Source organism: Ailuropoda melanoleuca, chromosome X (genome assembly GCF_002007445.2).
Source record: "Ailuropoda melanoleuca isolate Jingjing chromosome X, ASM200744v2, whole genome shotgun sequence".
Lineage (NCBI taxonomy): Eukaryota > Metazoa > Chordata > Mammalia > Carnivora > Ursidae > Ailuropoda > Ailuropoda melanoleuca.
In genome coordinates this window covers 80842101-80914006 of record NC_048238.1, presented here as the reverse complement: position 1 = coordinate 80914006, position 71906 = coordinate 80842101, and the positions used below count along the sequence as shown (strand labels likewise).

Genomic DNA, 71906 nt, shown 5'->3' with positions numbered 1-71906 from the left:
TCACATCCAAGGAAAGGGGGTCAAAAGTCCTTAGACTGTTCTCTGAGGAGAGCTGCCCAAGTGTTGTTTTGGCTAAAATAGTCCGGAAAATGTTGAATATCATTAAGAAAAATAGCAGGATTAACCCCCCTGCCAAGTAATTTGTTCATCCAGAGGTGTCTGCACCTGGGCTGTTTTTGTAGTTCTGGGCTGTGTATAAGACAGGAATAACAGGGTTGGAGAAGATGCAGAGAAAAGCAACTCAAATAATGAAAGGGTTTATAGAAAGCAAAGCGGGGGTGGGGATAGGTTGCACATAAAATGACAAGTTTTCTTCATGAAACTGGCTAAGGGACGTCTCATCCGAGAGCTATGTGGCTGGCGATCTTTGTGACTGGCACCTGGCCAGAGCATGCGTGCTGAAGTTTCTCCCTCAAGTGGCCTCAGCCTTGGGGCTGAAGTTTCGTTCTTCCATTTTTCTCTATGCTGTTCAGCTGAAAACGTCCTTAATCCAACATAACCTCCCTTAGCAGGAGTTTCTCACTACAGGATGTTCGCACCGGTAAGGGGCAGGTGAGCCGTCTCATTGAATGAGCTGGAGAGCTCATTACGGCTCATCATGGTTCTCATTTGATTCCCCCTCCAGGACAGTTGACTGACTTTGCAGGCTCCATGTGTTTCAACCAAGTTTTGAACGTCAGAAAGCCCCCGGGGAACGGTGACGCTATGAATCATTTAGCACTTAATTTATCTATTGTGTAAAATCAGAATGTCATATGTGTGTTTCTTTAATACAGAACATGATTGAACAATGAAAATGCATTGGTAAATAGAAAACTGCTCTTGGTTTTACATTAATTTACATTTCTCGAACAGAAAGGCATCCGACGTTGAACATGCTCAGAGGCCAAGGTTGGCTTTAGTTGGTTGCCAAGAGGCAGAGGCAAATAACCGCTTACGTAAGCATCTCCATTAGGCAAGGCCAACCCGCATTGTTTACAGTCCTGCTTCTGCAGCTCTTTACTTACAACATGTAGCTTAGTTAGCCCCTTTTCACACTAACCTTGTCATCATACAAATCGCTGCCTATATACAATAGAAAGAAAAAAATGAAATCTTAGCCATTCTTCAAAGATGAATGCTTCCATTCAACTCTCCCCACCCCGTCTAAATATTTTCTCTTTATTATTTGCAACACTTAAAACCAGTGACCCCCTCCCCCTGCTTATTCCCCTAAATCAGACAGAGTTGCTGCTGCTAGTCAATTCCATGCCTTCGTGTGATTTAGGAAAAGACACCCTCAGGACACAGACCCAGCCCATGAAGAACAGAGCTGGGGGGAGGGTTGGATATCAACCCCATTTCCCATTTCCTTCTCTCCTGCAGGTGCCCCGGTGCTGTGAATAACATAGCAGCTGCGAGACTAGTGAAGATACACGAGTTGAATTTTTGTGCCAGTGCTAATGAACCGATAACGGCTGTCGAAAAAACAACAACAACAACAAACCATGGTGTTAGGAAGGATTTTGAGGTTATTTTCAGACTCAACAGATAAAATGTCTCCTAAGCAGTGATGATTTGTCGGGGTTGGGATAGCAGCGTAGGTGTGACAGAAATTTGCTCCGTAAGGACTAGAGGCTTCCAGTCTGTCCTGAAGAGGTCCGAGGCTTGGGATAGGCAGAAGCTGGTGTAAAATGTGGGCCTAGACGAGTTATATAATTTTTAGACTATTAGCTGGCAATGCCCTTGTAATAAAGCATCTGGCTGAGCCGGTGTTTCACGAGAACGCTGCCATACAAAACTATCTCTTGCTTAAATAAATGAATGGTCCCTTGGTGTCTTTTTGTTGTTTCTTTTATTTTTTAAAGATTTTATTTAAAAATCATCTCGACACCCCATGCGGGGCTCAAACTTACAACCCCAGATCAAGAGTCACGTGCTCTACTGACTGAGCCAGCCAGGCACCCCTCATTTTACTGTTTAATGAAAACTTACTTTTATCATCTTTAGCCATAATTCAAAGAAGGAAGCTTCAATCTCTTCCTCATTAAGTCTTAAAAGGGATCATGTTGTTTCTGGCCTCGTCCCCTTACTGATCCACCCTCTACATGACAGCTGGAATGACCCTTGTACAAAGCCACCCTTTTGCTTAAAAATCTCCAGCGGCTAACACTCATAGTAAAAGACAAAGTCCTAGGCACCTGGGTGGCTCAGTTGGTTAAGCATCCAACTCCTGGTTTTGGTTCAGGTTGTGATCTCAGGGTTGTGAGATTGAGCCCCATGTCCTGTTCCATGCCGGGCATGGAGCTTGCTTAAGATTCTCCCTCTCCCTCTGCCCCTCCCCCAAACCAAACTCTCTCTCTCTCATTCTCTTCCCCCACTTAGGAAAAAAAAAAAAAAGACAAAGTCCTGACCTTATTCTGTAAGGCCTCATAGGAAGGCTCTGCATCTCCCCGCCCATGACATTCTCTCCTGCTAGTTCCACTGAGCTTCAGTCACATTGACCTTGCTTTTCCTAGACAGAACTAGGCTTTGCATAGATGTTCCCGTTGCTGGAATACATGATACCAGACGTAAGCATGACTTTCTTCCTTGACTATTTAAGGTCCTGCTCAAATGGCACTTTCTCACTGAGGCCTTGTCTGAGTTTCTCCCGTCCTCATCTTCTTATCTTCCTTTCCTTAAAAAAGATTTCATTTATTTATTTGAGAGATAGAGAAGAGTGCACAGGCAGGGGGGAGGGGTGGAGGGAGAAGCAGACTCCCCGCTGAGCAGGGAGCCCTATGCGGGGCTTGATCCCGGGACCCCAGGATCATGACCTGAGCTGAAGGCAGACGCTTAACCAACTGAGCCACCCAGGTGTCCCCCATCTTCCTTCCTTGCTGAATTTTTCTCCGTAGCGCTAACCATCGAGTGACATGCTATATGTTTTCCTTATTTCTTTAGATTCCATGTGTATCCCTTTCCCCGGCTGAAATGTCAACTCCATGAATATAGGGGCTTTTCTCTTGAACAGTGCAGGGCACATACTTGGTGCTCGGGGTTTATTTTTGGAATGAATTAAAACTCCTCTCTCTGCAGCTACTCCCCCAACTTTCGAACTTTTACTTTTCTGTGGAATCCTTCCAGTGCCTCATGAAATATTTCTTCCCCATGTCCTATCCTTCTGAGTAAGTTTTCCTAAGTGGCAATCTCTTACTTTCATTCATGTACAATTTTCCAGCCACTCTTGCAGCCCTCCCAAGGGCATGAAGTCCTTTTCTTATCAGACCCAATTTATTGACAAGATTCCTTTTTCTCCTCATTCTGTCCCTCAAAGTAGTCCCTACATACATCTTGCATCCCAGGCCTATAATGGGGCTGATTCTCACTTTGTAAAACCTCAGCAGATTTAAAACACAAATTCACATTAATAATAGTACTCTTGCTTCAACAGATGGGTGCATGCTACAATTAGGCTTGTCCGACATAGCCACCCCTTCTCATGATAAAAGGATGTCCAGTTAAATATGGCAGACAGCATACTTCTAAAAATTATTTTTTGTTTATCTGAAATTCTAATTTAATGGGGCATTCTGTATTTTACCTGGCAACTCGACTATGATGGACATAGGTATTGTTGAAAGGGCATTTTTAACTGGATTATTTTCTAGAAAAACAGTATCTAAGAGGGAATGTTAGCAAACTCTACGATGTATAAAAAATGAGATACACATAGACTACTTCACTATCCTCAAGAATACCAGAAATGCGGGAGTGCTCCCCTGAAATTTAAAGAAGTGGTTTTGAAATTTTTAAGAAATTGAAAAGCTTTACCCAGTAATAAATTTATGGAATTTATTACTCCCAGGAAGAGATCTAGCCAGAAAATTTCTGAAAGAGATGTTTGAGAAGTTTTAGATATGTTCATGTACAGTGGTGGAAATCAAATAAAAATGATAAAACGCCTACTATATTCTGGGAATTCATGATCCAGAGTTGAAGACACTGTCCCTGCACTCAGTCTACTAGTAATACAGATGTAATTCAAAATGACAATAAAGTATTAGAAGAAAAATAGAAATAAATAATAAAGTACAATTGTAGTGGAGGGGGAGTCATGGTTAATTATCTAAAGTCGGGGAAGATGGGGAGCTCCTGGTTAGCTCAGTTGGTGGAGTGTGCAACTCGTGGTCTCGGGATTGGACGTTCAAGCCCACGTGGGGTGTAGAGATTACTTAAAAAATAAAATCTTTAGGGGCGCCAGGGTGGCTCAGTCTGTTGGGCATCTGCCTTCAGCTCAGGTCATGATCCCAGGGTCCTGGGATCGAGCCCCGTGTCAGACTTCCTGCTCAGCGGGGGGCCTGCTTCTCCCTCTCCCTCTGCCGCTCCCCCAGCTTGTGTTCTCTTTCTCTGTCTGTCAAATAAATAAATAATCTTAAAAAAATTCTTTAAAAAAATAAAGTGGGGGAAGATGAGAATAAGGGAAAAGTTCTCTAATAGATGGTTCTCTAATACTTGTTCAGGTATAGTTTCTATACAGTAAAACCCATTTAAATACAATTTGATGAGGTTTTTTTTGTAGATTTATTGAGATATAATTCACATACATTAAATTTCAGCAGTTTTAGGTATACAGTCCTATAAATTTTGACAAACTTACTCATGGAACCACCCCCACAATCAAGATCTAGAGTACTTGAAGGTTGCTAAGAGAGTACATCTTAACAGTTCTCACCAGGCAAAAAAAGGTAACCGTGTGGAATGATGGACGTATCAACTAACGTCACTGTGGTCATCATTTAGCTGTCCACATGTACATCAAATTGTCACATTGTGCACCTTCGATATATACAGTGTTTTATGTTAATTATATTTCAATAAAGCCAGAAAAAAATGTCTAAAATAAAGAGTATTTTCTCTACCCCAAAGAGTTCCTTCATGCCCTTTTGTATTCTCTACTGTTGCTGAAAGAAATTACCACAAACTTAGTGGTTAAAACAACACCTGCTTATTTTCTCACACTTCTGTGTCAAAAGTCTAGGATGGTGTGGGGGGTTCTTTGCTCAGGGTCTCACAAGGCTGATAGCAAAGTGTTGTCCAGGTTAAGTTCCTTTTTGGCCTGAGTAAAAACATCTGCTTTCGAGCACATTCAGGTGGTTGGCATCATTCCTTCCCACGTGGCTCTAGGACTGAGGTCCTCATTTCTTTGGTATTTGACTCCCTCGGTATTCAAGGCAGCCATAGAGAGTTGAATCCTTCCTGTGTTTTGAATCTCTCTTCCTCTTCTGCTTTTAAGAGCTCGTGTGATCACATTAGGCCTACCTAGATAATCCAGATTTATCTTGTAATTTTAAGATTAACTGATTAGTAACCTTAATTACATCTGCAAAGTCCTTTTAGCCATGTAACAGGACACATTCATTGGGCGTCAAACCAGGATTTGAAGGTCATGGGGGTCAAAATTCGGTTTCTCGCAGCTTCTGTATCAACTCCTTAGTTCCATCCCAGCTTTTGGCAACGTCTGATACGATTTCTGTCCGTATTGCCTTGTTGTTTTCAAAATGTCATATAAATAGAATCATACAGTATATACCGTAGTCTTTTGAGTGTGGCTTTTTCTTACTCAGCATAAGACCCTTGAGATCTAGCCACAGTGCTGTATGGATAAACAGTTCCTTCTTATTGCTGGTTCGTGTTTCCTTGTATGGATGTATCAGTTTGTTCCATCTGTGGTCCAGGCACAAATGCAGTCCAAGAATATGAGGAGTGGTTACATTTGGTTTAGGGGAATAGGGAGGAAACAGAGGCTAGGACCCTCTCAGTGATCTCAAATTGCAAGTAGATTCACACATTCAGGGGATGACCTGATCCTAGGAGACTGTCTAAAATAAAGAAGAAATTTTACAAATAAGAAGAGAAGTTCCAAGAGTTTAACTAATTGGCCCAAATCACACAGCTGGTCAGTGCCTGAGGCTAGACTTAAACTTATGTCTGTCTGACAATAATTCAATTAGTGATTCCCAACTATTTTTTGATATGATAAAAGCTATGGATCTATTCCCAGAAAAATAAACTTATGCCAATGAGTACAAGCCCCAGTTTAGGAATGCCCTGCACCGGGGTACTATGTCTAGCTCTGTGGGTACTTTGGATGATTTCTCCCCAAACGCGGGACTAGATCTTCTTCAGGCTCCTTATGGTTCTAAAGAGGGGGAGGTCAGGGAATGTCATTTGCTAATGAAGGCATCTCCTGAACTCAGTGGGATGTTTTGATGGGTTAGCAGTGGTTGCTAAACTTTTTCTTAAGGGGCCAGAAAATAGATATTTTACGCTTGCTTGTATATGGTCTCCATGAGAACTACTCATCTCTGCAGTTGTAGACCATATGTAAATGAATGAATGAGCCTGGCTGTGTCCCAATAAAACTTTATTTATAAAAATTGGTTATGAGCCAGGGCACCTGGGTGGCTCAGTCCATTAAGCATTTGCCTTCTGCTCAGGTCATGATCTTGGGGTCCTGGGATTCAGCCCTGCATTGGCCTCCCTGATCAGTGGGGAATCTGCTTCTCTCTCTCCTTTTGCCCTGCCCCCCACCCCCGCTAGTGCTCTATCTCTCTCTCTCAAATAAAGAAATAAAATCTAAAAAAAAAAAAAAAAACCAAACCAAAAAACTTGGTTGTGGGCCTTCAGGCCATAGTTTGCTGACCCCCAGATTAGAGAGTGCCCACACTCTGTGGTAAATATATAAAGCTATAGAATCTAACGTATGTACTTGTACCCTCTTACACATCTATCTCTAATCCCCTGAGGCCAATCATAATCATTCCCAGTGATAAGATAAACGCACATATTACTCCAGTGGCATAGACGGAGCAGGAAGACCTTGTTTCCAATTCTGTCATTTACTGCCTTGTGTGACCTTGATCCTGTTTAACTGAGTGCGAGTTAGCAAAATGGAATCTAACCACAGTAAAATGACTATTAATAATGGTGCCCTGGCACGGTTGCCGTGAAGCACACGGTGTGTATTCAGGAAGGCCTGATCAACTGAACTGCTCCATGCATTCCACCTCCCTGTCCCCATTCCTGTCTTCTGACCATCCCATCCTAACCTAGGGCCCCACCTTCAACTTGAAAGGTGTGGACTGTCAACAGTCAGACTCGATAAGGCACCAACCTCAAGAAGCGTCCAGGGAAATAAGCCATCCAAAGTGAAAAGGGAGCCACGTGACTGGATTGCAGGGCAATTGCGCCTGTGTCGGGGGCGCTTGTGCTAGAGTCTAAGCCCAGCACGGCGTCTGCCGCAGACAGCATCTGGCCCAGCCCCCAGAGCTCATGCCCGGATCCCACCGCAGAGGATCTCTAATAAAAGAACAAATGAAAATGAAAAGAACTTTATCGTAGCGTGCCACCAGTCACACCCTTGGCAGCACCAGGAGGAGTCTTGCTTTTGAGGGCCATTGGCCACGAGAGCATATTTACCCAAGGTAGAAGAGAAGAAAAGAAAAGAATGGGGGCTATGTGGTGACCGTGAGTACCAGATCCCAGAAGCCTTGCGAGATGTCTTTCTGGTTTCCCAGAGCGCCACTTTTTTTTTTTCCTGGAGGGGGAAGGGCAGGTGAGAGGACATACAGGAATGCGTGGGTATGGAATGGGGAGCGAAGTTCCTAGAGAGTGCATGGGATTGGAGCCAGAAAACCATTGACTCGTGATTTTCCCTTTTCTGCAAAGCTGGTGCGATTATGGAAACCCAGGTGCAGAGCAGTAGTAATATTTACTCTCCCTGAAGAGTCTGTACTTCATAACCCTCTGACCTTGGGATGCGGATTTTTCTCCCAGAGTATTTTCCTTGTGTGGCTTTCCTCCCTGAAGACTCCTCTTCATGTCTTTTGTTTATCCAAAGGTTCACTGTCCAATTTTCTTCTAAGGTGTAGTATCTTGGATTCAGGCATGGACTATGCTATAAGGCTAGTCGCTCTCAAACTTGCTCAAGTATCCGGAGCACTTGGGAGTCATGGAGCTCTCTGCAGGACTTCGACAAATGGCATTCTTTTCTTTTGATTCCATCACTTAAAGAGAAGAATAAACTAATAGCAGTATCCCAGCACTGACCATCTGGGGGCACTTTCTATGTACCAGGCGCTCTGCTAATTCCTTTACAGGCATGGCCTTACCTCTCCCTAAAACCCTATTTCATGTGTGCTATGTGAAGGTGGAGGCTAGGAGACATTCAGAGACTTGACCAGGGTCACATAACCAGGAAGAGAGAGAAACCAAATTGGCCTCCTGGATTTCAAAGTTTGTGTCTACTGCCTCCTCCTATGAATCATCTTGCTAATAGAAAACACGAGGATATGACAAGCGGACAGTATAAAATATATCCTCTCGGCCTCTAGAGGATTTGGATTGGAGCTCACCAATGAGCTGATGAATGCAAATGTTTGGCTGAGTATTCTATTAATAGTCCTTTGCACACCATGGCAACAGTCGCCTTGTTCCCTCGGGCTTGTTTACAGTAATTAGCTGTACTTCCTTATCTCTCGGAGGGTCATTTAAAAGCATCAGTTGACACCAAATGATGTATTGTTTGCCATTAGCAGCTAATAGGAGAAAGAAAAAAGAATTGGTGTTCTGAAGGGTGCACTTTGGATTACTTCAAGAAACTGTTCTTTGAATAGCAAACTTATTTTAATCATTCTTTTTCAAATCCCTTCGCAAAACTTGAGATCTTCACAGTTTTAAAGAGCAGAGTGTTGGAGATGTTAACTGGAAGGGTGTCTGAGACTTTTCTTTTAACACAGTTTCCTTGGCCAAAATGCCAGGACTACTCAAGTAATAGAATATTCCCCCTTTTTTGGTCATTGTTTCTCATCACCATTCCTCAGAAGATGAAGATTTTCTCCTAACGCATGTTAGTACCTCTCCTCAGAATTGACCTTCTGCCTCACCGTGGACGCATGTACAGCCACGCTGTGAAAAACCTCAGGTTCCAAACCATACCCAGGGAAACAAATGATAGTTGTCTTGATAAGTCCAGAGCCAAACCTAAGTTTGTCTTCTTAGTTTCTTCCTTGCTCCCTCTCTTTCTTTCTTTCTTAGAGTGGGGGGAGGGGGAGAGAGGGAGGGAAAGAGAATCTCAAGCAGGTTCCTCACTGAGCAGGGAGCCCAGTGCAGGGCCCAGTCTCACAGACCCTGAGACCATGACCTGAGCTGAAACCAAGAGTTGAACGATTAACCAACTGAGCCACCCAGGTGCCCTCTTGTTGTCTTAGTTTTAACCTCCTTCACCCTCAAGCCAACCAGGCAACTATGAGGCCCCTGGTAACTACAGAAAACCAGGTCTTTATGACTGGACTTTGGTCATAAGCCTAAGATTCTAGACCAGTTAGAACATAGCTGCTGTCCTGACAGTCCAGTTGGACTGCTCTCCTCCAAACACCCTGAATAAAACCTTAGCCTGAATGTTTGACCTAGGTCAGGTTACATGAGCTGCTCTTGTGTTGATGGCCCAGTTTTGCCATCTTGCTTTTTCTCCAGCCTGTTCTTGTCACATCAGGCCTTTCTCTTATTGTCTTCTCATGGTTTACACTTGACGCAGAATCCTCTTAAATTCTATGTTGTACGCACATTTGTATTTTATTGCCCATGAACCAGCAGCCATACTGCTTGCATTTTCCCCAACATACAAAAATTGCTTTTCTTAGGATAAAATGGAGCTTCATAGACAATACAGATGGTTCTTGGGAGGCACGAGTCATCACATCAGTGCATAATGTCCTTGGTGCATAATATCAAAGAAACAAGCTTCTGAGATCTCGGGCTGTTGCATGTGCACCAAAACCCCGAGAAGACAGAAGGGGTGTTATAGGGAATGTCCGTTTTTTTTCTTAAGATTTTATTTATTTATTAGAGAGAGAGAGAGAGAGAAAGCACAGGCAGGGGGAGGGGCAGAGGGAGAAGCAGGTTCCCTGCTGAGCAGGGAGCCCTCCACAGGGCTCAATCCCAGGACCCTGGGATCAGGACCTGAGCCGAGGACAGACACTCAACCGACTGAGCCACGCAGGTGCCCCGGGGAATGTCCGTTTTTTAACCTAGCCTTAAAAACAGCACTTGAAGGGCACCTGGGTGGCTCAGTTGGTTAGCCATCTGCCTTTGGCTTGGGTCGTGATCCCAGAGTCCGGGATCAAGTCCCACGTTGGACTCCCCCCTTGGCGGGGAGTCTGCTTCTCCCTCTGCCCTTTCTGCCTGCTTGTGATCTCTCTCTCTAATAAATAAATAAAATCTTAAAACAAAACAAAACCCCCAACACTTAAAAAAAACTCAATAAAAAATAAGTACAACAATTAAGAAAAATTAAAAATCTCAAGGAGTGAATTAAAAATCTTATTTTTTGGTGCAAAGGTTCAGGTGTGGCAGGGTCATAAAGTATTGGTTTAAATTATTTCAGGGGAACTTAACTTGTCAGAAAAAAAGTATGTGAAAACACAGGCTAATTGAAATACAAAGTTCTCCCATGGGAAAAGTTAAATACCAATAGCATCTTATCTGGATGGTTCCAATCTTGTCAAAGTTTCTGCCCAGTGAGAATAACTTTCTTTCATAATGGCATGCTACACTGAAGCATCTTTTGTTAAGCTGCAAGGACTTTACCAAAAAGTCTCCTTTAAATAAAATTTCTAAAAGACCATTCAGAAGAAAAAGCAGCTAGACATTTGTGTTTAGCAGTTTTCTTTTTAGATTTTTGAAACTGTGATCAGATGCCTAGGCTTCGTGCCAAATTATGAAGACTGAGCTTCTGTGAATGACATCGTAATCGTAGAAAACCACTCTCTAAAATACATATTTGGCCCCGACCTTTCACCTTTTTGCCAGGTCTATGTCTTTAGCAGTTGATAGCAGTCTTTATTTGAGTTTCTCAAATTTGGGTCTCCTCGAACCCTTTAGTTCAAAATGAACTCATCCTCTTCCCAGCTTTCTCTTCTCTTGATGGTATTCATCCACGTTTCCCACCGCAAAATCTTGGTGTCGTCTTAGACACACATCTTTCTTCCATTACACAGGCATCAATCGAGCATCTACCATGAGCCATGTGCACAGTGCTAGGGCTGGGTACCAGCTCTCTGGGGGCTTTATACTCAGATTCTTCTTCTTTTTTTTTTTTTAATACTCAAATTCTAACAGAGTTGTACTGTTGCCTGATTTACTTGAAGGCATGTAGAAAACAATAAATTATAATATTGCCAATTTTTTTAACGTGTTAGATTCATCTTCTTCTCTACTGTCCACTTCCTAAAACCTGGCTTCTAAAACCTGATGTTTAAGATATTGTAACAGCTTTTCCTTTTCTTCAAAGAGCATCAGTGGTTACATGTGATCATTTTAGTGCTGTTATTTAGTCGGCTTGCTGAATTTGCCACGTTTAGGTGTAACTTTATGGTATTTTAGAAGCATTATTAGCTCCATCCCATCTTGTGTCAGACTCTGCAGAAGCAGGGATTTGGTTGCAGATGATGTCGAGGGAATGCTCTTTAGGAAACGCCTGGAAGGGAGTGAGAAAGGCAGGACAGGGAAGGGAAAAGAACTAGGAAAAGATGTGGTCTCAGAGAAGTCCAGCCTTTGTCCGACCCACGAGGTTAGGGCTCTTGAGTATAAAGCACACTGCAGAACTGTCCTCATCTTGGTGAAGAAGTTAGCCCTTTATGCCTCTATCAGTGGTTCAGAAGGGACGGACACCCCCAACGTGGGACATAACTTCCTGGAAGAGGCAACTCTTGACAAGCAGAGGGCAGTTTTGCAGCGAAAGGGGGCCAACAGTAAGACGTTAGCGGCCAGCTCTTCAGCAGCCTCAATGGGACGCACTGGCGAGAACTGGCAGGGATGCTAACAGAGCTGTCTCTAATCAGTCGTTTTCAAACTTTAGTATCTGTCAGAATCACCCCGTGGGCTTATTAGATCAGAGACTGCTGGGCAGAAACTCAGAAACCCAGAGTTTCTGTTTCATTTGGCTTGCCTGATGTGAACCCAAGAATTTGAATTCGTATCAAGTTCCCAGGTAATGCCCGTGCTGCTGGTCTCAGGATCACGCTTTGTGAAGCACTGCTCTATATAGAATAATGTTTCATAATGAACATTCAATCCACCTTGATGAATTTAATTAAATCCTGCATAGGATTGCCAGAGAAAATATAGGATGCCCAAACTTGAATTTCATATAAATAAATCTTTTATAGTATAAATATAACTATTATATATATTTATATGTAATATAAGTATAATGTAAATACAAAGTATATATAAATATGTCCTAAATATTGCATGGGACATACTTATATAAAAATTATTGTTTATATGAAATTCCCATTTAATCTGTTTGCTAAATATGTCAACACGAATCCTACATTATCGTAAGTGTAAATGTAGAAAAAGTGTTGTGTCGAGATTGGTGTACTCATGCTGAAAATAAAAGTAATGAATGCATGCCATCAATAAAATGAAAAGGTAACCTACTGAATGGGAGAAGAGATTTCCAGATGATATATCTGATAAGGGGTTAATATCCAGAATATATAAGGAACTTACACAACTCAACACCCCCAAAAAGCAAAAAACAATCTAATTTAAAAATGGGCAGATGACTTGAATAGACATTTAAAAAAAAAGACTTTATTTATTTATTTGACAGAGAGAGAGAGACAGACAGCGAGAGAGGGAACACAAGCAGGGGGAGTGGGAGAGGAAGAAGCAGGCTCCCAGTGGAGCAGGGAGCCCGATGTGGGGCTCGATCCCAGGATCCTGGGATCATGCCCTAGGCCGAAGGCAGACACTTAATGACTGAGCCACCCAGGGGCCCCTTGAATAGACATTTTTTATAAAGACGTACAGATGACCAAAAGACACACGAACAGATGCTCAACATCACTAATCATCCGAGAAATACAGATCAAGACCACAATGAGCTATCTTCTTACGCCTGCCAGAATGATCAAAATCAAAACAAGAACAAATCACAAGTGCTGGCGAGGGTGTGGAGAAAACGGAAGCCTCGTGCACTGTTGGTGGGAATGTAAATTGGTGCAACCACTGTGGGAAACAGTATGCAGGTTCCTCAAAAAATTAAAAATAGAACTAGCATATGATCCAGTAATTCCTCCACTGGGTATTTGCACAAAGAAAATGAAAACACTAATTTGAAGATATATGTACTTCTATGTCTACTGTAGTATTATTTATAGTAGCCAAGATATGGAAGCAGCCCAAGTGTCCATCGATAGATGAATGGATAAAGAAGTGGTATATATATGCAATGGAATATTACTCAGCCATAAAAAAGAATGAGATCCTGCCATTTGCGACAATATGGATGGATATAGATGGTATTATGCTCAGTGAGATAAATCAGATTGAGAAAGACATACAATTTCACTCATATGTGGAATCTAAAAAAACCAAACCAAAACAAACAAAAAACCAAACAGACTCATAAATACAGCGATAAAACTGAGTGGTTGTCAGGGAAGGTGGGTGGGTGGGTGAATGGATAAAATAGGTAAAGGGGATTAAGAGACACACACTTCCAGTTATAAAATAAATAAGTCACAGAGATGAAAAGTATAGCAGAGGCAATATAGTCAATAATGTTGTCATGATGTTGTATGGTGACAGATGGTGACTATATTTATCAGCATTGAGTAATATACAGAATTGTTGAATCACTACATGGTATACCAGAAACTAATATAACATTGTCAACTACAAGAATAAAAATTTAAAAATAAAATAAATTAAATAAATTAATGGAAAGTAGAGAATAAAAAATTTGAAATTGGTGAGAAATGACCAGTATGTGATGCGATGACTTCTGTGATAGAAACAATTATGAATGATAAAGCGCAAGTTATCGAAGATGTAAGAAGTTCTGTGCTTTTGTGATCCACAAAAATCAGGGAGAGGAACTACGATTTTTTAAAAAAGATTATTTATTTGAGAGAGAGAGTGAGCACACAAGCCTGAACGTAGGGGGGAGGGGCAGGAGGAGGGGGAGAGGATCTCCAGCAGACTCCCCACTGAGCATGGAGCCTGACATGGGGGCGGGGGGGGGGAGGTGCTTGATATTATGACCCTGAGATCATGACCTGAGCTGAAACCAAGAGTCGGATGCTTAAATGACTGCCCAGGTGCCCCGAGGAGCTGCAAATTAATTGAGGAAATGGGAATCTTGTGAACACGGGACCGAGGGCCCAGCATCAGTGTCATATGCCTGCTAGTGTAATACTAATTGAGGAGAAGGCTAGTTTAGATATTTGTTGAACAACTCAGAAGCTAAGCATGGTAAAAATGCTGTGGATGAAAAAAAAATTTTTTTTTTTTTGGCATTGATTCAGTCTGAAGACCCTATTTTAATACTGCAGTCCCCACCTCATACCTTCCACCCTGGCACTCCCAATCTCTCTTACCCTGCTCTATCTTTTCTTGTCCTATAGCACAAATCTCCTTACAATATGTAATTTACCTATTTATAGTGTTTATTGTCTGTTCCCCTCTGCTCGAATGAGGGCAAGGATCTTTACTTTCGTCACTGGTATGTCTACCCTAAGAGTTCAGAACGGTCTCTGACACATACAAAGTACAGTTGACCATTGAACAACTCAGGGGTTAGGTGCCAACCCCCCGCCCCCAGTAGTTGAAAATCCACCCATAACTTTGTATTCCCCCCAAACTATTAATAGCCTAGTGTTGACCAGAAGCTTTACCAATAACATAAACAGTTTATAACATATATTTTGTATGTTTATATATATTATATACTGTATTCTTATGACAAAGTAAGCTAGAGAAAAGAAAATGTTAAGAGAATCTTAAGAAAGAGAAAATACATTTATAGTACTCTACTGTATTTGTGTGTGTGTGTGTGTGTGTTTAGAGGAAGAAAGAGAGAGAGAGAGGAGGGGCAGGGGAGAGAGGGAACTTTAAGCACACTCCACACCCAGCGCAGAGCCCGGGGGCTTGATCTCCTGACCCCTGAGATCATGACCTGAGCCAAAGTCAAGAGTTGGATGCTTAACTGACTGAGCCACCCAGGCATCCCCGAGGACTTTGAATTTACACAGAAAAGTGAGACCAGGTGGTGATGGGCTAACATGGTTGCTAGAGTTCTTGGAGACACCAGCTACTATTGAGATCATAGGGGTTTGGCATTGGGAGAAGGTATTTATCTTAACAGATTTTCAGTGTATTCAAAACTGGCCTGTTTGGGGAAAAGATGCCTGATAGAATATATCAACAACAAGGAGACATGTGTGTTTGGTTTCTGAGCTGAGAAGGACAGCCCCACACTGACTTAACCTTTGGCAGAAGGTTCTGGAGCATAAACCACACAGCGGTGTTGCTTGCTGTAGAGGCAAGGGAAGAGCCTTTTGAAGCTCTTACCAATCTCTGGCTAGGGGCCACTTCCAAACTGGGCTAGTGTGTGTGTGGGGGGTCACCTTCTCGGTGAGCAGCTCCTATCAGCCCCAGGCAATTCTCCAGAGAACAGAGCCAGCTGTGAGCCCTCAGCCCCCAACACTCACAGCAGCTGCTTTGTAAATGTTTCCAGGGACAGCAACCTTAAGCCTCTCTCTCTTGACTTCTAAACACATCAACTTAGAGCTCTTTTGAATTTATCCTCTCTTTAACTATAGGAGTATTGGTATTCAGGCAAAGGGAGGAGAGAAGGCTCTGTTGGAAGTTTGAATTAGGAGAGGGGAGGCAGGTGTAGCTGAAATGGGGCTCAGTGGGAGGGAAGGGGCAGGTGGGGAGGAGGGGGTTAAAGGGAGAGACACTGGAGAAGTGGGTGGGAGAGATGGTCCTGTGGCTGGCCTGGAAAGAATCCTGTTTCCGGCTTGCAAAGGGAATAAATTAGTGACACAATGGCTACAGTTGGCTTCAACCTTGGCAACTCTTGGGGCCAAGAACCCCCAAGCTGCAGGTGGGTTTAAGCAGCCCCTAGTTAATTCTCCATTTTTGACAGTGGTCTTCAAACATTTTCACTTGCATGGGCTCTAAAGGAATTTTGGAAAAACTATATGCCTCATAACCTAACATTTACACCTAACAACTTTTTATGGAGGGATTTATGAAAGTTCAAATATTGTGAATGATGTAATTTCTGGCATATTGCAAATACTGACATTAAAAAATAAAACTGTCACATCCCTCTTTGAAATGTATTAAGTGGAACCAAATACCATAGCAGTTTGATATCCACCATGATCCACTTAAAAGATACACGAACAAACTCCTTTTGAACAGTCAGAAATTTTATATCCTACCTTTTTTTCTTGAACTCTTTTCATTTTACCCCACAGAATTATATCCTAATGCAATATGTTTTTATTCTTGGAAGTCTTTGATCATCACGACCTAATTTCTGCCATAAACTCACATTGTAAAAAATGCTCATTTCCTGTGACTGTCAGGCTTTTGAGCCTTTGGGACTGTTTTCATTATAGCCAGTAGTACACAACTGATTAAGAGAACACAAATATAAAACTTTATAATTAATAAACATAAAATAGAGTATTATTGGGAATATATCACTTAAGTGGAAGAAGAGGGTATTTTAAAAAATGTAGTTCATTTATCTGTGGATGAATGTTGCTTATTTTTCTAATGAGACCCAGTTCAGCATTTTTTAAATAAAGATTTTATTTATTTGTTTATTTGAGAGAGGGAGAGAGAGAGAAGAGCGTGTGAGTGAGTGGGGGGTGGGGATGACAAGAGGAGAAAGGAGAGGGAGGGGGAAAGAATCTCAAGCAGATTCCCTGCTAAGCCTGAGGCTGATGGGGCTCGATCCCACAACCCTGAGATCCTGACCTGAGCCAAAACTAAGAGTCAGTTGCTCAACTGATTGAGCCACCCAGGTGCCCCCTGAGTTCAGCATTTTTAACAGAGAAAAGTGTTGAGAAATCTTTTTTTTTCCATAATTGGATGGGAATGAATGGAGTTTGGTTAAAACATTATCATTCAATTGAGCACTTTTTGGATAATATCCCCCCAAAATTACTTAACGATCTGTCATCAAAATTATATGTAATGATCTATGAAATGACAACTTGGTTAGGCCCTCCTCTGATTCTGTTGATAGCAAGGCATTAAAAACTACTAGACTTTATAAAAGCGTTTGTTATCTTATCATCAAAGTAACGCACTTTCTCAATGTCTACACCAGTATTTCCAGTGGTGCCTTTGTTTGATCTCCAGGCGGTTTTTTCACCTTGGGTACCAAGGTAAGTCTTGAGATGAATTAGAGACATGCCTTTCTTCATAAAGTGGGACAAGGAGGGTGGGAAATTAGAACCATGAGGTATGTTCTCGTGCAGAACAAGTTTAGGAAAGAGTACAAGAGAAGTTACAAATCTGGTAATTGGTTAAAAATAAACACACAAACAAAACCTGCCTATGTGTCTCTTTAAAGTTTTCATGTATCCTAGAAGTATGTGCACTCTCTTTGAACAACTCTGACCCATAAAACAGAATAATATAAAAAGCAGGGGATCGGAGTAAGGAGGAAGGCATTTTCCCTACTGACCCCATCCAGACACTATAATATACACTTTTAAAAGAGTCAGTGTTGGGGCGCCTGGGTGGCTCAGTTGGTTAAGCGTCTGCCTTTGGCTCAGGTCCTGATCTTGGGGTCCTGGGATTGAGCCCCGCATCAAGCTCCCTGCTAAGCAAGGAGCCTACTTCTCCCTCTCCCTCTGCTGTTCCCCCTGCGTGTGTTCTCTCTCTCTCTCTCTGTCAAATAAATAAATAAAATCTTTTTTAAAAAAATAAAAGAGTCAGTGTTGTGGGGTGCCTCAGTGGCCCAGTCAGTTAAGCATCCAGCTCTTTTTTTTTTTTAAAGATTATATTTATTTATTTGACAGAGATAGAGACAGCCAGTGAGAGAGGGAGCACAAGCAGGGGGAGTGGGAGAGGAAGAAGCAGGCTCCCGGCAGAGGAGCCCGATGTGGGGCTCGATCCTACAACGCCAGGACCACGCCCCGAGCCGAAGGCAGACGCCCAATCACTGTGCCACCCAGGCGCCCCAAGCATCCAGCTCTTGGTTTCAGCTCAGGTCGTGATTTCAGGGTCATGAGATCGAGCCCCACATTGGGCTCCATGCTGAGTGTCTCTCTCCCCCTCCCTCTGCCCCTTTCTGCCTCTCTCTTTCAGATAAATAAATAAATCTTTTTAAAAAAAGAGTCAGTGTTGAGTCATTGTGATATGAGACCTAGAACTCAACCCGCATACATTACCCATATCCTTGGGACAAGGCGTTCATTTACTTATATTCAGACTAACGTGTAGAGGACTGGTACAGAAGTGGGGGAGGATTGCAGAAATGCAAGTGACCCTTTGGACAAAGGAACTCAGTGCAGGAAAGAGAGGATGAGTACCACAAATGAAGTTAGCCATTTACATGGTTTCCCAGATTCTTCATAACTGTAGGCTTAAATACATCTCTTTGAAGTTCTTTAGGCAGTATATGGCACACAACTTGGGTTCGGGGAACAATGGACCTATATGAGGCAGCTTGCGTGACTCCTCTTTAGGTAGTCTAATGATCCACAGGAGGCCTTATTCAGTGATCTGGCCCTCAATAGGATTAGTTCTACCCCAGTTTTCAACTTATCAGTCCATAAGGATTGATAGGGAAGCGTGCTTGAGAGTTCTGCAAACTATGACATAGTTGTCAAGATACTTAAACTGCCTGAGGAATCAATCATCACTTCTGTCTTAAATATTAAGGTTTAGAGAAAGATTTAGTTGGGAAAAAGTGCTCTGTTGCTGAACACACACACACACATACACACGTATGTGTGCATACATGTGTGCCAGTCAAGCCACTCACTGAATGTTCACTTTCACTCATTTGTGCCCTTGCACATGTTGTTTCTTTTGCCTGGGAACACAAAAGTTCATTTTCTCATTAGAGTCTTATAAAACCCTTCCAGAAAACATTTGCTATTTCTTTCATTATTTTTTTAACGATTTTTAAAATTTATTTGAGAAAGAGAGACAGAGATAGTGAGAGATAGCAAAAAAGAGAGAGCATGAGTGGGGAGGAGAGGGGGAAACAGGCTCTCCAGTGAGCAGGGAGCCCAACGTGGGGCTGGGTGCCAGGACTCATGGGGATCATGACCCGAGCCAAAGGCAGACACTTCATCGACTGAGCTACCAAGGCATCCCTGCTATCTCTCTCTCTCTCTTTTAAAATATTTTATTCATTTATTTGAGAGAGAGAGAGCACAAGCAGGGGAAGAAGAGAGGCAGGAGAGGGAGAAGCAAATCTCCCCACTGAGCAGGGAGCCCAAAGTGGGACTCGATCCCAGGACCCTGAAATCATGACCTGAGCTGAAGGCAGATGCTTAACCGACCGAGCCACCCAGGTGTCCCTCTTTTACATAGTATTTTGCATTTACTGTTATTATAGAATGCCCCATGTTGTATTATAGCTATGTTATTACATGTAGTGGCCATTCAACTTTCTGAATATTACCCGAATGTGCCTTCTCTTCTCCATTCCCTCTACCAATGTGTTAGTTCCGTTTATCCTCATCTCTCATGTGGATTATTGCAATGGCAACCACTTGCAGCTCTTTCCTATCTACTTTTCCATACTGCCACCAGTCTTAAGGAGCTAGTCTGATTATATTATGCCCCCACTTACAACATTTTGTGGATCCCCACTGCCCTGAGTGATAAAGCCCATGATTCTTGTTCTAGCTGAGTTGTCCCTGATTTCTTCCTCAGCTTCTTTTACTGTGCTCCTTACCCTTTGCTTGAACACTCTGTCCCAGTCATGAGGAATTACAGATAATTCACCCAATAAGCCACGTTATCTCAAGGTTGGTGCCTTTGTAAATGCTGCCTCCACTACTTGAGATGGCTGTTCTCTAGTATTTAGTGAAGTTAAGTCCTGTAGATCCTTTAGGGTCCCACTTAAATTTCACTTCCTCTAGGAAGCTTTCCTGACGCTAAATTAAACTATTTTCCTTTTTTGATCCTATAGTTCTCTTCCATCCTTACTTAGCATATTTTATAATTGTCTGTGTCTACTGGAAGACTCAAGTCTTGGGGCACCTGGCACAATAGGGTAAGCATCCAACTCTTGATTTCAGCTCAGGTTATGATCTCAGGGTTCTGGTTCTCACTGTCTCTAAAATGAATAAATAAAGTCTTTTTAAAAAGTCTAGATTTTATTTATTTGAGAGAGAGAGAGAGTGTGTGTGCTTGCATGAGCTGGGGGAGGGGCAGAGGGAGAGTGAGAGTGAGAGAGAGAATCTTAAGCAGGCTCCACGCCCAGTCTGACGTGGGGCTCAATCTCATGACCCTAAGATCATGACCTGAGCTGAAATCAAGAGTCAGAAGCTTAACCGACTGAGCCACCCAGATACCCTAAGACTTAAACCTTAAGGGCAGGAACTATATCTTAATCATCTTTTATCTCTATTTCCTAGTACAATGCCTTGCCCAAAGTAGTTGTTCAATGAATAGCTTTTGAATGAGCTAGGAATGAATGCTTAGGGGAGAACGTATGCCTGGCCTAGGGCAGGCTTGGGGTAACTGCTTTATTTGGTGTCCTGGGTCATTCTTAACTAAGAGGCCACAGGGCTATAGAGCATGACAGAGGGATCCAGGGTGTTTCTGGGCTATGCCCAGAAAGAGTTTGCTTCCGTGTAATTTACACAAACTCCCAGAGTTACTGGTATTAAAACTAGATTTAAATAGAGCTTCAGTGTCGAATAGCCAGTGCAGTATACACTGCAGCATAAGCAATAGTAAAACAAAGACATTAGGAAAATAAGATCGATGAAACTTTACAGAAGAGAGGAATCTGGTTGCTATGGAGACGAAACAGTAGTCACAGCTGTTGACTCTAGGGGACAACAGAACAAGAGGGGATAAAAAGAGCAATAAAAGGCCATTGAAAGCACACCTGTTACAGTAGGAGACAGGCCTTGGACAGTATCCGGTTACATGCCTGGGACAATTTGCCTCTTATTTATTTTAAACTCTGAGAAATCTAGGGATAAATTTGGATAAGATGGGGCATTGTTCTAACATTTCCTATTGGCCATATCCTTTCTGTATTACTGGACAAAGAAATATATATATAGTTAAACACAAAGCAAAGGCAATTTATCTTTTAAAATACATGTATGAAATATAAATAATGTAAGAAAAAAAGAAAATTATGGAGTTACTCACCATCCAACTCAAATGCAATCTCACTGTTATCCTTTTGTGATGTCCTGTCTTACCATTAAATATCATTTTGAGAAACCTTATCATCCAGATGTTATTAAAACAATTCTTTCATCTTTAGCCTCACAGATGGCTTCAGCTTTGCAGGAATCTAGTTTGATAACCTAAGTACCATATTTTAAAGATTCCTGAAAATAAGTGGATAGCTTAATAAAAGAGGTAATGTGTATAGACAACCACAAATATTTAGATAAAAATGGAAACCTTCAGTCAAAAATCTGGATTTATGTCTACATGATGACAGAATAAAACTTTCATTTTTCATGCAACATTTTAGCAGTAGCCATGTGGACACTGCAGAAACATCTTTTTTTAGTTATTCATTTCTCTGTATAGAAGAGATTATTGCCATACCAACAAGAACAACAAAGTCCGATTATGTTAATTCATACCAAGAGGCAGGCCTAACAAAAAGGACTTCCTGTAAGACTTCTATATTTTTCTGTTTGGTGTGTTTGCTATTAGGTGAACCAAAGAATCCCTTAACTGCTACCATCCATAGTGTAAGTAGTGTCAGTCCTAGTGCCATTCCTTCCTTTCCTTCATTTGAAAATTGAACTGGGAATGGAGGGAGAAGGTATTGAAGACTATTCCAAATAGAAGAGCTTATGCATGGGATCTGAGCTAGTAAGGAACTTGGCATTTTGGAGGATGTAAAAGAAGGCCAGGCTAGGGATGCGTGGGTGGCACAGTCAGTTAAGTGTCTGTCTTCAGCTCAGGTCATGATCCCGGGGTCCTGGGATCGAGTCCTGTGTTGGGCTCCTTGCTCAGCGGGGAGCCTCCTTCTCCATCTGCCTGCTGCTCCCCCTGCTTCTGCTCTTTCTCTCTCTCTCTCAGACAAATAAATCTTCGAAAAAAGAAAAGACCAGGCTATTTCAAGGATAGTAAGGGTGAGCATTTGGGCTTTACCCTAAGAGTCATAGGAAACCATTGAAAGGTTTTCTTGTTCAAGAGTGTATCGATCTGATTTACATATTCAAAAGGTCATTAAAGGGGCAGCTGGGTGACTCAGTCGGTGAAGTGTCTGACTCCTGGTTTTTGCTCAGGTCATGATCTCAGGGTCTTGAGATTGAGCCCTGCGTGGGCCAGGTCAGGTTCCATGCTCAGTGGGGAGTCTGCTCCCCTCCCTCTCCCTTTGCCCCTCCCCCTTTATGTGTGCACGTGTGCACACATTCTCTCTCTCAAATAAAGAAATAAATCTTTTTAAAAGGTCATCAGATATACGGTGTGTAAAGTGGATTGGAGGGCTGGGCAGGGGCAGAGCTAGAGGCAGTGATACTTGTTGGCTTGCTGAAGTCTTAGTAATGAAGATGGAGGGAAGTGAGCAGATATAAGGGAGATGTCAGAGGTGGAATCAAGAGAATTTAGTGATTACTCGATGGCAGAAGAGGGACTGTAATGTTGAAGTTGACTCCAGGTTGTCTGACTTGAGTAACTGGATAGACGGTGGTGCCTTTAACTGAAATGCAAAGCACTGAAGGAAGACCAGGAACTGGGGAAGGTGGTAGAAGTCCTGAGGATATCTGTGGTCCTGTTGCATTTTTGGGTGCCTAGCGGAGCCCCAGGGTAGGCAGCTTTTAAGTTCAGTATGGAAATGTAGGATGGTGTCACTGGCACGTAACTGAAAATCCTGGGAATGAATGAAATCATCTAAGGAGAAAGGGCCATTCCCTGAGGAAAGAAAACAGTTAAATTGATCAAATATGGAAGAATAAACAATATAACCACAATGAAGGAACCCACAAAGATGCCAGAAGAGTGACCAGATAAAAGGAAGAAAACTGAGAGAGGGTAAAATCAAGGACGAAATGAAGGGAAGACAGTTCCTTTTCTTTTTTTTTATTAAAGATTTTATTTATTTATTTGACAGAGATAGAGACAGCCAGCGAGAGAGGGAACACAAGCAGGGGGAGTGGGAGAGGAAGAAGCAGGCTCATAGTAGAGAAGCCTGATATGGCTCGATCCCACAATGCCGGGATCACGCCCTGAGCTGAAGGCAGACGCTTAACCGCTGTGCCACCCAGGCGCCCCCTTTTCTTTTTTTTTTTCTCAAAGTTTTATTTATTTAAGTCATCTCTACACCAAACGTGGGCCTCGAACTCACAACCTTGAGATCAAGAGTCATGCGCTCTTCTGACTGGGCCAGCCAGGTGCCCCAGGAAGACTGTTTCACGGAGGCTATGATCTGCTACAATGAAGACTGAAAGGGTGCCACATATAAGGTTTTCTCTGGTCAGCAACCCCTCATGCCCTTGCACTCGGAGCTGAACTATAGGGCGTAAATACACGGGCCAGGTGGCTCTGCTACATCCACAGAACTGGGGTGATATGGAGAAAAATTACTCTCCTCTCGAATCTAATAAAGCTTATGGAGTAATGCCCTGGGTATTTTTCCACAGGCATATGACAAACTATTTTCCTGTCTTAGGAGCATTAGGCTTCCTATTTATGATTTATTAGCACCCACACGTGCCAAACACGCTGGAACTCAACAAAAAGAATTAGATTCTCTTCTAAAGGAGAAAGAAATACAACTTCAGGGGAAAATATCCACAGGGACACGGATATTATGTCTATATTTTCAAGCAGGCACAGGAGAAAGATCAAAGAGTAGAAAACACGGAAAAATGATTCTTGAGCTAAAACTCCCTAAAGTTTGTGGATTTCTGGGAATATGAAACTTTCAACGAAGAGTATAAGCTGTATATAGTTTGAGTTCAATTAAGATCGGATATCAAAGATGATCTTGCTTACTTCAAATGAGTTCACTGGATGTTGGCTGAAAAGAGCTTAAGCTAAAAAGGAACGTTCTAGAAATGTTGTGACTAAGATTCTGACAGATGCGAATAACAGGAAGAAGCACCCTGTGGCAATCCAGAAGGAAAAAAAGAAATGGAAAAGGGGCCAAGTAGATACAAACTGCTGATTAATGTACTCTAACGGAATTTCATCCCAACTCTGAATTCAAATAGTAGAGATATCATTTCAGAAAAACAAATCTCTTTTAACAAATAAAAATTACACACTGTTGAACTTCTAAGCCCATGCTATCAATACAATCTTTTAGAAAGAGAATGAGGGTAGGGGAGAAAGGAAGGGAGGGAGAGAGAGAGAGATTCTGAGAAATTGACTCTGTCTGCCTGATAGTCACTGGATGGAATCACAAAGAAAACACTGGCAAGAGATCAGGCCTCCTGGAATCCATTAAACACAAAGGAGAAAAGTATCTGAATGTTGGTTGCAGATCAGCATGCTATATCCAAAGATTTGACTAGAACTGTTTAAGAGCAAGCAGATCCAGCAATAAAATTTCATAATCAGCATTCATAAAAATAGCACGAACAGAAGTTTGCTAGGTTAGAGAGCAACTGTTGCTACTACATATGTTGGATCTCATATGTCAGTCTCAACCAGAAACAAAGATCTTGCTGGGACAGTTATCCTTTACTTCTGTTTGTGCCTTTCAGCTTCTGCAAGTTTCTGCCACCACTTCACCAGTCACCAGTCACAATTCCACAGTTCATGAAGGTGTGTTCAGAAAAAAGACTGATCTTCTCACCACCTTAACCACAGACTTGGAATAGAAATTAGGGCTAACCTAAGCTGGGGGATGGTCACTGTGACTGTTGTGTCCCGCCCCCACACCTCCTCTGGCTGGATGCATTCAACAGACAAGAGCTGTGTGGTAGAGAAGCTTGACAGCGTGGCCTGCTTTAACGAGAAGCATTGGAGAGAAATTAGAGATCAGATAGGCAAGATGCCAAGGATAAGGAAGTCAACTAACACAGGATAGAACAGGTTGGCACTGGAGGCTTGAACAGACTAGAACAATCATTTCTGACCTTTTTGAGAATGAGGACTACTCATTATTCATAACACAATAACTTTCTGAAAATTAAAAAAAATTGTTCATTATCTAAAAATTTGAGAAAATAAAATACACATATCACTACCAGAGACTGCCACAATTGGCTCCTTTTATGGGTACATCCCATAAAATCTTTCTCAATGCATATGCAGTTGATTATATATATATATATATATATATGCAGTCACTACATTTTAATCACTTCTAATTTTTCACTTATGATATTTTTATGAACAAATTTCCATTACAATAAATATTTACCCACAGTACTATTTTTATTTCTGTATAATATTATAAGGGTGTATCACAACTTATTTTACTAATCTATGGTTGAGTATGTATGGTGTTTCTGGTTTTTTGCTACTATAAAGAATATTGCAGTGAATATCACTGAACACATCATTTCTTCAAGGATCCCTTCCTAATATCAAACATATAAAAAATGCAACAACTGGATATCCACTTGCAAAAGATTGATGTACCTCTACCTCACACCAGATACTTAAATTAACTCTAAATGGATCGAAGACTTAAATAGAAGAGCTAAAATTATACAGCTTTTCGAACAAAACATAGGGGGTAAACTTCATGGCTTCAGATTTGGCAGATCTCTTAGATATGAAACCAGACACACAATCAACAAAAGAAAAAATAAATAAAATGGACTTCATCATTAAAAACAGAAATCCTATTCTGCAACAAAGAGCAGGATCACGAGAGTGAAAAGCCAAGCCACAGAATGAAAAAAAAAATTTTGCAAATCATATATCTGATTAGAGTAGGATCCAGAATATATAAAGACCTACTATAATTCAATAACAAAAAGAACAACCCAATTAGAATATGGGCATAAGTCTTCACCACACATTTCCCCAAAGAAGATACACAAATATTCAACAAGCACATGAAGAGACACTCAACATTACTAATCATTAGGGAAATGCAAATCAAAACACAATAAAAATACCACTTCACTTCCATTAGAATGGCTAATATAAGAAAAGCCCAGAAAATAATAAGTGTTGACGAGGATGTGGAGTAATTGGAATGCTGGTACATCACTGTGGGAATGTAAAATGGTGCAGCTACTGTGAAAAACAGATTGGAGTTTGTTAACGAATTGAACAAAGAATTCCCATATAACCCAGCAATTCTACTTCTAGATAAATCCCCAAAAGAATTGAGAGCAGGTGTTCAAACAAAAACAGGTACACCCATGTTCATAGCAGCACTATTCACAATTGTTAAAACATGGACACAACACAAACATTCATCAGGGGATGAATGAATAAACAAAATTAGTATATCCATTGCAGGGGCCAAGGACAGGTTGCCCCCAAATGTCCTACGACAGTATTTAGATTATTATGAATTAAAACTACTTTAAAAACAGCTTGTGCAAGGACCCTCAAAACCTCCTCTGTCCCCTGAAAAAAAAAAGGAAATAAATCTGTGTGAAAGGTGCCCTCCCTGTACCAGGAGGTAAAGAGACATCCTTATTACCTGAGATAGGGAATCTAGAGCCAAGAAGGCTGTGTAAACAAATCCTGTGACTTTTTACTAATTTACTAGTCTAGCTCAAATTCTGTTTAGAATTCCTTACTTGAAAAAGTATAAAAAACTGCCTGCCTTTGGGGCGCCTGGGTGGCACAGCGGTTAAGCGTCTGCCTTCAGCTCAGGGCGTGATCCCGGCGTTATGGGATCGAGCCCCCACATCAGGCTCCTCTGCTATGAGCCTGCTTCTTCCTCTCCCACTCCCCCTGCTTGTGTTCCCTCTCTCGCTGGCTGTCTCTATCTCTGTCAAATAAATAAATAAAATATCTTTAAAAAAAAAAAACTGCCTGCCTTAGTCATTTCTTTAGGCCTCAATTTCATTATTGCGCCTTTGTGCACAAGCAACGAAACTGGATTGTTTCACCTGTTAATCTGTCTCACGTAAATTTAATTCTTAGCCACCTAGAGGAACCTTGGACAGAGGAAAATTTCTTCCTCCCTTCACCACGCAATGGACTATTACTCAGCCATGGAAAGGAGTAAGTACTGATGCAGGCTGCAATGGGGATGAATCTTGAAAACATGCTAAGTGAATGAATCCAGACAAAAAGGGACATATATTGTATAATTCCATTGAAATGAAATATCTGGAATAAGCAAATCCATAGAGATAGAACACAGATTGGTGGTTGCTAGGTGCAGCAGGGAGGAGGTATGTGTAATGGGTGAGCAGTTTCTTTTTGGGGTGATGAAAAATTTCTGGAATTAGATGGTGGTTGATTGCACTGCACTGTGAATGTACTTAATGCCACTGAAGTGTACATTTTTAAATGGTTTAAAATGTAAATTTTATGTTATTTTTGTTTTTTTTTTGTTAAAGATTTTTAAAAATTTATTTGAGAGAGAGAGAGAGAGAACGCGCACTAGCGGGAGGGAATGGTAGAGGGAGAAGGAGAAGCAGGCTCCCAGGACCCTGGAATCATGACCTGAGCTGAAGGCAGACGCTTAACTGGCTGAGCCACCCAGGCGCCCCTATGTTATGTTTATTTTATAATAAAACTTAAATTAAAATATATTTATAAGCTTACATAATAGTATTACTTTCAATATTCATTATTTGAGACATTATATAATGACAGAACACTGCTATGACTTTAGTAATACAGTATGAGTTAACATTCTATTAAACACCATATATGGACATGTTTGAAAAAAATACTAGATGTGTATGCAAGATAAATGTATATGACCTAATACCAGGCTTGTTTCATACAAGGATCTGAGGCCTCCTTGCAATAATTCTGCTGGCTCTTGGAGATTTAGAGCCCACAGGCTATGACTTATTGAGCAAGAGAATGAGTCCACAGAAATCAAAAAAGGCAGTGCATTAGTTTTCTGTGGCTGTTGTGACAAATTACCACAAACTGGGTAGCTTGAAGCAACAAGAATTTATTATCTCACAGTTCTGGATGGCGGAAGTCCAAAGTCAAGGAGTTAAGAGGGTTGCTCTCTCTAAAGGTTCCAAAGGAGGATCCAGTCCTTGCCTCTTCCTGCTTCTGGTGGCTCTAGAAGCTCACTGGCTTATGACCACATCACTCCTGTCTCTGCCTCCTCTGGCTCTCTGTGTTTACATTACCTCTTCTTCTGTCCCTGAACTCTGTCTGCCTCTATCTTATCAAGATAAGTGTGACTGCTTTTAGGGACCAGCCAAATAATACAGGATAAACTCCTCCTCTCAAGATTCTTCGTTTAATGGAATCTTTTGTCCTATGATATTAGTATGTACTCATTTGCCATATAAGGTAATAGTCATAGTTTCTGGGGATTAGGATGAGGACGTATGTTTGGGGGAAACCATTATTCAGCACCCTACAGTCTTCCCTTTGCTCCTCCCCCCCACAAATTCACACCCATTACAGAGAGTAAGAACTGAACCCTCAGGGGGATATCTATAGTCAGGAGTGGGAAGAGAAAGAGAAGCCACCAAAGAGGGGAAAGAGGAGCAGTGGGGAAAGGGAGGAGGTGTGTCAAGGCAGAATAGCTCCATTTAATAGTCCCATTTGATCATGCTTTTGATCAAACACATGGAATCATACAATATAGTCTTTGTGAATGGCTTCTTTCATTTAGCATATTTCTATGGTCAATCCATCAGCAGGTGATGCATATTTGGGTTGTTTTTACTTTTGGCTGTTGTGCATAATGCTGCTATGAGCATTTGTGGCCAAGGTTTTTAGTGGATGTCTTTCTAGTTCTCTTGAATATATCCGTGGGAGTGGGATTGCTGGGTTATATTGTATCTATGTTTAACATTATGAGGAAATGTCAAGCTTTTCCAATGTGGCTGCACCATTTTAACTTCTCACCATCAAGCTATGAGGAATTCAGTTTTTTCACATCCTCACCATCACCTCTTATTATATCTTTTTAATTATGGCCATCCTAGTGTGTGTAAAACAGAATATTGAGCCGAGAATACAGAAAATTCCCATGTACACCTTCACACACATATACAATTCCTCCTATTATTAAAATCTTGCATTACTGAGGTACAATCTTTACAATTAATGAGTTGATATTGATACATTACTATTTTTTTTTTAACATTTTTTTTTAAAGATTTTATTTATTTATTTGACAGAGATAGAGACAGCCAGCGAGAGAGGGAACACAAGCAGGGGGAGTGGGAGAGGAAGAAGCAGGCTCATAGCAGAGGAGCCTGATGTGGGGCTCGATCCCATAACGCTGGGATCACGCCCTGAGCCGAAGGCAGACGCTTAACCGCTGTGCCACCCAGGCGCCCCTGATACATTACTATTAAAGTCCATAGTTTACATGAAGATTCACTCCTTGTGTTCAGTTCTAGGGGTTTTGACAAATGCATAGTATTATGTATCTACCATTACAATATCATACAGAATAGTCTCCCTACCTTAAAACTCGCCAGTGCTTTACCTATTCATATCCCCCTCCTGCTGAACACCTGGCAGTCACTCATTTTTTTTTTTTAAAGATTTATTTATTTAGGAATGCCTGGGTGGCTCAGTCAGTTAAGCATCTGCCTTCAACTCAGATCATGATCTCAAGGTCCTGGGATCAAGTCCAGGTCAGGCTCCTCACTCTTCGGGGAGCCTGCTTCTCCCTCTGCCCCTCCCTCTCAAAAATAAATAAATAAAATATTTTCAAAATTAAATAAATAAAGATAATAATCACTATTACAATATACCTTTGACTATATTCCCTATGCTGTGCTTTTTTTTTTTATAATTAATTTTATTTTATTATATTATGTTAATCACCATACAGTACATCCCCTGATTCTGATGTAAAAGTTTGATGCTTCATTAGTTGCGTATAACACCCAGTGCACCATGCAATACGTGCCCTCCTTACTACCCATCACCAGTCTATCCCATTCCCCCACCCCCTCCCCTCTGAAGTCTTCAGTTTGTTTCTCATAGTCCATAGTCTCTCATGTTTCATTCCCCCTTCTGATTACCCCCCTTTTCTTTATCCCTTTCTTCCCCTACCGATCATCCTAGTTCTTATGTTCCATAGATGAGAGAAATCATATGATAATTGTCTTTCTCTGCTTGACTTATTTCACTTAGCATTATCTCCTCCAGTGCCGTCCATGTTGCAGCAAATGTTGAGAATTCGTTCTTTCTGATAGCTGAGTAATATTCCATTGTATATATGGACCACAGCTTCTTAATCCAGTCATCTGTTGAAGGGCATCTCGGCTCCTTCCATGATTTGGCTATTGTGGACAATGCAGCTATGAACATTGGGGTGCATATGGCCCTTCTCTTTACTACGTCTGTATCTTTGGGGTAAACACCCAGTAGTTATGCTGTGCTTTTTATTCCCATGACTTATTCATTTCATAACTGGAAACCTGTATCTCCCATTCTACCTTCACCGATTTTGCCCATCCCCCCATGCTTCCCCTCCCTTCTGGCAACCATCAGTTTTTTCTCTGTACTTATGGGTCTGATTCTGCTTTTTGTTTGTTTATTCATTTGTTTTGTTTAGATTCCACATATGAGTGAGATCATATGGTATATGTCTTTCTCAGTCTGACTTATTTCACTTAACATAATGCCCTCTAGGTCCATCATCGTCCTACTTTAAATAGCCTTCATCTCTCCCAAGTTACAATAATTACTTCCTTGCTGTTTTTCCTGTCTCCAGTCTTACCATTTTCAATGCAACCTACCTTTTGCATTGAGAGGAAATTTTCTGTAATGACGACCATGTTACTTCCATGCTCAAAACTGTTGCCCCCCCAGCCATTATTTACAGGAGAAAGTCTTTTTTTTTTTTTTTAGATTGTATTTATTTATATGAGAGAGAGAGCATGAGCAGGGGAGAGGAGCAGAGGGAGAGGAAAGAGAGAATCTCAAGCAGACTCCCTGCTGAGTGCAGAGCCTGACGCCGGGCTGATCCCAGGCCCCTGAGATCAAGACCTGATCAGAAAGTCAGACACTTAACCAACTGAGCCACCCAGGCGCCCCTACAGGAGAAAGTTTTTAAGTTGGAACACAGGGCTTCTTTGATCTGGCTCCCCCTTACTTCTCCAACCTCACGCCTCATCACTCCCTGATTCAAACTTCATTATCCAGCAGCCATGAATGCTATATAGTTCCTTGGAATGTACCACGCCATTATTCACGTTCATTCCTTTGCACATAGCCTTCTCTGCCTAAAACACCCCTTCTCCTTCTATACTGTTTTCCTACTTATTCTTTGGGCCTCAGGTCAGGCATCACCTCCTGAAAGATTTATTTGACCCCACTCCATCTAGGTTTCCCTCCTCGATGTTCTTTTATAGCATCCTGTATTTTGTCATTGTTCTTAACACATTGTATTATTATGGTCTATTTATATGACCATATCTCCCCACCCCGATTCCAACTAGAGTTTGAACTCTTTAACTGGAGGGGTTGTGTCTTATTCATTGTTGTACCCACAGCACCCAGCTTGAATGAATTTATTAGTCTCATCAGCTGAGAACAGGGCCTTTGGCCCCCCTATCTCCCTACTTTCCACTGCAATGATTTTGGACCTTTTGCCCAGAATCCAAGATTCTTGAGGATTGTTACCATTCACCCAGAGACAAGAGATAAGGTGTTAGGCACCGAAGGAATCTGGTAGCATGGGGCCAAAACTGACTCATACAAAACAAGCTGCTTATACTCACCATTCATGTGACAGAAGAGAAAGATTATTGCTTTTTTTTAAAAAAAAGATTGTTTATTTATTTATTTGAGGGAGAGCGAGTGAGAGAGAGAGAACACATAGGGAGAGGGAGAGGGAGAAGCAGACACCCCGCTGAGCAGAGAGCCTGATGGGGGGCTCGATCCCAGGACCCCAAGATGGTGACCTGAGCTGAAGGCAGTTGCTTAACTGACTGAGCCACCCAGGGGCCCGAAGATTATTGCTTATTATTCATAAATCTACCAATCAAATAACACCTATTCTACCATCAAACCTGCACTTGGAGATATTCTCATGGATTCCTATCTAATTATTATTTTTCCTGAAAATGGAGCTTTTTTTTTTTTAAAGATTTTATTTATTTATTTGACAGAGATAGAGACAGCCAGCGAGAGAGGGAACACAAGCAGGGGGAGGGGAGAGGAAGAAGCAGGCTCATAGCGGAGGAGCCTGATGTGGGGCTCGATCCCAGAATGCCGGGATCACGCCCTGAGCCGAAGGCAGATTCTTAACTGCTGTGCCACCCAGGCGCCCCTGAAAATGGAGCTTTTAATGGGCTTCTAAAGCTCTCAATTCAAAGGAAAATCCAAGATGGTGTGGTTTCTCCCTCACTGTACAACGTAATCAGGAACGACCCTCTCTATCCTCTGTAACTCTTTCAATGGCTCCACCAACCAAGAACTCACAATAAAGAGTAGGAAATCCTCATATCCAAGTGGGTCCTGGGATATGTTCTCAGACATTTCTAACTTACTTTATGTATTCCTGGTCCCACGCAGCTGTCAAATTGGACCATGCTCACTCCAGTGCAAGTGGACATTAACAAAACACACCATGGACTTAGGGGTCTGATGACTGATTGTATCCCTATCAAAGTGTTCAGGCTGTTCACCCCTCATTGCCTATTCTTCCCTTGTTCCTCAGCTTCTCATCCCTGCAATCTCATTCTACTTGGAATCCTATTCTGTTATTTCCTTTATCTTACTTCTAAGTTTTTGTTTGTTGTTTTAAAATTAGCATTGCCCTTCCTAGAATCTCAGATAAGTATGCCACATTTCAGAACATGAGGAGTTGTTTACTGGGGGCCTTCAAGGCAGAAATCACTTATCCAACAAAATCTATTGAACACCTACTACGTGCTGGGCTCTGTCCTACATCCTGCAGATACAATGAACAAATTAGGCAAAGTTTCTGCCTCATCAACTTACAGTGTAGTTGGTGGGGTAGGCATTAAACAACATAAATAAGTAAAATATATGTTAGATGGTGATTAAGAAAAAAATAATTCAGCAAAATTGTGGTTTGAAAGGGTGACTATCCTATTTAGACAGGGTAGTCAGAGGATAGTCAGAGAAAGTCACATTGAAAGACTTTAAAAGAAGTGAGGGAGTGAGTCATGTGGATGCCTGTGGGAAGAATATTACAAGTACAGAGAACAAGGGGAGAGGCTCTGGGGTAGGAAAATGACTGGAGGGTTTTAGAAGTAAGAGGCCGGTGTGGATGAGCTGAAGTGAGCAAGGGGGTGAGTGGCTAGAGATGACTTCAGAGAGGAAACAGAGAATCCGATCTGGTAGGGCCCTATGGGTCATCATAGCAACTTTGGATTTTACTCTGAGAAATTTGGTTTTTGAGAAGACGAGTTACGTGATCTTACATTTAACAGAATCGCTCTGGCTGCTGTGTTGAGAGTAGGCTCTGTGGGGTGATGAGCAAAAGTGGAGGCAGGGAGACCAGGCAGGAGGCTATTGTAATAATCCAGACCAAAAATAAAATAATAGCTTGTACTAAGACAATGGCAGTGGAGGTAGTGAGAAGTGGTTGCATTCTAGGTATGTTTTGAAAGTTATTGTTGGCAGGACTCATAGATAGGTAAGATGTGGGTCGTGGAAAAAAGGGAGGTAGAAGGGTAGCAGATTTTTTTTTTTTTAGCCTGGACAACTGGAAAGATGGAGTTGTTCTTTACTAAGATAAGGAAAAAATGTGGGAAGAAAGGTTTGAGGGGAAATACCAGGAATTTGATTTTGTGTCTGTGAAGGGTATGAAGCCTATTAGACATCCAAAGAGAGGGTGTAAACAGTTGGGTATGTGAGTCTGGAGTTCACGAGAGACTTCTAATTTATGTATTTGGAAGTCATCAGCATACAGATAGTATTTAAAGAATGGGTGAGATTACTAAAGAGTGCCCCAGGGTTCAATAGATAAAGAAGAGACTAGGACTAAGGATTAAGCTCTAGGCATTCTAGAAGTTGAGTTAGTAAAGGATAGGACCCAGCAAAGGATAAAATGAGCAGTCAAGGAAACAGAAGACTGTGGGGTCCTGGAAGCCAATCAAGAGAGAGGATCGACTATAACAATTATTGCTCATAAAGCAAGTAAGGTTGAAACTGAGAATCGAACATTGGATTTGTCAATGTGAAGGCCACGGATGATCTTGAAAAGAATAGTTCTTGTGGAACGATGGTGGCAGAAGCCTGACTGTGGTGGCTTTTCAAAAGAGAATAGTACTATGGACAGTTTCTATTTTTTGAGGAATTTTGCTACAGGGTAGAGAATAAAAATGAGGAGAGAGGTTGTGAGAGGGAGATGTGGAATAAAGAATTTTTTTCATATGGGAGAAAGAACAGAATTTTAAAATACTGATATCAGTGATTCAGTAGAAAGTAGAAAATGGAAGGTACAGGAGAGAGAAGGCTGAATGGCTGGGGTGATGTCCTCGAGTAGGTGAGTGGGGGTGGGGTGTCGTGGAAGGGTTGGCATTAGATAGGAACATGGGCGCACAGGCGCAGTTCCACGGCATGTAGCTGCGTCGACGGGGTGGTGGCAATTGTGGGGGTGCTTTTCTAGTTTCCATTTTCTTTCAGGTGAGAATAATGGTGGCAGGAAGAAATGTTGACAGTCCGAGGAGAGTAGAAATGGGATATATTTATGAGAGACAGAGAGTGAATGCACTAGGAAACGTAGTCTGATTCTGGAACAGCACTGAGGATCCATTTGAAGGGCGTGGTTGTAGCCCCCCCGCCCCGCCCGCCCCGCCCGCCGCGCCGGCCATCTACGTTCAGCAGCAGGGCTGCAAGGGGGGAATAGGCAGAAAGTTAGATTTAACTGAAGTTGGGGCTTTTGCAAGTATGTAAGACAAAGCAAGGGGTAAGCTAGTTGATCTTGAATGTGAGGAGGTGATTATAGTGATTGATCCCTGTAATGGGGAATCTGGGAAGTGGGACCACGAGGCAGTTGGTTGATGGAGTGTGAAGGTTGAAAAGGCGCCCCTGAATTGGGGTACACAACACAATTGCTAGAACACAATATACTTACTGCCTGAGCCTCATGTTATTGATAAGTTATACCATTTCAGACAAACGGATGAAACCCCACAGTGACTACTTTGACTATAACAACACTTATTTGAAAACATAAGTTTTGGCGAGTGTGTTTAAAAAAAAAAATCCCGTCACCTCACTCAAGTGATGTACTAGTCTCACCTCATTTATATATTACCTTTCCTCTGAAGGGCTTTAGCTGCTGTACAAGAATCTGTCAAACGGTAAGCATGCCTTAGAGGCTATAGCTCCTAGAAGAATCAAGGCTTGAGTAAAAGCAGATGAAAGGCCAGAGATGGGAGGAGACGGGATGAAGAGAAAGGTGGAACAGAAAGGAAGCAGCACCCCTTGAGGATAAACATTACACCGGTAAATCACTAGTAAATAAATACATTAAAAAGAACTAAGAGGATTGGGGTTCCTGGGTGGCTCAGTCAGTTAAGCATCTGACTCTTGATTTCGGCTCAGGCCGTGATCTCAGGGTCTTGAGATCGAGCCCGGAGTCGGGCTCCATGCTCAGTAGTGAGTCTGCTGGAGATTCTCTCCCTCTGCCCCTCCCTCCACTCACATTCTTTCTCTCTCTCTCTCTCTAAAATAAATAAATAAATCTTTTTAAAAAAAGAACTAAGAGGATAAACAAGAAAAATAAAGGGGGTGGTGCAGAGAGAAACTTAATAGATGTGGCAAATACAGTAAAAAAAAAGTGACAATATTACTGAGATTTTCCACTGATGCTTCTGATAGAATACTTTTATTCTAAGGGATTTGAAGAGAATATGTATTCAGTGCTTGGTACATGCCAAGCATTTCATCTGCATTCATTTATATTACAGTCTTGAAGTCTAAAAGTTAAATACCATTATTATCTCCATTTTACAGATGAAGAAACAGAGGAATGCAGAAGTTAAATCACTTACCTGAGCCCCACAACTTGCCTCCTTGATTTCTTTTTTTTTTAAGATTTTTTTTTTTTAGAGTCATCTCTACACCCAACGTGGGCTTCTGACTCACAACCCTGAGATCAAGAGTCACATGATCGACTGACAGAGCCAGCCAGGTGCCCCATGTCTCCTTGATTGGAAAGCCGGTTCCCCTTACACCTTATTAAGCCACCTCCCAGCTGACTGAGAGACTTTATATAAAAGTATCCTTTTTAAAAAGTTATTATTTGAATCCATATTGATTAAAACACTTTTAAATCATAATTTACAATTACAAACTAGAACAGTATGTTTGCAGTTGTGTCCAGAAAGGTAAGTATGCTGACTAAAAGTCATGCAACAATTTGAAAGATGAATGGGAAATCCAAATACAAGTGAAAATGTTCATCTGAATTAATGCATTTCATTAAGCATCCAAAACCGCTAATATTTTACTTCTATTTGTATACATTATTCTTTTCCCACATTTATTTCATCTGCCTGGATCCTTTAATTTTATTTCATTTTCCACGTGGCCTGCTCCTCAGATATTAACATAGCATTGGCTGCTGCTCTGGGGTTGGGTATCTAGCACACACACGCTCTCTTCTCCCAAATCACCACTCGTGACCCCCAGCTTGTTTTTCCTAATTGTCAAAGTTTACTGACATGGTCAAAGGGTCAGCCATTGGATTACACTGACTATTACATTATGCCATGTGAACAATATTTTAAAATTAAAAAATGAATGATATCGAAAATATGATTAGAAAAGTTCATCATCAGGAGTAGGGGACACCTTTTTCAGCCGGTCCCCTGAGATGAGCTGAATAGGTACCAGACCAGCAGGAATATCCACGGAATCAGCCTGAGACGCAGGAAGATACATCTGGATCTCTACAAATGAACATCTCCAGCGCTGAGTATCGAGGTACGAAGCGGGGAGCCGTGAAACCGCGCACAGATATCGGAAGCTAAACAGAAGGGGGAGGGAGCCGCCGTGTCAGGGCGCCGGGAAGCGGTAGCCACCTGCAAGGGGGAGCGGACAGACCGCGGACCCGCACGCTTGAGACAGCAGGCTGAGAAGGGAGCTCCGGGAGCGCACGCGGGACGGCTGGCGGTTGGCGGGCCACCTGCACGGGGGAGCAGGCGGACTCGCGGACGGCACCCGCGAGACAACAGACTTAGAACGCGAGCTCCAGGAGCGCGCGCGCAGGGCGGCTGGCGGGCCACCTGCACCGGGGAGCGGGCGGACCGCGGACCCGCACTCTGGAAACGGCAGACTGAGTCCGTGAGCCGGGAGCGTGCACCACCAAGCATCTCACGGAGCTCCGGAGCTCCGGTGTGCTCACTGGATCGAGGCTGTGACCGGGAGCTCCGGGAGCGTCCGCGGGGCGGCTGGCGGCTGGAGGGCCACCTGCACGGGGGAGCAGGCGGACTCGCGGTCAGCACCCGTGAGACACCAGACTGAGACGGGGAGCTCCGGGAGCCCGCGCGGGGCGGCTGGCGGCGGGCGGGGTTGGAAACACAAAGGACAGAGACGTGCCGGCCCTGGAAGTGAGGGCTGGGACGCCGGGTGTGGGGCGCACAGCCCGGGATGCTGCAGGGTTGAGCAGCACCAACAGAAACAGAGTTAAAGTGGCCAGAACATCAGTGGAGAACGATCCGCGATCCCTCTGTTCTGAGACAGAGGCTGAATTTCAGCCGCTGCTGCTCTCTCAGAAGAGGCATAGCAAACCGCCAGGGAAAGCCGCCAGAGAACAAAAGCCCGGAAATACCGGCTCACAGGGTGCCCATCCCCATCCCCCCTCGCAAGGGACACAGAGACTCTACCCAAACAGGGTTTTCTGAGTACCTGCAGGCAGGCCCCTCCCCCAGAAGGCAGGCTGAAAAATCAAGAAGCCCACAACCCGGAGCGCCTGAGTGGCGCAGTCACCAAGCACCTGTCTTCGGATTAGGGTGTGATCACAACGCTCCGTAAGGAGTCCTTCATCGGGCTTCTCCACCGGGAACCTGCTTCTTCCTCTCCCACTCCTCTGCTTGGGTTCCCTTTCTTGCTGACTGTCTCTCTCTCTCTCAAATAAATAAATAAACTCTTTAAGGAAGAAGCCCACATCCCTAAGATCTCTATAAAACAAGGGCGCACGGCCTGGGTCCCAGTCAACACTTGGGCTCTGGACAACCCTGCAATCTCTCTTCATCAGAATGACGAGAAGGAGAAGTCCCCCCCAGCAAAGAAAAGATAATGAGTCTGTGGCCTCTGCCACAGAATTGGCCTCGGCCACAGAATTAATACATATGGATGTATCCCAATTATCAGAAATGGAATTCAGAGCAACAATGGTCAAGATGATGAGTAAACTTGAAAAAAGCATCAGAGAAAGCGTTGCTGAGAATATAGAATCCCTAAGGGCAGAAATGAGAGCGAATCTGACAGAAATTAAAAATTCTATGGGCCAAATACAGTCAAAACTAGAGGCTCTGACGGCCAGGGTCACCGAGGCAGAGGAACGCGTTAGCGAATTGGAGGATGGGTTAGTAGAAGAAAAAACGAAAATAGAAGCTGGTCTTAAAAAAATCCACGCCCACGAATGTAGATTACGGGAGATTACTGACTCTATGAAACGATCCAATGTCAGAATCATCGGCATCCCTGAAGGGGTGGAGAAAAACAGAGGTCTAGAAGAGATATTTGAACAAATTGTAGCTGAAAACTTCCCTAATCTAGCAAGGGAAACAAGCATTCGTGTCCAAGAGGCAGAGAGGACCCCATCCAAGCTCAACCAGGACAAACCTACGCCACGGCATGTCATAGTGCAATTCGCAAATATTAGATCCAAGGATACAGTATTGAAAGCGGCCAGGGCAAAGAAATTTCTCACGTACCAAGGCAAAGGTATCAGGATTACGTCAGACCTGTCTACAGAGACCTGGAATGAGAGAAAGGCTTGGGGGGGCATTTTTAAAGCTCTTTCAGAGAAAAACATGCAGCCAAGGATCCTTTATCCAGCAAAGCTGTCATTCAGAATTGATGGAGAAATAAAGACGTTCCAAAATCGCCAATCATTAACCAATTTCGTAACCACGAAACCAGCCCTACAGGAGATATTAAGGGGGGCTCTATAAAGGTAAAAAGGCCCCAAGAGTGATACAGAGCAGCAAGTCACAACCGATACAAAGACTTTAAAGAGAAATGGCATCATTAAAATCATATCTGTCAATAATCTCTATCAATCTAAATGGCTTAAACTCTCCCATAAAACGCCACAGGGTTGCAGATTGGATAAAAAGACATGACCCATCCATTTGCTGTCTACAAGAGACTCATTTTGAACCCAAAGATGCATTCAGACTTAGAGTAAGGGGATGGAGTACCATCTTCCACGCAAATGGACCTCAAAAGAAAGCTGGAGTAGCAATTCTCATATCAGATAGACTGGATTTTAAACTAGAGGCCATAGAGAGAGATACAGAAGGGCACTATATTATTCTTAAAGGAAGTATTCAACAAGTGGATATGACAATTATTAATATATATGCCCCCAACAGGGGAGCAGCAAGATACACAAGCCAACTCTTAACCAAAATAAAGAGACATATAGATAAGAACACAGTAATAGTAGGGGACCTCAACACCCCACTATCAGAAATAGACAGAACACCCTGGCAAAAACTAAGCAAAGAATCAAAGGCTTTGAATGCCATACTCGACGAGTTGGACCTCATAGATATATATAGAACACTACACCCCAGAACCAAAGAATACTCATTCTATTCAAATGCCCATGGAACATTCTCAAGAATAGATCATGCTCTGGGACACAAAACAGGTCTCAGCCAATACCAAAAGATTGAAATTATCCCCTGCATATTCTCAGACCACAACGCTCTGAAATTGGAACTCAACCACAAGGAAAAACCTGGAAGAAACTCAAACACTTGGAGGCTAAGAACCATCCTGCTCAAGAATGACTCGATAAACCAGGAAATCAAAAAACAAATTAAACAATTTATGGAGACCAACGAGAATGAATACACAACGGTCCAAAACCTATGGGATACTGCAAAGGCAGTCCTAAGGGGGAAATACATAGCCATCCAAGCCTCACTCAAAAGAATAGAAAAATCTAAAATGCAGTTTCTATATTCTCACCTCAAGAAACTGGAACAGCAACAGAGGGACAGGCCTAACCCACTGACAAGGAAGGAGTTGACCAAGATTAGAGCAGAAATCAATGAATTAGAGACCAGAACCACAGTAGAGCAGATCAACAGGACTAGAAGCTGGTTCTTTGAGAGAATCCATAAAATTGATAGACCACTGGCAAAACTTGTCCAAAAACAAAGAGAAAGGACTGAGATTATTAAAATTATGACTGAAAAGGGAGAGGTCACGACCAGCACCATTGAAATTGCAAGGATTATTAGAAACTTTTATCAACAGCTATATGCCAAAAAACTAAACAATCTGGAAGAGATGGAGGCCTTCCTGGAAACCTATAAACTACCAAGACTGAAACAGGAAGAAATAGATTTCTTAAATAGGCCAATTAACTATGAAGAAATTGAGTCAGTGATAAACAACCTTCCAAATAATAAAACTCCAGGCCCAGACGGTTTTCCTGGGGAATTCTACCAAACATTCAAAGAAGAAATAATACCTATTCTCCTAAAGCTATTTCAAAAAATAGAAACAGAAGGAAAGCTACCAAACTCATTCTATGAGGCTAATATTACCTTGATCCCCAAACCAGGCAAAGACCCCCTCAAAAAGGAGAATTACAGACCGATTTCTCTAATGAATATGGATGCCAAAATCCTCAACAAGATCCTTGCTAATAGAATCCAACAGTACATTAAAAGGATTATCCATCATGACCAAGTGGGATTCATACCTGGGATGCAAGCATGGTTCAACACTCGCAAATCAATCAATGTGATACATCATATCAACAAGAAAAGACTCAAGAACCATATGATCCTCTCAATTGATGCAGAAAAAGCATTTGACAAAATACAGCATCCTTTCCTGATTAAAACCCTTCAGAGTGTAGGAATAGAGGGTACATTTCTCAATCTCATAAAAGCCATCTATGAAAAGCCTACTGCAAGCATTATTCTCAATGGGGAAAAGCTGGAAGCCTTTCCCTTAAGATCAGGAACACGACAAGGATGCCCACTCTCGCCACTATTATTCAACATAGTACTAGAAGTCCTTGCAACAGCAATCAGAAGACAAAAAGGGATCAAAGGTATCCAAATCGGCAAAGAAGAAGTCAAACTGTCTCTCTTTGCAGATGACATGATACTCTATATGGAAAACCCAAAGGAATCCACTCCCAAACTATTAGAAGTTATAGAACAATTCAGTAAGGTGGCAGGATACAAAATCAATGCCCAGAAATCAGTTGCATTTCTATACACGAATAACGAGACTGAAGAAAGAGAAATTAGGGAATCCATCCCATTTACAATAACACCAAAAACCATGCGTTACCTTGGAATTAACTTAACCAGAGACGTAAAGGACCTATATGCTAGAAACTATAGATCACTTTTGAAAGATATTGAGGAAGACATAAAAAGATGGAAAAATATTCCATGCTCATGGATTGGAAGAATTAACATAGTTAAAATGTCCATACTACCCAGAGCAATCTACACTTTCAATGCTATCCCGATCAAAATACCGAGGACATTTTTCAAAGAACTGGAACAAATAGTCCTTAAATTTGTATGGAACCAGAAAAGGCCCCGAATCTCCAAGGAACTGTTGAAAAGGAAAAACAAAGCTGGGGGCATCACAATGCCGGATTTCGAGCTGTACTACAAAGCTGTGATCACAAAGACAGCATGGTACTGGCACAAAAACAGACACATCGACCAATGGAACAGAATAGAGAACCCAGAAATGGACCCTCGGCTCTTTGGGCAACTAATCTTTGATAAAGCAGGAAAAAACATCCGGTGGAAAAAAGACAGTCTCTTCAATAAATGGTGCTGGGAAAATTGGACAGCTACATGCAAAAGAATGAAACTTGACCACTCTCTCACACCATACACAAAAATAAACTCCAAATGGATGAAAGACCTCAATGTGAGACAGGAATCCATCAAAATTCTAGAGGAGAACATAGGCAACAACTTCTATGACATCGGCCAGAGCAACCTTTTTCACGACACATCTCCAAAGGCAAGAGAAATAAAAGATAAAATGAACTTATGGGACTTTATCAGGATAAAGAGCTTCTGCACAGCCAAGGAAACAGTCAAAAAAACTAAGAGACAGCCCACGGAATGGGAGAATATATTTGCAAAGGACACCACAGATAAAGGACTGGTATCCAAGATCTACAAAGAACTTCTCAAACTCAATACACGAGAAACAAATAAACAAATCATAAAATGGGCAGAAGATATGAACAGACACTTTTCCAATGAAGACATACAAATGGCTAACAGACACATGAAAAAATGTTCAAAATCATTAGCCATCAGGGAAATTCAAATCAAAACCACACTGAGATACCACCTTACGCCAGTTAGAATGGCAAAGATAGACAAGGCAAGAAACAACAATTGTTGGAGAGGATGTGGAGAAAGGGGATCCCTCCTACATTGTTGGTGGGAATGCAAGTTGGTACAGCCACTCTGGAAAACAGTGTGGAGGTCCCTTAAAAAGTTAAAAATTGAACTACCCTATGACCCAGCCATTGCACTACTGGGTGTTTACCCCAAAGATACAGACGTAGTAAAGAGAAGGGCCATATGCACCCCAATGTTCATAGCTGCATTGTCCACAATAGCCAAATCATGGAAGGAGCCGAGATGCCCTTCAACAGATGACTGGATTAAGAAGCTGTGGTCCATATATACAATGGAATATTACTCAGCTATCAGAAAGAACGAATTCTCAACATTTGCTGCAACATGGACGGCACTGGAGGAGATAATGCTAAGTGAAATAAGTCAAGCAGAGAAAGACAATTATCATATGATTTCTCTCATCTATGGAACATAAGAACTAGGAGGATCGGTAGGGGAAGAAAGGGATAAAGAAAAGGGGGGTAATCAGAGGGGGGAATGAAACATGAGAGACTATGGACTGTGAGAGGCAAACTGAGGACTTCAGAGGGGAGGGGGTGGGGGAAGGGGATAGCCTGGTGATGGGTAGTAGGGAGGGCACGTATTGCATGGTGCACTGGGTGTTATACGCAACTAATGAAGCATCAAACTTTACATCGGTCTGGGGATGTACTGTATGGTGATTAACACAATATAATAAAATAAAATTTAAAAAAAAAAAAAAAGAAAAGTTCATCATCAGCTTAAAGCACTTTACTTTTAAGATTTTATTTATTTGAGAGAGAGAGAGAGAGAGCATGCGTTGGGGGAGGGGCAGAGGGAGAGGGAGAAGCAGACTCCCTGCTGAGCAGTGAGCCCGACTTGGGGCTCAGTCCCAGGACCCCGGGATCACGACCTGAGTGGAAGGCAGACACTTAACCAACTGAGCCACCCAGGCACCCCTACCGCAGTTTAGACGAAAGCTAATTTCAGAAATCTATACAAAAGTAACATTGTTGTACATTTAGCAGGTCTACCTTCTACAGATTTTGGCCAAAATTTTACTTTCCTCCTTACAGAAGGGAAATTGGGTCTTGAAGATGTAGGAGACAAATGAAGTAAAAAGACTTTCATTCTTTCGTTTTTGTAGGGCAAATGATTTTAAGTGCTACAGATTAAATGGAATTGTATGTCCCTGGTCAGATTGCTGCAAATCGGGTCATCTTGATACAAGTCTCAACCATAGGAATCAGAACATAAATGTATTTTGTCTGAGACAAAGTACAACAACAGAAGAAAAGATGAGAAAAAAAGGGGGGGCTTCCAGATTTATCACTTCAGCCCTGTGTGGTATGTCTACATAGTTTGACCTCAGACAAGGGTCTGCGGAGGCCCTTGCCTGGCATTTGTTGACTGAATTTCACCATAGAAAGTGCGGCATGATGTACAGGCTCATGATTGTTTCTGTTACAGACGATGCAAAGGAAAGCACTAGAGCTTTTAAGTCAAGCGATAAACTATTCACTAATATATTAGAAAGGTTAAAGCAAGCTTCTTCAAAGTAATGTACTAGAAAAATAAAGACCTCAGTGTTAAACTAACTTTAGGAATGACAAAACAAACCCCTAGGTTATCTACAACTTATCGGTAATAAATATTAACATGTTCACTTAGAGTTCCAAAAACATGGAAAGAGAAGATCACTTTATCCTTCTTTGGAAAAACACTAAAAGGTCTGTTGTCTTTTTACCACATTAGGGTACTCAAAATTCAAAATAAGCAAGAAAGTACTGTGGAAAAAGGGCCCATACACAGAATGCCATCAGGATGGGGGTATAAATCCTTCTCTGACTTCCTTAAACATGAGGAATATAAAGGCCTCTTATAAATGAGAAAAGTTTAAAAACTGGAATCTTTTTTTTTTTTTTAAGAGAGGAAGGGGGAGAGGGAATGGGACAGAGGGAGAGAGAGAATCTCAAGAAGGCTCCACGCTGGGTGGGGCTCGATCTCACGATCCTGAGATCATGACCTGAGCCGAAATCAGGAGTGGGAAGCTTAACTAACTGAGTCACCCAGGCCCCCCCTAAAAACTGGAATCTTTATGTCTTAGTTAGGGCTTTCATAACAAAATACCATAGACTTGGTTTAAGCAACAGGGATTTATTTCTCACAGTTCTGGAAATTCAACATCAAGGTACTAACAAGATAGGTTTTGTTCTGAGGCCATTTCTCTTGGTCTGCAGATGGTCACCATCTCGCCTGGCACTCACAGGTCTTCTTTGTGTTAGATTGGGGTGGGGGAGGGGAAACCAAGCTCTGGTGTCTCCTCTAATAAGGCACTAATCCCCTCAGACCAGGCCCTTACCCTTATCACCTCATTGAACCCTAATTACCTCCCAAAGACCCCATCTCCAAATACCATTACAGTGGGGGTCAGGGCTTTGGTATATATAAATTTTGAGGGGACACAAACATTCTGTCCATAACACTTTTCAAACATATATGACTGGATTTTTAAAAACATTTGTAGTTTGTATGTATGTATGTATGTATGTATGTATTTTTAAGGGTTTTACTTTTAAGTAATCTCTACACCCAACATGGGGCTTGAACTCACAACCTCGAGATCAAAGTCACATGCTTCACCAACTGAGCCAGCCAGGTGCCCCATCATTTGCAGTTTTTACTAAAACATTTTTAATTGTGGAAAAAACACATAACCTGAAATTTATTATCTAATCATTTTAAGTGTACAGCTAATAGTATTAAGTGCATTCATATTGTTATGCAATCATGACTGGCTTTTAAAACCAGTACTCGTGAAGCTATTTCTTTTCCCCTGGGTACTAGGTGTGTAAATCAGATGCAGTGTTGTAGGGGAGGTGGCAGAGCCTTAGTTAAGTCTATGTTGTTAGCTCAGCTAAGCTTCCTATTAGTTTAGTGTATTAGTTAGAATTCTCCCGAGAAACCAAACCAATGGGAGATAACTATCTACCTATCTATCTCTCGCTCTATCTCTCTATCTCTCTAGAGAGATTGGCTCACATGATCATGGAGGCTCAGAAGTCCCATGATCTGCCAACTGCACATTGGACACCCAGGAAAGCCATTGGCATAGGCCAGCCAGTCCAAGTCTGAAGACCTGAGAACCAGCAGAGCTAATGGTTGAATCTAGTCTGAGGGTAGAAGACCCCTATCTTAGCTCATGCAGTCAGGCAGAGAAGGGGCAAACTCTCTTTTCCTCTGCCTTTTGTTCTATTCAGGCCTTCAACAGATTGAGTGATTGGGGAGGGCAATCTGCTTTATTCAGTCTACTAATTCAAATGCTAATCTCATCTGGAAATACTCTCACAGACACACCCAGAAACAATGTTGAACCAGATATATGGCCACCCCATGACCCCATCAGGTTGACATGAAATTAACTATCACATTTGGTTATTAGAGATACAGCAAGACATTTGTCCATTGGTGGTTGATAGCTGGCGTTGTATCTGATTGGTCAGTATTCATGCTGTACAAGTTGTTAAATATTTTGAGTATCACTACTGATTATACATATTCTATATTAAATAAAATGTTTTTTTTCACTAAAGCAGAAAAGTAAATCAAAGTTTATAGAAGTAGAAAGGTTTAAAAATAATTAACTAGAACTGATAAATGAATTCAGTAAGGTCACAAGATATAAAATCAATATACAGAAATCCACTGCATTTCTATACACTAATAAGAAATCAGCAGACAGAAAAATTAAGGAAACAATCCCATTTACAATTGTATCAAAATCAATAAAATACCTAGGAATAAATTTAACCAAGGAGGTGGAAGACCTGTACTCTGAAAACTATAAAATCATCATGAAAGAAACTGAAGGTGACACAAAGAAATGGAAAGATATTCCATGCTCATGGACTAGAAGAAGAAATATTGTTTAAATGTCCATGCTACTCAAATCAATCTAAAGATTTAATGCAATCCCTATCAAAATACCGATAGCATTTTTCACAGAACTAGAACAAATTATTCTAAAATTTGCACGAAACCACAAAAGACTCCAAATGGCCAAAGTGATCTTGAAAAAGAACAAAATGGGAGGTATCAAAATCCCAGATTTCAAGATATACTACAAAGTTGCAGTAATCAAAACAGGTATGGTACTGGCACAAAAATAGACACATAGATCAATAGAACAGAACAGAGATCCCAGAAATAAACCCCCTATTTTATGGCCAGTTAACCTTCCACAAAGGAGGCAAGAATATGCAATGGGAAAAAGACAGTCTCTTCAACAAATGGTGTTGGGAAAACTGGCCAGCTACATGCAGAAGAATGACTGGACCACTTTCATACACCATACACAAAAATGAAATCAAAATGGATTAAAGACTTACATTTGAGACCTGAAACCATAAAAATCTTAAAAGAGAGCACAGTCAGTAATTTCTCTGACTTCAGACATAGCAACATTTTTTTAGATCTATCTCCTGAGGCAAGGGAAACGAGCAAAAATAAACATTAGGACTACATCAAAATAAAAAGCTCCTGCACTGCAAAGGAAACAATCAACAAAACTAAAAGACAACCTATTGAGTGGGAGAAGATGGTTGCAAATGACATATCTGATAAAGGGTTAGTATCCAAAATGTATGAGGAACTTACACTACTCAACACCAAACCTGCAAATAACCCATCTAAAAATGCTCAGAGAACATGCACACACATTTCTGCAACAAAGACATCCAGATGGCCAACAGACACATGAAAAGATGCTCAACATCCCTCCCCACCAGGGAAATGCAGATCAAAGCCACAGTGAGGTGGCAGCGGCTGTGGTGGCCACGGGTCAGTAGCTGACACGCAGCTCTTTGTCCACGCCCGGGAGCTACACACCGTCAAGGTGACCGACCAGGAGACGGTTGCCCAAAGGCTTGTGTAGCCCCTCTGGAGGGCATTGCTCCAGAAGATCAGGTCTTGATCCTGGCAGGCACACCCCCTGGAGGATGGCGCTAGCCTGGAGTGGAGGCTCTGATCGCCCTGGAAGTAGCCGGCTGCATGCTTGGAGGTAAAGTCTCTGGTTCCCTGGCCTGTGCTGGGAACATAAGAGGGCAGACTCCCAAGGTGGCCAAACAGGAGAAACAGAAGAAGGCAGGCTGAGCCATGCGGTGGATGCAGTACAACAGGTGCTTTGTCAGTGTGTGCCCACCTTTGGCAAGAAGGAGGGCCTCAGTGCCAGCTCTGAAATCCATTGTAAGCCTGGCTTTCCCCGGTAAATCCACTTAGTCCAGTCAGAAAAAACAACCCCCCCCCACAAAAAACAACATGATGAGATATCACCTCACAGTTGTCATAATGGCTAAAATAAAAAACACAAGAAACGAGTGTTGGTGAGGATGTGGAGAAAAAAGAACCCTCGTGCACTGTTGGTGGGAATGCAAACGGGTGCAGCCACTGTGGGAAAAAGTATGTAGGTTCCTTGAAAAAAAATTAAGACTAGAATTACCATATGATCCAATAGTTCACTACTGGGTATTTACCCAACAAATACGAAAACACTAATTCACAAATATATATATGCTCCCCTATGTTTATTGCAGCATTATTTACAATAGTGAAGATATGGAAGCAGCCCAAGTGTCCACTGATAGGTGAATGGATAAGGAAGATGTGGTATACAAATGCAATACAATATTACTCAGCCATAAGAAAGAATGAAATCTTGCCATTTGCAACAGCATGGGTGGATTTAGAGAGTACAATGATAAGTGAAATAAATCAGTCAGAGAAAGACAAATACCATATGATTTCCCTTTAAGAGGAATTTACAAAACAATGAATGAGCAGAGGGAGAAAAAAAGAGGCAAACCAAAAAACAGACTCTTAACTACAGAGAACCAACTGGTGGTTACCAGAGGGGAGGTAGGTGGGGGAATGGGGGAGATAGGTGAAGGGGATTAAGAGTACACTTACCATAATGAGCACCGAATCATGTATAGAATTGTTGAATCATTATATTGTATACCTGAAACTAATAAAACGCTGTATGCTAACTACACTGGATTTAAAGTTTTCTTTTAAAAAGTATTAAATAAATAAATAAAAACAATTAGCTATGGTTCTCATTAACCCTTCAATATTATTTTCTGATATTGATGTAAGTCCAACTTACCTGTAATTTGAGCAAAAGTTACATATTTTTCCTACAGAGAGAAAATTCACATAAAATTAACCATTTGAGAGTGAACAATCAAGTGGTTTACCATACTGTACACCCACTGCCACTATCTAGTTCCAAAACTTTTTCATCAGCCCAAAAGGAAACCCCATCCCCATTAAACAGTTGCTCCCAAATTCCCCTCCCCGCCCCCCCTTCCCCCGGGGATCTACTAATCTGGTTACTGTTTGTTTGGATTTGCCTATTCCAGACATTTCACAGAAGAGGAATCCTACAACATATGACCTTTTGTGTCTGGCTTTTTCACTGAACAATGTTATCAAGTTCATCCATGTTTGTTGTAGCAGGTATCTATCCGTATTTTATTCCTTTTGTGTGGCTGAATCATATTCCACGGCATGTGCACACCATACTTTGTTTATTCGTTCATCTATTGATGAATATTTGGGTTGCTTCTACCTTTTTGGCTGTTGAGTTAGACTTCTAGCAGTTCAACCAAGCGGCGAAACTCCTGTCTATCTCCCTCCCTTCCACAGGATGAGCTTAGCTACTCTAGAAAAAGTATTGTGACTGCTTTAAGTACTTGGCTCTGTTTCCCAGAACTGTCTTTTTTTATCTGCAAGCCAAGGACGAATCTGTCTCATCCCCCCAAGCCTCCGCAACAGAAAAATTAATCCGTCCCCACAGCATAAACTGCTCCTTCCCTTCCTCTGCCTCCCTGCTGACCAGCCCTTCCCTGAATAGGGAGCCTTTCCACCTCTGCTTTTGCTTTCCTGAAAATTTCCATCTGTAATTTGCCATCCATGCGTTTGGTCCTGTGCAAGCAATTTGACACATGCAAGAGTATTTTTTTTTCTTATCTAGACTCTCCCTTAAAAATAGTTCGATATTATATAACTCAGATACTCCTTTGCATCACTTTAACAACACATTTAAACAGAATAAATATGAACCACTTTTCAGCTTTCCCCTCCTCCTGCCCCCATCCCCACTCCATCATGGTTGACCAGCGTTATGTCCGGCTTTTGGACATATACTCAAAGATTATATTTTAGTTAAAGTAAACAAATTCCTGCAGATGTTATTTTTTCTGATGTAACCCAGATAAGCTGCTCATTTCTTCTTAAGAAGCAGCATGAAAATTGAGTATACACTGAGAAATATATAGTCAGTAGGAGCAGGTTGCCCCCAGTGTGCCCCCTCAAATCACACTGTGTCAGCAGCTAGCTTCTCTGGATATCAGAAGGCCTATTCAGGTAGCCAGCATAAGAGCCGTAACCTTCACCCTTCTACTCAAGGCAACCTTATTTCTGGATATTCCTCAGCCCTGTATTGCACTAAAGAAATAATCGTTGTTAGGATTCTAAAACCAGAGGGGACAGTGTGGATATCTCCTTACACAGTGCTGGTTTACCCAATAGACAGTCTAAGCGCATGCTTGCAAACCTGGGGCACCAACTTTTTGGGGGGATGGTGGGAGAATTTGGTCCTCATTATTTTATGTAAGACATCAAGATAGTCATTGTGAAAAATAGAATATGTTTGGGAGTGCTGTATACTTAGTTGATGGTACATCATTATTTTTAAAGTTATCATACAGTAAAACTGACACTTTGGTGTACTACATGTTTTAGCAATGAAATTTCTGATCAGATCTTTAGACTCATTCACTTATTTTCTTTTCCTCTTTGATGTGAGGTTGTACTTGAGGGAATGAATGAACTTATAGTTTATTGTATGTAGTTTACTATGTTAGATCCATGGGAAAAAACCTATAATACAAGGGAGGGAGCAGTAGGAGCAAATGCATTGAGGCAGAAAAACAGAGAATGGTCAGGAAAGGGGAGTAGACTAATTTTTTTAAAAAATTAAAAAAATTAAAAAAAAATTGTCTGAGAGAGAGAGAGAAAGAGAGAGCGCACAAGCAAGGGGAGCAGCAGGCAAAGGGGGAGGGAGAAGCAGGCTCCCTGCTGAGCAGAGAGTCCAAGATGGGGCTCGAACCCAGGACCCTGGGATCATGACCCGAGCCAAAGGCAGACACTTCACCAACTGAGCCACCCAGGCGGGCTGGGAGTAGTCCAATTAGATCAAAATAGAATATGCGATGCCCGAGGAGAGTAACATAAGATACTTCAGGAACCATTTGTTCACTTGGGTACACAGCAAAGCTAATAATGGTGTCACTGTCAATACTTGGCTCGGCTGTTGAGCTTTACTGATAGAGATAAAAATCTTTGCTCCACAGGCCCACATAGCGGCCAGAACCTGCCAACTTTCTCTCCAAGGTGTTCCAGAGGAAGCGCTTGGACTAGTTCAGGGAATCACAGCTTGTCCATAAACACATGAGGCTGGCCTACCGATGAAGGGTGCAAGCTGCTTCAGATACCAGTATGTGCAATTGAATAGCACTAAGTGCAGACATAGTGAGTTGGGGCTTGAGTCTGTTTAAATAAACTAACCATCTCCGTCGTTCTAATTTTCCAAAAGAGTGATTGTGTCTATTTCTGGGATTCTTCAGAGTAATAGATATTTGAATCTCTCTCCAGCCTTGCCAAAATAAGGGTGTTTGGAGATTTTGACACCGGTAATAGACATTCTACCAACCCTATGTCTTGCTACTAAAGAGAAACCAAGCTTAAATGGCCTCTTGGAGGGTGGAATGGAAACATGAGTTCCATTATGAAATGCCAAAGATCAATTAGGGCATTCACTTTTCCAGAAATTTTAAAAATTTTGATTTTGGGGGCACCTGGGTGACTCAGTCGGTTAAAAAATTGACTCTTGATCTCCACGCTGGGTATGGAGCCTACTTAAAAAATTTTTTTGATTTTCGTGTGTGTAACTGTTTTCAATATTTTAAGGCTAGCGCAGTCTAAAAGCAAAATTTCTACAAAAGCTGATGGCATTTGAATATCTGTTTTAATTCATTTATTCATTCAATAAATAGTAGTTGAGTACCCACTATGTGACAGGCCCTGTTCTAAGTCTCAGGGATAAACATGAACAAAACCAAGCCTCTGCCCTCATGGAACTTGCAGTCTGGTGAGGCACAGATAATGTGTTAGACAACAAATAGGTACTTTATCACCACATGGTGATAATTATTAGAAGGAAAATTAAAGCAGGATATGGGGGATAGAGCAAATTTTATGTCAGGTCAGGGGCGGCCTCTCTTAGGTGGTGATGTGTGACAAGAGACGTCAATGTAGTGAAAAGGTAAACTATGCGAAGGTCCAGGGCCAGAGCATTCCAGGCCACGGGAGCAGCAAATCTGAAGGTTCTGAGGCAAGAATGTGTTTGGCGTGTTCTGACAATGAGAAGAAGAGTGTGCCTGGAGCAGGGTGTTCAAAGCAGTGAGACATGAGGTCTGAGAAGTGGCCCATGATTCGAATTTTGGATTTGATTCTAAAAGTGACTGGAACCCATTGAAAAAGGTTCACATGCTAAAAAGCCCTCTGCTTGCTCCTGTCTGTGTATTGGTTAAAATTGCCCCCCTTATTCCTGATGACCAGTTGACATGGCCTCTTGAAAAGCCCTAAGTCTTCTTATTTTGAACAAGGTGAAATTGGCCTTAAGTGCAGACCCCAGGAGAACTCAGGAGGATTCCAGTTCTCTGCCTTTAGTGTTGTAGTCTTCGTGTCTTCTTTCCTGGTAGACATGGTCCAAGGTTCCTCGTCTGCGGCTGGCTGGAAGGGCCCTACTCAGCTTTAAGGACACACATCCCTTGTGCAACTCTGGTTGTTCTCGTCCCTAAGCCTGTGGGGAGGACAGCTGTTGTCCCTACATCACTGTTAACCTGGTGGTATTTCATTACTTGGGCTCTCCAAAAGAACTACTGACCCAGTCAATGGTGGCACTCCCGATGCTCTGAGACTTGTCCTATTGCCTTGCTCTGACACCGCTGGTGTCAAAGCATGTTTGCAGAAGTCCTCCAGTGATTGTGCAAAAGCCCCTTTTTCTTTTTCTCCAAAAGGATAAGCACATACCTGGATATGCTTATAACATAATTTAGAAACTAGAGTCCTCAAATTACCACATTGTTCCAGGAATAGCTTTCATTCTGGGTTTTTTTCCCCAATCTCACAGAAAAACCGAGAAGCGAAGTTTTTTACCAACCAAATGGTAGAACCAGATTTAGAATTGAGAAAGAGCTATTTGTGAAAAGTATGAATCTATGTCATTATATGTGGCTTTGTTGCTAAAGATATACTAATTTGCCATTTAAAATTTCCTCTTCCTCAGTGCCTAGACTCTCAACTTTGCTGACATTTATTCAGATCCTATTTTTACTTTTTTTTTTTAAAGTAAACTCTACACCCAACGTGGGGCTTGAACTCACAACCCCGAGATCAAGAGTTGCATGCTCTACAGACTGAGCCAGCCAGGTGCCCCTTAGATCCTATTTTTAAAAAGAAGCTTCCCCCTACCACTTTTATTTGAAAATATATTTAAAACCTGCAACTTCTTGGGAAAAATATGGAAAGTGCTTTATTTTTGTTGCAGGCATCATAAAACTAAAAAACCAAGACTAGCATTAGCTTGAACTTTATCTTGGAATATGTCCATGAAGAAGAAAGCCAGACTCATCTTGACTTTCTCTCCTCCAGCTTTTTGTATCAAAGACCCTCTGACAATAAGTAGACTCTCTCGAACTTCCGCATACTCCGAATGGAGATTTTTGCCCCGATTCCTGTCTCCTCTTTCTCCATTTTTTTCAGTCACTGTTTTACTTCATTTGGATTCCTTATCATTCAAACGACGTTATTTGGGAGGATGAGCTACGGGTTGAATTGGACTGATTGTCAGTTCTGATTTGGGAGGAAGGTTTATGACACTCAACAGTGCTCTAGCTCATTGTTCAGTATTCCAAGAAGTATCACTGCTCTGATTCTCAAGGTTTTCAAAATCTTACAAAGAATGTTGGATAGCTAATGTGTTTCGGCCATATTATTTCAGAGCAAGTCTCTTTAGAGATTGGCGGATGCCCCCCACCCCTCCCCAAAGCTGACTTTGGCTATAATAAGGTTTATTTAAGTAAAATAAAGTCAGCTAACTGAAGATTAGCCTCCACATGCCTTTGCTATAATGCAAAGTCTACAGTCATCCCGAAATCAAAATTTGGCAAACTTTGCAATGTAGGGTGCCACACCACTGACTTTTATTATTTTGGAAAAAGAATAAGCGTGAACCAGGTGCACAAAGAGAACTCCCTCTTTCTCTCTCTCTGCTCAAAAATTTTCTCCCAGGCAATCTATAGATGGAGTTAATACGGTCATCTTAAAATGAAAATATCCCACGGATAGGTTAAATATATTGCCTTTGATTTTAGGTAGCAAGTGGGTTGTTAGGGGTTAGAGCTGAGATTGGCACACTTTTTCTGTAACAATCCAGATAGTAAATATTTCAGTCTTTGTGGGCCAGATGGTGTCTGCTACAACTACTTAATTCTGCTTGTTGTAGTGTGAAAGCAGTCATAACACATAGCTGAATGGGCATGGCTGTGTTCCAATAAAACTTTATTTACAAAAACAAAGCAGTCTGAATTTGGCCCATGTTCCATAGTTTGCTGACCCCTAGATTATAATGCTCAATTAGAGTACAGCGTAGGTTTCTTGGCAGAATTATTTCAACACAGCTAGGGACATCATGAAATTATTGGACGACTAAGAGATAGGGTGGCTACTTTATAATTTGGCCATCGACTTTAGTGTCTTCATTTTACTCAGAGTCACTTCATCTGCTGCTTTTAGGCTGGAGGCTAAAACAGTAGAAACTGTGGCTATTTCTTTTTCACTGATCTTGTTCTCATAATTCCCTTAGAAATAACATGACCTGACATTTTTATACATTAGAATTTCGAGATGTCTTGCCGATAGCACATTTCATAAAGCACCTGGTGACCTTAAAAAAGATTTTTATAGGAGCAATTTAGAGTTGAATAAATAGAATTAATTTCAATGCCTCTCACTCCAGTGTATAATTTTGCACTTGGCCAAACATCACGTTCCATTGTTTTGTTTTGTTCAAAGCCTTTTCGAACTCATGTAAATAGTTTTGCGCACGTACTAAGACATATATTTGTTTATTACTTTATACCATAATAACCATGTATAACTATTCTGTTTTTCCATTGAAGCCTAGGGGGGAATAGCCTTCAATGAGCACTTTCACATCTGTTTTCTCATTTAATATAATTTAATTATTTTTGCAGATGAATCCTAGGGAAGATAAAGTTACTTGCCCAAGGTCACCCAGCTAGTTAAGACTGCAGCCAAGCTTCCAAAACAGGTCTGTTTGACTCCAGAGGCTATGCACTTTCCACTACATCACAATGCCTACAGGAAGCTACTTGTAGTTCTTGGCGGGCTTTATCTTTTTTTTTTTTTAATCCAAGCTGTTTGCAAGTAAATCATAGGAGAACTGAGTAACACAGTATTTAATTCTTTTCATATATTTTGGAAGTACATATTTTCAAAAGGAGATATGGTGAATGCTTTTGTTTAAACAACCATGGTTCTATGACTAGAATATTTCCAAATAAGGGTGACTTCCAAAAATCATTTGCTTTCTTGGCAGTCTTCATACATTCTTTGTGAATGCAACTAGATTTCCCATCTTCCTTGTTTAGGAAAGAATCATATGTTAATAACATTTTTTGAAAGGTGTGGCTTGGTGGTATTCTTTTCAGATTTGAAATAACTAAACTTCCTGGCATCATAAGTTCAAATTGTGGAGAAACCAGCTGATATTAAGTTCGACATTCCGAAATTGACTTTTGTTTGGGCATAGCTTTGTGTAGCCCTGAATGTGCATATGAATTAGGGGTAAAAGTTACTGCCAAAATCTTAAGATACAGATATTTATGCCTTTTCATCAAATATGAGATAAATTCCCTTCTGTTGGAATTTTTTTTTCTTGGGCAGAGCAAAGAACATAAATCATGCAATGATTTAAAAAAAAAAAAGGTGGGGCTGGGAGAATTGACCCATAAGATGGTTATAGCATATATGACTCTCAGACCTCAATCAAAATATTGTTGTGCAAAAATATAACTACTTTCCCTTACATCTATATTTCAGATATTGAGTATCAAGGGCTCAACAATGGGGGGATTTGGGAACCCCCCCCCACTAACCTCAGTTCTCTTTAGGGTCTTCTCAGGGTTGTCAGCATCACACTGTCAACCTCTTACGTGGGTGCCAAGGTGTCGGGGGGAGTCAGGGTGATAGCAGTGATGAGATGAGAGGACGGCATATAGTTATCAATCAGAGATCGATGCAGGTTACTGCAAAGATGTTTACTCTCCTGGCCCACATGGTTCCTTTGAGTCAGAGGTCTTTGGCTGCTTTCCTACTGTCCTTGGGGCTCAGGAAACTTTGCCAGCTTCACATGTATACCAGCGTGCAGAGAACAGCTCACAGTTATTGCTTTCTAGGGTCTGGATGCTTCCCTGCTAGAAGGGCTATAAATGAAGTAAAAGGTCCTTGGTTGCCTTTAAGAATCTCTTATGTTTTGACTTCATTCCTCTCCCTCAGCTTGGAAGAATCCATTTCTAGTGTGAAGAAAGCCTTCTCCCTTTCTCTGTTTTAAAAGACCTCTATCCCTGTGGAATTTCTTCCTCTGTGAGCTTAGACTTTCTGAATCCCTGAACTTGAAAGCTACTTCTGTTTTTTGCTGAGGTGCCCTCTGTCTTTCCCTTCAGGCAATGAGAACAGAGCTAGCTACCGGCTTGGATGGAGGGAAGAGGAAGGGGAGAATATACTGAGAACAAAGAGTTGAAGTCTCAAAATAGTATCCATTCACCTTATTCATCACAACCAAAAAACTGCTTTTCTGTAAAGTTTTCCCAGTTCTTGACACACTTTGGTTTGGAGTACAGAAAAAGCTGTGGTATGGGACTTTCATAAAAGCCAAGTCCTTAAAAACCTCTCAGGGTTGTCATGTGGGGCCACTGTACTGAACAAAGGGATGCTCTTGTGAGAGTTTCGACTTCTCTCTCTCTTTCTTAAGATTTTATTTATTTGAGGGAGAACGAGAGAGCACAAACAGAGGGAAAGGGGCACAGGGAGAGGGGAAGCAGACTGCCCGGGGAACAGGGAACCCGATGTGGGGCTCAATCCCGGGACCCTGAGATCATGACCTGAGCTGAAGGCAGACCCTTCATGGACTGAGCCACCCAGGCACCCCTCAGCTTCTCTTTCTCATCATAGAACAGCTTTCTGGAAGCCATCTTTGCTTGCCAGCCTCAGCAGCTGGGCTGTCCTCTCTCTGGGCTCTCCTCAAGCTCCCCCTTCCTAATGCTCCCTCCTGACAGTTCCACAGCTCTAGGGAGCAACCCGCTCTCCCCTTGAGGTCTGCCATGCGACTAAGGGCCATGTTAACATGACCTATGGAATCAATCATTTTCAGATGGATTTGGGGCTTTCTAATTATCATTGATACTGATTACAGAACAGTTGATTGGGCCACAACAAAGTAAATAATTTTCAGACATAAGACCACCAAAATGGTGAGACATGTTGTACTGGAAGAAATGTAGCTCAGAAACCGAGGCTCAGGGAAGTTAAAAGGCTGGTCTAGGTTCAAGCAGCAAGTTCATGAATGTGATTAAAAGCCACCCCTGGGAACCCTGTTAAGGGCAGAGTTGTGATAACATTCAAATACATTGCAAAAGACTCTCCAGCTGTTTGATGACTCTAATAAAACAGTAGCACTGACTGATAAAACAACTTCATATAATAATGGTCAGCATGGGTTCTAGACCCTGACCACTGAGTTCCGAAGCTAGTGTCATTGCTTAGAAACTGTGAAACTGGGCCTTGTTACTTTTCCTCTCTGTGCCTCAGGGTCCTCATCTGTCAGTTGGGAATAATAATAGCACCTGCTTCATGGCCTGTTATGAAGTTTGAATGAATTAATATATTTAAAAGCACCGGGGATAGCGCTTGCCTCATTGTGGGCATTTATATTATTTGTTATTATGAAATTACCATTACTCCAGAATAAATCCCAGTGACACATTCAGAGAAGATAAATGTGCATGTGAAGAGTGAAGGACATCAGAACAAAGTCTGTAATCACCGCGAAACTGGGGTAATCACTTACTCACTTGTTAAACATCCAGGGAAATCATGGGTTCATTAGATGCTGTAATAATTTTAATAGCAGTGTGTCTGAAAGCTGCAACGTGACTTGGAGACTTTGTTTTTAATAATACATGATTATAATGTGTTTGGAAATGCTTATCTTTTATAATGTGTTAAGAGAGTAAAATGATGGAGGGGACATAAATACTCTAGCGATTGAAAACTAAAAATGAAAGCAACAATAAAATACCATTATTCCTCTATTGTCAATAACTAAAAATATTTTTAAGTGTTGTTGTATATGTTTTGAAATGCTATTCTAGGGGTGCTTGGGTGGCACAGTCGGTTGGATGACTCAGTTTTGGCTCAGATCATGCTCTCGTGGGTTGTGAGATCGAGCCCTGTGACAGGCTCCGTGCTCAGTGCAGTCTGCTTGAGTTACTCTTTACCTCTCCCTCTGCTCCTCCCACCCCCCTGCTCTCTCTCTCTCTCTCTCTCTCTCTCTTTAAAATAAATAAATAAATCTCAGATGCCTGGGTGGCTCAATTGGTTAAGTGTCTGCCTTTGGCTCAGGTCATGATTCCAGGGTCCTGGGATCGAGTTCTGCATTGGCTTCCTGCTCAGTGGGGAGTCTGCTTCTCCCTCTGCCCCTCCCCCCTCTCTCAAAAATAAATAAATAAAATCTTTTAAAAAATTAAATAAATAAATCTTAAAAAAAAAAAGAAAGCTATTCTAATACATTGCTGCAGTTTGGAGAGTTAACTTGAAAAAAATATTCCAGGAAACAATATTTCTTAAAATGTTGGAAACTGTTTTTCTCTTTGACATCACAATCCCAATTCTAGAAATCTATCTTAAGAAAACAAACATGTAACCAAAATTAATATTTATCTATATAAATTTCATTATAAGTTTAAATTAGGAATTAGAAGTCATCTAAAAGCTCAACAATGGAATGGTAGTAAATAATGATATACCCATATAAAGACATATCATGCAGGATTAGAAGTCATGCTTTTAAGAAATGTTTAATGGCATGGAGGGGAGTGCTCACAATATCATGTCAAGTGACTGAAGGACTGACAGGATGAAGAGACCTGCATATACAGAGTCTCAGAAATTACGTTTAGTCATATGTAGTAGAACCCTGACTATAGTAGGTTATTCGAATAGGGTTTTATTTTTTCTGATCTAACAAAAAAATGTGGACATAGAATGTCCAAAGCTTGTGCCTTGTCTCCACAACATCATCAATGTCCCAAGCTCCTTCCGTCTTTACATTTACCAACCTTGGCCTGTGGCTTTTGTCCTTATGCTTGTCACCTTGAGGTCACAAGGTGGCTGCTCCATATCCAGCCTCCCATGCTTGTTCTAGGTCAGGAAAAAAAAAAAAAAAGAGCAAGGGGAATCGGGTGCTGCCTATACGAAGCAACTCAACTGTTGCCAGAAACCTCCAGTAAACTTTCCCTTACATCTCATTCATCTAGAACTATGTCACATGATTGCTCCTAACTTCAAAGAACACTGGGAAACATTGGTTTTTAGCTAGGAACATTGCTATATGGGACAGAGTTGGATTTCTTCAGTAAGGAAGATGGAAAGAATGAATATTAGACTACTAAGAGGATTTCTTATATCTGGTGCTACCATAGTTTAAAAAAAAGTGTAACACAAACAGCTATCCCCTTATTCTCTTGTCCAGATAAAAGACTGAAGCATTATATACCAAAATGTTAACGATGTTTATATTTTAGTGGTAGGATTCCAGGTGTTCTTAATCTTATTTATAATTTTCTATATAGTCTCTGACTTGCAATGGCTTGACTTATGATTTGTCTATTTTACGACGGTACAAAAGCATTACGCATTCAGTAGAAACCATATTTGGACTTTTGAATTTTAATCTTTTCCCAGGCTAGCCATATGCGGTACATCCTCTCTTGTAATGTTGGGCAGTGGCAGCTCCCAGTCAGTCACTGATCTCAAGAGTGAACAACCGATATACTTACACTCATTCTGTATCCATACAACTATCCTGCTTTTCACTTTTGGTACAGTATTAATAATTTACATGAGATAGTCAACACTATTATAAAATAGGCTTTATGTTAGATGATTTTGCCCAACTGTAGGCTAATGCAAGTGTTCCACGCCTGTATAAGGTACATGTGGCTAAGCTATAATGTTTAGTAGGTTAGGTGCACTAAATGCATTTTAGATTTATGGTATTTTCAACTTACGAAGGGTTTGTTGGGACATAACCCCATTGTAAGTCAATGAAGACCTGTTTTCTGAAAGTTTCCTATAGTGAACGTACCCTACTCTCGTAATTAGATAGAAAGCAATTTTTATAGAAAAATTTACAGATATTTCACTTCTGCTGTGGTTATAATAACAAACTTTGGACAAACAACTTATATATTAATCAATAGAGGACTAGTTAAATAATTATGGTATATTCATACAATGTGACATCATAAAAGCTTAAAAAATGAAATACATCTAAGATACTATATAAAAAATATAATCCATAAAATAAAAAAAAAGATAAATTAGCCTTCCTCAAAATTAAGAACAGTTGCTCTTCAAAAGATATTGTTAAAAGGATGAAAGGATGAGTCACAAGTTAGGAGGAAATATTTTCAAAACACATATCTAATAAAGGACTCGTATTCATAATATACAAAGAACTCTCAAAACTTTAAATAAGTTTTGACTTTATAATAAGTCAATTGCTCAATAGAAAATAGGCAAAAGATTTGAACAGACACTTCAATGAAGAAAATAAATACATGAAAAGATGCTCAACATCATAGTTATTAGGGAAATGTAAATTTAAAACATAATGAGATACCCACTCAAATGGCTCAAATTAAAAAATACCAAGTCCTAGTGAAGATGTGGAGCGACTGGCACACTCATACCTTCCTGGTGGGAATGCAATATGGTACACTCTGGAAAACTGTTTGGCAGTTTCTTTTTTTTTATTTTTATTTTATGGATTATATTTTTTATATAGTATCTAAGCAATTTTTGCCTGATCAAGGTAATAAAAATATTCCTCTGTTTCCTCCCAGAATTTTTATAGTTTTTGACTTCAATTAAAGTCTATAATCCATTTCTTAAAAATTTGTTTATTTATTTGAGACAGAGAGCATGCAAGCAAGTGGGGTGAGGGTCAGAGGGAGAGGGAGAGAATCCTCAAGCTGACTCCCTACTGAGCACAGAGGCTGAAGCAGGGCTCAATCCCAGTACCCGGAGATCATGACCTGAGCTGAAATCAAGAGTTGGACACTCAACCAACTGTCACCCAGGCACTCTTCTATAATCCATTTTGAGTTAATTTTTATTTGTGATGAGAGGATAGGATTGAGGTTCCATCTTTTGCATATGGATATCCAATTGTCCTGGCAGTATTTGTTGAAAAGACCATCTTTTCTCCTTTGAAGAGCTTTTGCATTTTGTCAAAAATAAATTGAAACTTGGGGCACCTGGGCAGCTCAGTCAGTTAAGCATCTGCCTTTGGCTCGGGTATGATCCCGGGGTCCTGGGATGGGGCCCTGCATTGGGCTTCCTGCTCAGTGGGGAGCCTGCTTCTCCCTCTCCCTCTACCCCCCACCCGTTCTCTCTCTCTCGATTTCTGTCTCAAATAGATAAATAAAATCTTTAAAAAAATAAATTGAACCACATGTGAACCTCTTCACACCCCCTAAGTTGACTAAAATTAAAAAGACAGATAATAACAAGTGTTGTAAGAATGTGGAGAAATTGGAACTCTCATACATTGATGGTGGGAATGTAAAATGGAGCAGCTAAAAAAAAAAAGAAATACATCTAAGTATACTGATGTAGAAAATGCTCATGACATGAGATTTTAAAAAGTAAATTTCAGGGGTGCCTGGGTGGCTCAGTCATTAAACATCTGCCTTTGGCTCAAGTCATGATCCCAGGGATCGAACCCCACATCAGGCTCCCTGCTCTGCTGGGACCCTGCTTCTTCCTCTCCCATTCCCCCTGCTTGTGTTCCCTCTCTCGCTGGCTGTCTCTCTCTGTCAAATAAATAAATAAAATCTAAAAAAAAAAAAAGGTAAATTTCAGAACACTACAATCCCATTTATTTTTTTAAAATACAGAGAAATTTGGACAAGGCAGAGATATCCTTATAAACATTGAAGAGGCTCTACAAGGTTATTTCCCAGCTATTACGTTTTCTTGGAGAAACAGTATTGAGGGAAGAAAATATTCTTTATTGTTTTTTAAATGAATACTTTTTGTATTTGAACTCCTTTTTACAACAGGAACATAATGTTTTATTATTCAGTCTAAATATATGAAAAATAAACAAAATATTATTTAAATTAGTCCAATAAAGGGTTGTGGACTTTAAGGCTCCAAACTTCTGGTTTGGGGACAGGAACTTTTATTCCTTTTGGGTAGAGTGAAGTATGAGATGTTGCCTTCCACAACTTCAGAACTGTGCTGTTGAATGATTGAGTTGATAGAGCGCACGGCTATCAGTGAAGAAAGGGGTCAGAGAGCCCAGCAGAGCTGGAAGGGTGGGAGCAGACCAAAAAATGGATTGCATTCTAGAAGGCAACTCCACGCTTTAAACACTGTTAAGGCAAGCCTTCAGGACGGAACAGTCAGATCCTTTTACTTGGTGGTCTTGGATTTCACATGAATATTTGCTTTAGTTCTTGATTGCCAAAAATGCTCCTATTGTGGTTCTGCAAGCTGTTTGCAGGCTTCTTTCCTGGGAGATGGTGGCAGATGACATCTTGGAGCACAAAGCACATGGTCCCTGTTCTCTTTCTGCAACCAGAAGGCCCATGGTTATCCCCTTGGAATTACTGCAGCCTTAATGTATATGGCATGGGAAAGGCTTATAGCAAGGGACAAATAGGACTGTGGTTCCAAAATGAATTTTTTTCCACTTGTGTTGTTTAAATATGCCAAAAACACTGAAGAATGCGAGACAACATTTTATGTATAAAAGTTCCTGTTGGGGGTGGTTGTGGAAAAAAATGTTTCGACTCAAAACACTGAACTTTTAGCATTTCTGCCAGACCAGCTCCCCCCCCCCCCTTTTTGTAAGGCAACAAAGTAAAAACAAGCAGCTTCTACTCCCAAGACTGCACATTCTCCTTTTGGCAGCTCTGTGTGCGCTTTTGATTTATATGGTTTGTTTAATTAAAAGTATGAAGAATTTTCTTTCTCAAATTCTTTCCCACATTCTTTGATTCCCAATGTCTAGGCTTCAAGATTTTTCCATCTGCTTCTTCTAATCACCCAGAGAAATCTAAAAGAGGCTCGCCTAACTTTTCTCTTTTTCCTGTTGTGGAACCCACGACGTGAGAGTGAGAAAGTCAATTACTTGGTTCAGTTTCTGTTTTCTTCTCTGGCCACCTTAGAATCAGATACAAAAACTAACGAACATATATGTGAAGTGCGTGCAAAATCATTAAAGATATGGGCAACGAGGTGTCAAGGGTTCTAATTTTGCATTTGTTCCTTCTGTTTTGGATCTCATCTGGGGGGTTCTGCGGCTCTAGTCAATACTGAAATGGCTTGCCTTTAAAGATTGATTGATTGATTTTCGAAAGAGAGAGGGCGCGCACAGGGGGAGGGGCGGAGGAAAGGGAGAGTGAGTCTTAAGCAGACTCTGTGCCTGGTGCCTAGCACCACATGGGGCTTGATCTCACGACCCTGAGATCACAACCTGAGCCGAAACCAAGAGCTGGACAGACAACCGACTGTACCACCCAGGTGCCCCAAAATGGCTTGCCTTTAGATTCAATAGTAAGAATGAAAAATTCACAACCTGGGGGGAACACCAGCAATGGTTGGTGCTTCTCTTTCCCTCTTGCAGACTGCGCCAAAGGATCAGCTGTTCTTCTACAGCCACGTCAGAGAGGTCGGTGGGGTCATCCTATCATCCCACATGGCCACACACTCTGTCCTCGAGGCCACCGTCTAGACCCGCCACGTCCACTTTCTGCAAGAAAGGGTCCTCCCGCATGGGGGGCAACCTTCACTATCTGGAATGTGGACAAGCAGGTGTAGCAGGTTGCTGTGTGTTGTGGTATGGATGAGAATAAGATCGGGAAGGGTGTCTACTGCTCCGGGCCTCTGAGGAAAGGCCCAAACCTCAGGTTCAGATCCTGCACCTCCCAGCAGCTGGGGTGCCCTTCATCATCCATGAGACCTCTGGGAGTGGGGGGAGACAGTGAGGACATCCTAAGGCTCCTGCATCCGCCTGGGGGCAGGGACTTCCTTCACTCGGGCTGAGGGACCCACAGCAGCCACTCCCAGCCCAGCTGGCAGCGAACCTCCTCTCTCCACCGTCTGATCAGGAGGTTTTTGGAACTCCCAGGCAGGCTGCCTCCCTCCACGACATTCACCTCTCAAAGTACAGTAGCCTCCCCCTTATCTGCGGGGGAATACATTCCAAGATCCCCAGTGGATACCCAAAACCTGGGATATTATCTAACCCTATACATCCTTTGTTTTTTCTTATATATACCTATGTCAAAGTTTAATTTATAAATTAGGCACAGTAAGAGATTAACAACCATAATAACAAATGGAACAATTGTAACAAGATACTGTAGTAAAAGTTACCCAAGTGTAGTCTTTCTCTCAAAAAATCTTCTTGTACTGTACTCACACTTCTGGGGATGATGCGAGATGATAAAACGCCTACCTGATGAGATGAAGAGGCGAGAAGGACGGAGGCGTGGTGACGTATGGTTAGGCTACTAGTGACGTTCTGACGCTGCGTCAGCTAGACGAGCATCTGCTTCCGGACCCCAGCTGACAGTGGGTGACTGAAGCTATGGGAAACGACACCAGGGATGAAGGGCGACTGCTGGAAGGGCTCCGGTTCCCTGGACCTGGTGGAGAGGACAGTGGACATCTTGAGTGTGCAGGCCCGCAGAAGAGGAGTCTTTCCCCCCAGCACCGCCATGGATGTCAGGGCCTCCCTGTGGGCGGACGCTGACCCTGGCCACAGGCCATCTGGTCATCTCAGACTGCAGACCCTGGTTGCGTGACCTCAGCCACTCGAGGGGATTCTGTGCTAGTCTCTTTCACCTAAAATGGGAAACTGCTTCTTTCAGGAGGGAAGCACATTTTAAGGCTTGAATGAAACAAAAGTTAATCTATAAATTAAAAAAAAAATTTCAACTAATGTATTGGGGTAAAATTAGCTTTGCGACCTTTTAAAAAAATTATTTCATGAAACTTTTCACCCATTGAAAACTAGCAACCTGCATTTTATGCTTCCTGAAAGAACAGCTCTATGAATGCTTTCATAGGTTGTCAAACAAATATACTTAGGAGATGAATTTATGGCAGCATTCAGGAAACGGGGCAAGCCAAGCCATGAAATTGCATCCTGTGTCATTTGGGACGCTGGGGTGCCTGACTTGCTTACAACTGTTCTGGTAAGCTCTCTTCGGTACTAGTTGAGTAACCATCGCCCTTCTTGTGACATCTTTGAGCAATTATCATTTTCAGAGTCTTGGAACAAAGGGGAAAATGCCTTGCTCCAATATTCGTCCCTTTCAGAGCACTGAACATGTGACTGGAGAGCTTGGTTCTCCTTGTTCCCCTGAGGACATAGGTATTGAAAAGAGAATTGGCTCAAGCTCACTGGTCTTACCTGTCTGTCTGATATATGGTTGCTAATATGATATGATTGGCCAGACAGTTTGGGTATAATGTTGTTGTGGTGTGGCCACAGAATTTTAATTTCTTCCACAGGCTCTTTTGCTATTTTATTACTTTCCCCACTCAGGTCCATTTTTTTTTATCTGTAAGGAAAAAAGTTACAGTCAGCTTATAGCTATATGGCAGTGCCACATTAGCCATTTTGTGTTCAGTTTTGATTTTTGACTGTCATGAAGTCTAAGATTTAAAGCACTGATATGAATCATTCCAAGATGTTCTGCTCCTCAAGACAACATAATAGCCAGACCTTCAGGTTCCCAGTCCGGTTATTAGCGTAATTCAACCAGCCAACCAGCCAGGCAGCGATCCAGTCCATTGCTCAGCCACTGAACCCCAACAAAAAGCTAATTTCTTCAGTTATAGCAATCTTGTTTAAAGGTTTATAATTTGCGTAATGCTTTTTTAACAGACTGGTTTTCCAGAGTGCATCTGGAAAGTGTGTCTGGAAAATGGAGATGCTGTGGAAAACAGAGAAATAAACGTAGGGAAAAGGGGGATCATCTTCAGATGTGTTCACCATGTTCCCCTCCAGTTCTGTTTTTAGCATTTGACTACAGTCTGTTCAAGTCCACGGGCCATCATCATTCCTTCCATTCATCTCAAAGCAATTCATCATCATCTCCAAAGTGTGTTTTGATTTATCCTGCTCATGGAAAGGATACACCCAAGGTTGGAGGTGAAATATTATCAGAGACTAGGACTACAAAAATGAAATGCTTGGCTTTGTTCATGGATGCTCCCCAAGTTCGATTCTGTACCTTCAGGTTTCTGCCACATGCCATTCTGTCCCTTTTGTTCAAAAATAGGCCTTGATTCCCTTGCACAACTGATAAATTCTTCAAAGGCCTCTGAGATTCAAATCAAGTGTCACTTCTCCTAGGATGTCTTTCTTGACCTCTCCCCGTAGATAATAAATGATACAACTCCCATTTTTTAGTACTTTCTGTTAACCAGAAAACATCCCCTTTTTTTGAGAGAGAGAGAGAGAGAGAGAGAGGTGGGGGAAAGGGCAGAGAGAGAGAGAAAGAGGGAGAATCTTAAGCAGCCTCCACGCCCAGCAGGGTGCCGGACGCAGGGCTCCATCTCACAAACCTGAGATCATGACTGAGCCGAAATCAAGAGTTGGACGCTTAACCAACGGAACCATCTAAGGGCCCCCAGAAAATGTACTGTTTTAGGGTCATTATCCTTTGTGACTCTCCTTAAGTCATTGTTTAATTCTCACAATTACATTATGAGACAGATATTAAAGCAATCAACTCAAAAGAGAACTGCAGATTAAAAATCTTAAGTAACTTTCCTAAGACTACACAGTTAGTACATGGTAGAGGCAAGATTTGAACCCAAGTTCTGTGGTTTGTACTTTAAGCCTCTATGGCATTCTCTCAAAGTGTGGCCCATAGAGCACGACGCCTATGGGAGGTGATTTGAGACGGTGCAGGACATCTTTATACGAATACTTTTCTATTTACTCATTTTTGTGAAACATACAGAGAGTAAGAAAACAAATCAATTCTCAGCATTTTGCCAAAGTTGCTTCATATTTTTGTTTATTTATTTTTAAAGATTTAAAAAAATTTTCAAGTAATCCCTACACCCAACATGGGCCTCGAACCTACAACCCCAAGACTTGCACGCTGTACCAGCCAGGTGCCCCACTTCATATTTTATTTAAAGAAATTAAACATTATATATACAGTTGAAGATCTCTTTGTTGATCTCCCCCAGATCTCATTCCTTTTCAACCCTCCTTAGAGGTAGCCACTGTCCTAAACTGAGTGGATATCATTCCTTTACAAGCTTCTAAATTACTGCCAAGTACATATTTATCAATATACAAGATGTAGCATTGTTTTGCTTCTCTTCAGACTTTATATAAATAGCATACCATATGTGTTATTTTGCAGCTTGTTTTGTTCACTCCACATTTTGTTATTGATACTTATTTGATACACACAGTTTTTGGTCCTGCATTTCAAATGCCGTGAACCATTCCATTATATCAATATGTCAGATTTATTTATATATTCTCCTCTTGACTCACATATAAATTGTTCCCACTGCTTGATATTACAAGTAACACTGCACTTAGCATTCTTGTGCATGGATGTGTCCTTGTATACATGTGCTAGATTTTCTTTAGGATACAAACCACAAAGCAGAATTGCCTGGTCGTAGGTTATACGCATCTTCAAATTTATAAAATATCACCAAATGGCTCTCCAAAATTTATCAATTTGCACACCCACCAGCAGTTTATAAGAATTTCCTTTTCTCAAAATCATTTCTTAGTTTTTGCTAACCTTGCGAGTAGGAAATGTTATTTCATAGGGGCTTTTTACTTGCATTTCCTGATATTAGGTTGAAGGCTGAAGTAAGGTTGAAGGTTGAAGATCTTCTCATAGGTTTATTGTCCATTTGGATTTCTTTAGTTGTAAGTTGCCCATTTCTCCTTTTAGAAATTATTTAAAAAGTTGTATCCAGTAAAATCCATTCTTTTTGATGTACGGTTTCATGAATTTTGACAAATGCATGGAGTTGCATCATCACCACCGAAAACAAGATCTACGACAGGATGCCCCTTGGCAGTCAATCCCTCTCTATCCAGGATCCCTGGAAACTTATTTTCCGTACCAATAGTTTTGTCTTATCCCAAATGTCATATACGATGTTTAGCTTCTTTGACTTAGCATAACGTGTTTAAGATTCGCCCATGTGATGCATTTCGATAGTTCTTTTTTTGTGCGAAGTGGTGTTCCATTGTATGGATCTACTGCACGGTGTTTACTTACCAGTTGAAGGATTGTGTCTACATTTTGGCAATTATAAATGAAGCTGATATGAAAGTTTGCATATAGGTTTTTGTGAAGCATAGGTCTTTATTTCTTGTGGGGAAATACCCAGGAGGAGGATTGCTGGCTCATATGGTGAGCATTTGTTTAACTTTATAGGAAACTGTCAAACTGTTTTCCAGAGTGGAGGTGCCATTTTGCATTCCCACCAGCAATGTATGAAAGTTCTAGTCGCTCAACATTCTCACCGGCACTTGGTATTATCAGAGATTTTTTTTTTTAGGTTGGCCATTAGTGTATAGAAACATCTCACTGTGGTTTTAATTTGTATTTAACCAATTATTAATGATGTTCAGCATTTTTTCATGTGCTTATTTGCCATCCATACATCTTCTTGGGTGAAGCGTCTGTTCGCATCTTGTCCAATTTTTAAATTGGGTCATGTGTTTCCTTATTACTGATAAAATAATATCGTTAATACAAGTCCTTTATCAGAAATGTGATTTGCAAATATTTTCTCCAAGTTTGTGGCTTTTTTTCTTATTATCTTAACAGTCATTCAAAGAGCAGAAGTTTTAAATTTTGATGGTGTTCAATTTGCCAATATTTTCTTTTATGGATGGTACTTTTGGTGTCACATCTCAGCAAACTTTGCCTACCCTGAGGTTAAAAATATTTTCTCCAATCCTTGATTCTAGAATTTTACTCTCTTAGGATTTATATTTAGGTCTGTGTTTCATTTGAGCTCATTTTTATATAGGATGAAAGATTTTTTTAAAAGATTTATTTATTTATTTATTTATTTATTTATTTATTTATTTATTTATTTATATTTGAGAGAGAGAGACAGCAGAGTGAGAGAGAGCATGAGCGGAGGTGAGAGGGGCAGAGAGAGAGGGAGAAGCAGGCTCCTTACTGAGCAGGGAACCCAATGCAGGGCTGGATCCCAGGACCCTGGGATCATGACCTGAGCCAAAATCCAGAGTCAACTGCTTAACTGACTGAGCCACTCAGGTACCCCTCTCATATTCAATTTTTTTCAAATATTTTATTAATTTATTTATTTGAGAGAGAGGGAGGGATGAGAGAGAGAATGTGTGCGCAAGTTGGGGGAGAAGCAGAGGGAGAGGGGCAAGCAGACTCTGTGCTGAGTGTGGAGCCCGTTCCAGGGCTCAGTGGGGGACTTGATGGGAGACTCGATCTCAAGACTCTGAGATCATGACCCAAGCGATCCAAGAATCAGACTCTTAACCAACTGAACCATCAGGTGCCCCACTCTCATATTCAATTTTTAATGATTATCAGTGTACATAGTTTTTCTATTTTCTTTTTGATCAGTTTTGGTTGGTAATTAATTAATTTCTTTTTATCCTCACAACCTACTCTTCTTTTTCTCTTCACCTGATAATAACAAATTAATATAATATCTATGTGTGTTTAATGTGTATTTTTCATTTGTTTGTGTTATTGTGAGATATGCAGCATTTTTATGTGCATGTATTTTTATCTAGGGAAATGGTATCCTATTATACGTCGTATTTCATCCTGGTCCCTACTTTTCTACTCAGCAATATGTCTCTGAGATCTGTTCAAGTTGCCATGAGTGAATCTAATTCATCGCTTCTAATTGCTGCATCAGAACCCCATGGCTTGTATCTACCACGTTTTACCTATCCACTTTTGTAATGAAGAGCCCTCTGGTTACATTCATCTTCCTGTTTCCATAAACAGTTCTGAAGTGAATGTTTTGTGTCCTCTTCCACCAACAGATCTTTTGTTCTCCTGTCATCACATGCTACATTTGGTATTTTATAGCTTTTTAAAATTTTGCCAGTCTAATAAGTGTCCAAGGAGATCTCCATTTTAATTTGCACATCTCTGATTACCAGTGATTTTTAACATCTTGTCCTATACTTGCTAGTTTTTTGAGTTTTTTTCTATAAATTTCCTGTTCATATTCTTTATTGATTTTCTTTTGGGTTTGCCGTTGTCGTCTTTGTGACTTGCAGAATGCCCTTGTGTATTCTAGATATTAATTCCTTGTTTATTTTTGAAAGTTTCACTTTCCATAATTCCATTATCTAATAATTTTGCCAGTGATGTCCTTTGTTGAACAGAACTCCTTAATTCTGATGTATCAAACTAATCAATGTTTTTCTTTATGGTTTGTGCTTTTCAAGTTTTTAAAAAAAGTCCTTCCCTATTGTGAGGTCATAAACATATTCTCTTATATTTTCTTTTATTAACATTGTTGTTTCACTCTTCCTATTTAGATCTTTAATACAATAAGTGTGTCTTTGTATGTGGAGTCAGAGAGGGTCTCAATTGTATTTTTCTTCAAATAATGAGCTTGTTTCCTCAATATGGGGTGTTAAATAATCTTCTTCCTTCATTTATTTGTTTTGCTACTCTATTCCTTAGGTCTATTATTATTAAGGCAACCCTTCTCACTTCCTTTATAAGGTTGACTTAGCCATTCATAGACATTTATTTGTCAATATAAATTTTAGTTAAATTTATTGTTTTCAAACAGTCCAGCTGGACTTTTGATTGGGATAGTGTTAAATAGATTAAATTGGGGAGACTCGCATCTTTATGATAGGTTGTCCCATCCAAGAGCATACTCTATTTTTTCATTTATTTAAATACTATTGTATTCTTCTATGTCTTTTCTGAGAGATTTTCTTCATAAAGGCATTAGTTACTCTCCCCTTTATATTTACATATTTTTGCCATTATAACTAGTCTTATATTTGATTATCTTTTTTAGTTGTTTATTACTTGTGTAGATAAATAATTTTTGTAGGTTGATATTTTATCTGGCAAACCAAGCTGATTTCTCTTATTAACTCTAATATTTCAGTTTGTTTGTTGAATCTGTTGCCATTGTTTTTCAGATAATCATATTCTCTCCAAATAATGACAGTTTTAGCTCCTCCTTTCCAATCCTTACATTTTTAATTAACTTATTTTTTTATACTACTGATGAGTGCTGACAATAAAATGTTAATGGTAGTAATGATAGATGGGAATTATGATCTTGTGTCTGATCTTAAAGAGAATAAATCTAAAGTTTCTCCATCAGGGGCAGCTGGCTGGCTCAGTCAGTGAAGCATGTGACTCTTGATCTCAGGGTTGTGAGTTTGAGCCCCATGCTGGGTGTGGACATAATAAAATCTTTCAAAAAATTTTTAAAAAATAATTCTCCAATAGTTTTAATATTGGTTTTAAAAAGTATATAACCTTTGGCATGTCAAGAAATTTTCCTTCTATTTCTGGTTTACTAAAGAGTTTTTTTCTTTTTTTCTTTCTTCTTTCTTTTCTTCCTTCCTTTCTTTTTAGGAAAAACAGAAAGGGTAATAATACCTATCTTTTTGTGTACTTATGCTCCAGGAACTATGCTATGTACTTAAATGCATTGCTTCTTTTAATTCTTACAGGCACCTTTAAGAAATAAATAATATTAATCTCTATTTTACCCATGAGGAAATAG

At 41.1% G+C, this 71906-nt stretch overlaps 1 pseudogene; it reads left to right on the top strand.

Annotated features, from left to right (window-relative positions):
- The first annotated feature begins 11482 nt into the window (after window positions 1–11482).
- Window positions 11483–47902, top strand: LOC100475680 (annotated as a pseudogene).
- The last annotated feature ends 24004 nt before the right edge of the window (window positions 47903–71906 follow it).